This window comes from Channa argus, chromosome 15 (genome assembly GCF_033026475.1).
Source record: "Channa argus isolate prfri chromosome 15, Channa argus male v1.0, whole genome shotgun sequence".
NCBI lineage: Eukaryota > Metazoa > Chordata > Actinopteri > Anabantiformes > Channidae > Channa > Channa argus.
The window spans coordinates 21,693,241-21,753,235 of NC_090211.1; the positions used below are offsets into that span (position 1 = coordinate 21,693,241).

A 59,995-nucleotide genomic window follows, 5' to 3' on the forward strand; every position below is an offset into this window, starting at 1 on the left:
CATTCATTTACAATGCAGTGGCCAAAACATTAAAACCACTTATCTTCTAACGCACTCCATGACGGCTCCACTACCCACTTTGACCTTAATAATCAATTGCGTAGGAGGTGTTAATGTTATGCCTGATCGTGTATAGTTACGCTAATTCTGGACAAACCAAAGTTTTCGGACCTTGAGAGTCTATATGAAGCAATTGTGTTGAAAATGGTTTTTAGTTTTGTAGCATTTCACACAGGTAAAATGGCGACATCTGCTGGTCAGATCTTTGCTAATGCATTTAAATAAAGAAAACCCAAAAGACGTTTTATGCTGCCATTGTTCTTATCAAATATTTTTCACGTGACCTGTTTTCTACAAACAAGAGGAGGAACAACGTCTTCTTTTATTCAAACAGCCGAATTTCAGGATCATATAGTTGGCCACCTATTTTATCCAAAGCGCTTTACAATGTTGTTTCTCATTCACACACCCAACGTGTATCAGTCAGGACACATACCAACACATCCATGATGGCAGACATTACGGTTTTGATATCTATCTATCTTAACATATACATTATTTGTCAATGTGCACGTGGGTTTGTCTAACAAAACCCACATGTGAAGCATTTTAATATAAAAGACAAATTGACAAAGGAGCGATAACAGAAAAAGTAAATAAAGAAAAATAACTAGGGCACTAAAAATATGGACTGAGACAGAGTAACATCTGCATCTGCAATTTTTAAAATAATATCTAAGACTTTAGAAAATCTTTTTCATTAGGCCCATCAGACAGATGCATTTCACTGCATTATTTACAGGAGGATTTCCAGAATTAGAGTGTAAAATTAGACATTTTCATCTTTATGTAATTGAATAAGTTACATATTAAAGAGTAAACTAGCTGGATAATAATTCTAAACCCTAACCCATTGTTTTAAGGTGTGGCAGACATGAAGGTGTCACGGGATTGATGATGTCTGGTTTCTTGGATTAGTGCTAGTTGTCCCGAGTGGACTACAGCAGGAGCTGGATACCCAGTCTCTCCCTGTGTCTTGTCTGTTCAAAGTCACCATCACAAACGAAGAAAATAGCTTCTTGTATCCATTAAGTACTGGCTCTCGATACTCACTTCAATACTACATCACGTTGCCTCATATCACGTCAGCTGTGATGCTCTTAGACTAAAGCCACAGCAACCATGATGTGCATTCGTAATCTTCTATAGCTCTTTATTTTGTGCAAGATAAAAAAAGAATCCTTGAAAAACACTGTTATTAGAAGCAAAGCACATTCATGGTTTTGACAGTTTTTTTTTTTTTCGTCATTGATTTAACATTTTTCATCTTCACGCCACAAGAACAGATATTTCATTCATTGCGATAAAGGTCAGTTGATGTCTTGGGGATATATTTCAGTAGCAAACAGCCTGTCTATGTGGTCCTTTGTGTCGACAATCAGTGCCCACCCCCCCCCGATACTCCAACAAAAGTGAGGTTCATGCTAGAGCAGACGCAGTTCAGAGCCATTCTGCACAGAGGTCTTTAATGGGGTCACACCGAGCTCTGTAGACCACCCAGCTCCATGGGTGGATCTCCATTCAGGAATATGTACCCAGAGCTTGGCAGTGATGACAAATAGTCATAACTCTCTTTTAGACATAAAGGACCTGTGGCTCTTCTTCTCTTACATGACCTGTGGCACCTCCCCTCAAAGGGTCCTCAGTGACGGCCTTCAGGGAAGCTTCTAAATGCAGTGAATTATGCCAAACATGAAAGGCACAAATCTGCAATTCAAAATGCCTTCAGAGCTCGTTGTACATAACGTTCACTTTTGAAGGAGGAAGCATGACCTCTTCATGCACATCAGCTCCAAAGTAGACTTGATGTTCCCACCCACGGAGACGTAGTAGCTGATCTGCCCTGAAGGGGGCAGTGTTTAGCAGGGAATGAGAAATAAAGTTAAATAGTACTTATTACTGTGAGCTCAGTGCACGGATCTAAGACTGGGAATCACATCGTTCAGGTGGAGACTTTGGAGCATGACTTCAGGTCCAATTCAGAGAAGACGACGACATGGGGGGAAAAAAGAATCTTCCCGCGCCTCAAAGGAAAAATCCTAATGACTTTAGATCCCCTAACGTTTAATGTACAGATTTTCACTTTCTATCATTCTTTACAAAGAATGTTTGTTTTTAAAAACAAAGTTACAAGGAGCTTTGTGTGGTTTGAAACAGGATTTTGACAAGAAGAGTCACTTCAGGGTGGACCCTTCATTCACAAATCCATGGATGCTCATATAAAAGATCCCAATTACAAATCATATGAATGAGCTGTCGCTGAGTCATATTCACAAGTCAAATGATCTCACGTCTTTGTCTGACATTTGGAGGTTCCCGTCCTATGTCTCCACTAACAGCCAAAGCCCACAAAAGTGATCAAATTGCTCTGTAATGTGTTCTTACATTTTACGTGTTCGTGAAACCTCCGAATGCCACATGCGTAATCTGAAACCACACACACACACACAAACACACACACACACACACACACGAGAGTCCATATACAGTGAGATAAGACCCAAAAATTTGTTTAGATATAACATTTACTCCTCGAGACCAATTTTTGCCTGACATGAACAATTTGGGTTTAATTCTGACTTCCCCTCAGGATGAACTCTATTAACTGTGTGTGTGTGTGTGTGTTTGGGTGTACTAACAAACCACAGTCATAAAAATGTAGGTAACGCAGCATGTTCCATCTGTGTGTTGAGGTCTCTGAGGTTTTTCAGGCACATGAACATTAATGAGTGTCATTAGTGGCCATTGTGTAGGCCGCAGCAGCGGCAGCTTCGTGCACGAAGACACTGCACAAGAATGCGAGATGTAAGTCCAAGTTAATCAACTCCTCACTGCTGTTCTTGGCGTTGGCCGCCACGATGCCACAGCCCCGGAGGACGGCGTAATTACAAGCTGCTATCTCGCTAAATAAGTCTCTCGCTCCTATGCAGAGCAGTGATGACATGATTAGTGTTTTCCTGCTCATTGAGGTCTTGTGAATTGGGATGCTGACAGCTGTGTGTGGTTTGGGAAGCGGCGCTGGGTTGTTCCGCGGGGCCTTTAAACACGACAACACCTACCGCAGTGAATGCTTCATGTGTGAGCTGCACAAATGAGCGTTAGCAGAACAACAGCGATCTGTCTGCATTCCCGCGTTCTTAGGCTGAAGTGATTACTGGGGGCTAATGAAGACAAATTGTGTGATGTTGTGCAGTGACGAGAGGGACAATTAAGTCAAACTTTGTCTCTTTTTTTTTCTCTCTCTCTTTTCATTTTACGGTTTTCAGTTAAAAGACGACCTGTTTACATTCCACATCCCTGACACCTGTAAACCTGTTAAAGAAAACTTCACTCCATAAAACTTGGGAGAAAACTGGGAGAAAACTTCTATCAGAGTTAATCCTTGCTGGTTGCAGGCGAGACCTGCCACAGTGGGAGTCACTGGCACTTTCCTCTGTCCTGCAGGTGCTGCTGGTTTGTGTGGCGGCCCGATGTTGGAGGTCGTCGGTGGAGGTTGTTGTCATGGGTGAGTGATGGTCGATCTGAAGCACATGTACCAAGAAGTCAGAGGGAAATGGTTTTGGCCTGAGAGGTGCGGAAAGAGTCTGTTAACAGTGTGCTCTAATAATATTTCCATTAACAACTTCTCATTGAACTTTCTGTTTTCAGTTGCTAGCACAGGTTCAAGCTCCCTCCATTACACCAGTGTTCTATTAAAATATAAGAGCTGGGGGTCGTTTATAATATATAACCCCCTCTGTCACATTACTCATCTGATTTTCTAGCTTTGCAGTCGAGTGGATGAAATGTCTTTAAAGTGGTTTTACAGTATCAGTGCAGTGCACAAGGACTCCATCCCAGGCGAGATGTGCTCTTGTTATTTTTAAACTCCAGAGGTTACGCTGATCTATAAATCACCTGGCCCACGGTGTCTAAACGTTCCGGCTCAGCCTGCCCGTCCAACGCGGGATTTATGATCCGCGGGTGTAGCAGCGAGCGTCTGCACCATCTCCTCTGGGCTCACCAGCGCTCTCCTGTGCACTTGTGTACATATTTAGAAGAAGTGTGTGTGTGTGTGTGTGTGTGTGTGTGTGTGTGTGTGTCTGCTCGCTTGTGGGTCAGACCGCCTGACTTTCTCCGCTGCGATGCTGCTGCACCTCCGGATGCTTAATGAGATACAGCACTAAAATTAGGGCGCACATTCCTGCAGGATTCCTTCATAGGTGGGAAGAATCAACACTGAGAGATTTGGGTTCAGAGCAGCCAGAGGCGCAGAGCTGAAACCTGAGGGAGGCCTGGGTGACTGTAGAAGCCGCACTCTAGGCTCTTTTTTCACTTTCACATTCATCTTGTGAAACTATGTGCTTTCAACAAAACTTGGCAAAGAGGTAAATAGCAATAAAAGGGGATTGGAGTGTACAAGTTTCCTTTGCCAAGTGTTGGAAAAAAAACTCTGGCAATAGAGCCTTGGCCAGTGATGTCATCCCCAGGTCCACAGTTTGTTTGTTTCACCTCCATTATATGTGAAGGTCCAGCAGACCTGAATCTTTTTTATTTTTTTCCCTTTTTCCCCTTGTTTGATGTCCAGTTAAAGCCACGCGAGGCTTTAAAGTTGATCCAAAGAAAAAGAAACTTCATGTTTCTCTGTTCCATGCTTCTGTGATGCCGTTACCTCTTACTAATTCAAATAACGAATCTCCTGCCACAAAGTTTGAATAAGTCCTGATAGATTAGTTAGTACTTTCCATGTGTTTCTATCAGAAACCAAACCGAATTCGCCTCCTGTCCCCCGTCACTTTGCAATATTTCTGCAAACGGCATGTGGTGTTTATCAGTTCAGCTTCTAGAGCTCTGGGACGGCGCTTCTGGTCTCTTCCTCTTTGTGGTCTTCAGTGCCAAAGACACCACATATAAACGGTGCACGTTGCCGGCTTTTGATACAAGAACATGTGAGAATTGGTGCCAGAACATCGGTCGCGATATAGTTCAATTTAGTGTCCATGCTGAAGTTGGTGGACACTGTCTTTATGTGTGGCCTGTCGAGTCTTTGTGGATCGCAGCCATTTGTTATGCGTGTCCCCAGCTTCAGTGGGTGGCATCACCCCTGGACTGGTCTCAAGTGACATCATTTGACGCATTAATAAAAGCCCTTTCACACATGCAGTGGTTCTCTCCAGCAGACGATGTGTAAACTCCGTGAAGTTTCATTTCATGTGCCGCTTCGCAGTCCCTAGTTCTTCTTAAAGCAAATGTGCAGTGAAGAATGTGCAGGAAGGATATTGACGTTGGAATTGCCCACCGACATGTGTTCAGCTGTATTTTTATATGCTCTGGGTTGAGGTCAATGTAGTGGTCACCTGAAGGCTGCACACAATGATTGTCTCCGTTTCCTCCATCAGTGCGGAGCAGCATGTAAAGCTTTCAACAGCCAGCTGTGCCACCGTGACACTTCGTTCCTACATTGTAGTGGAAGTCCTGCACCTTTACAATGAGCCGTACGCACATTGGTGCTTTGCTGTATCTGTGTAATGTTTCCTGTCGCTGAAGAGTAGTCTTCTTATTTCCTGTCTGGATGTGTTAAGGTTTTCTGCACAAACATTTTCGTTGGCCTCGGAGCCGAGTTGCACCACGAAAAGCTCAGACCTGCCAGTGGCTGTGTTTCCTCAGCTGGTGGAGAACCTCCACTGTTCAGGCATCTGTCCCTCTGCCATCCATTTCCTACTTTATGCCTCCTACTGAACTGTTACTGATCTTTCAGCCCTTCGCCACAGTCAACATGACTGCGAGCTCAAGTCAAACTAAATCAAATATGATGGACATGAAGGAACAAACTTTTCTTAACTAATCAATATTTTATGTTTCTCTCGAGAACTGATAGACTAGTAGTGTTTGAAGGACTGAGGATTTGTAGCCGATTTTTAACTCAACATTGATTTGCTCACGTGAGAAGAGTTCGTTGTTACTTTTCCTATGCTCAACTCTGGCCTTGGACTTGTTCTCTGGTTCACTCAAACCTTTCCAAAGGTGCTGTTCAAGTTGGATTCAGTCCATGCTGGTTAGTATAAATAGACATAACTGTAAAGAGGGATGTCCGGATGCCAAACCAGAATCCGGCATCGTGACCCTCTCTGATACACACATGTGCCAATCAAGATGTCACTGCACCAGTCCAAGATGGCGCCAGTGTGAACGGCTCCAAGTGCTAGTGGTTGAAATATTTCCTCGTGAAAAGACCCCTGTGACATTCGAGGTTTACGGAGATGATTAGATGGATAACATAATGATATGGACTCATGGATTTCTTGGTCATTCTGCAAAGAGGAGAAACACCTTCTCGATCTGCCTCTAAAGACCCTCAATTTGCCCTCAACTCTGGACACAACTTCCTCTATACATGAAAGTGCAAAACTGAGGGTTAGGGCAAAGTAGTGGGGCCAAGGAGAGGGAGTAATTTTTGCAGTTTAGAGAAGTAGCTGTTACAGCACCCAACAGTTTTCTTCAAGGTTTAGTTTTAATACCGAATCCGTAGCACCTTCGGTTCACGGGATGGAGGAAGAATGCTCTGGAAACAGGGTAAGGAATCACCTGCCATCAAGAAGCATGCGTAAGCGCTGAGCTATTTGTTCTGGGGCCTGTGTGGTTATGGGTCCCCGGGGACGGCTGGCCCGGGCCCCTATGAGATCACATCAGCCCGGGCTGGGCGGGAGTCCACCCAGAAGTGGAACTAATGGGCCCATGTGTTCGCAGACACTTCTAAGAACCAGATGCTGGGAACAGGGACTTCCATCGAGTTTTTCACAATGCCTCCCCTGACGAGAAGAGAGAGGAACCCGATCGAACTTCACACGCATGTGAAATCAGTGTATACAGATGTGCATTTGGTTCTGACAGGAATTCTCTCTAATACACACACACACACACACACACACACACACATACACACACACACCTCTTCTGCGATGAGACTGTCCTCACTCTCCCCCTCATTGGTGAAGCACACAAGGTGAGAGCGATTCAGGGCTCACATCCATGTGATTGGCCTGACCCAGTAAAAGTCACGTCCCTGTTATTGATGTAGTCTTGACCTCTGCGATCTGACGGATTTTTCAAAGTGCTTAATGATTTCCATCTTCCAGTCTCACCGGCGATCCCTCCTCCTCCGTCTGAGGGGTTTGTTCTATGGAGATTGAGGTCTGGGTGTTTTCAGCTCGTCTGTTCATCCAGGTTGGCGCGAGCTCCTGTTTTTGACGCACCACGAGCCACAGTGTCTCACCAGCATCTGCATAATTAGTGATGTTTCACTCGATCTGTTGCATTGCAAGTCAAACTAAACTAACTGGCCAATAGGTAGAACAGCACATTCATCCATCTTCTTCAAAGTTCTGTCTGTGTTATTCACTCTGCTCTGTACATCTCTGGTACTGGAAAAAAAACACAGTGCTGATTAAATGTTTGAATTTTCCATCTATTATTTGTTTCTGCCCAGGATTCAAACCAGGCACCTGGTACCTGTGAGGCAGCAGTGTTAGCCATTCCCCCACCGTGTCACCTAATTAGACCAAGCTGATTCACTCAAAGCATGAAGCCGTGAGCTATTAGCTCGCCAGCTAAGAGAAACTGGTTTATCTTCAGCTTTTATGACTAGGAGAATGTTGGGGTCTTCTAGTCCAAAGGGCAGCAGCTCGCCTCATTTTTCATCAGCCAAAAAGGACACGTCACACAACTCTTCAGATGTCTGCACTGGCTTCCTGTAGCTGCTCTGTCTCTTGCCTACAGGGTGGTCAACTTAACAGCTCCTGTTTACCTTAACTCCCTCATTCAGGTCTACAGTCCCTTCCGTCCACATCTGTGGTCCCAGCACCTCACAGAAGACCCCAAAGCAGAACTCTTCAGCTCAGGGATCCCGTGATGGTGGAACGAGCTACCAAACATCACTGCAAACCTTGCACACAGTCAGTGCTTTACAAAGTTTAACTCTTGTCGGGGGCGGGGGGGGCTGCCTGCAGTGCCTGCAGTGCCTGCTGGCACGAAGCATCTCTGTCTGCAACACAACCTGCAGGACTATAAAGTGAGAAAGGCAGGCAGTTTTAAAGAAGGGGGCACATTTCTAAAATGAGTAAAATGTTTTAAGCCTGACTCCTATTTAAAGTCCTGGATCTTGGTGATGAATATTGGCACAGTTTTAGATACATGGATGGACCCAGATAGATCAGGTTTTTGTCTCTTTGTGGTCATTTTTGGCTTCTTTTTATAGGTGGCTGGTAGGACTTACTCGTTGTTTTGCCTTCAGTCTGAAGTCAAATGACTTTGTAGGCGTTTGTTACCTTTTGGGCACATGGATCTCATGCAGTGTGCTGTTTTATATTTTTATTTCTAATCTTTTATTTCAGTGCATTCATTTCACTGATGCACATAAGTCTCATGCTCTTATGTCTTATTTCGCTATATTTTTTTATTTTAAGCTTCATTGTTATTATTTTTAGTAGGTCAGCACCTATAACACCCCCCCCCCCCCCCCCCAGCCTCAACCTCCATAATAAATACTCTATATAATATCTAAATATACATAAATAAATATACAGTGATTACGTGAATACACACTGTTCTGCACAGTTTCAGTGATATAATTATAAGTTGTTTTTTTTTTTTATTTACACAGAATTCATTAATTAATTGTGTGTAATTTGCAGAACTCATGTGTCTCCGCACTGTTTAAGGTGCTAAAAGCTTCACACCTCCCCCCCCTCTGAGATGAGATGCACTGACACACTCTGGTAATGGGTTCGTGTCATTAGAGGTTCTCGCTTTATCAACGGTTCCCTGGGCAGCGTGAGGACGGCTCCGTTGTTAGATTGGTCTGAACCTGGAGTGCCCGCTTTCCCAGGCAAAACTAATTTGGGACCTGTGGACTTACAGGCATGGCGAGTTATTCTGCGTGTGCATTAGTGGACAGTGCTGCTGTAGTATTTCACAAGAAATAAATCAGTCCTCTTTCTTTAAGGAGCTACAGTGCTAATGGAAGCAGACGCTGCACAGCCTTCACCAGAGTCTAGATGCTGACGATCACAGTGCATCTCATTTTTTTTAATTAATTAATTTATTTATTTTATAGATATGTATTTTTTGTGCCGCGTGTTCAAGGTCACCACAGCGGATCACTCGGTCTGAATATTGATTTGGCACAGTTGTTATGCTGGATGCCCTTCCTAATGCAATGCTCCCCAATATCTACCGGGCTTGTTACCAGCACTGTGGGGCTGGTGATGCGGATGGGCTGTGGGGTTTCAGTGTCTTGCCCAGTGACGCTTCCACTTGTGGTGGGGAAGAGCGGGGCACGAAGCTGTGACCCCAAGGTCGGTAGGCGGCCACTCTACCAACTGATCCACTGCCCCCTCCCCTGCATCTCTGTTTTTAATGTACATATGTTAAAAGATGCCTCATGCACCAGCTCTTTTGCCAAGTTTGACCTGACTGGAGCAACAGCAGGGCAGCGTGACAGAAAATGGTTTCACTGCAGGTTTCTGAATGTCAACATGAGAAACCACCTGCAATCTCCAGTAACCTACTGTAGATCAGTCAGCAGGTAAAGTCTTTGCAGATGCAGGTGTTGGTTTAACTGTATGATCACTGGCCGTTCGTACTTGAAGATGAGCGCAGAGCGAGAAGCAGGAGGTCAGTGTGTGTGGTTCTGTAAATGGATTTTCTCCCGGTGGTCTGACCCAGGTCTTCCTCCTGTTACCCTTTGAATAATGGTTGAGGCTATGTTTAATCCCCCCACCCCACACCCCAAACCCCCCGCCTCCTGACTTTGTTGCCACAGCGAGATTCAATCCAGCCACAACCTCTGGGAAATACACACATTCAGTTAGCACCGTGTGTCTGAACAAGAAGCTCTAGTTCCTTCAGACAAAAAAAGATATTTATAATATTTTACATTTTCCACCAAGTTAGCACGTGTTATAATTTATACCTGATGTTTTCATTCCAGTCAACAGAGACTTTAACCCAACAGGCCTCTCTCTTCAACCAGCATCATTGCCAGAATGATGAAAGTAGCAGTACTGCAGTACTGCAGTGATTTCTCTGAGTTACAAACAAAAAAACTATTTTAAACACTATAGAATTCAAGAATAAAGTTTCTGAAGCAATTGTTCAGTTTAATTCATGCACACAATTCACTAATTTACTTTTTAGTTAGTTGTGTCAATCTGCAAAGTAACTTATGCTGTAATAAAAAAGTAAAAGTACTCCAGGAAAGTACAAGCACCTCGAATTGTGCAGTCAGAAAAAAAAAAGATTTCTCTAGCAGCTCTCCACTTCGTGACTGTCTGATGTCTTCTTGAATTAATCTGAGCGAGGAGCCTGATTTACGACCGACGCTGGGCCACTTTGCTCTTACGTTGCTCTTCTGTCAGCTGCAGATGGAACAACCCACTGTCTGATGGCTAAAGCAGCCCCAAAGCTATAAAACATACAGCCTGTTGAACTGGGCTTGTACAGTTTTGGGTCACAAAGTCACAGTATGTGGAGTTAGGAGTTACTCTTCTGGAAACCAAAGGATGAATATTAAAGAGTTTTGTTTGCATCGCAGCTACTGTGGAAGTTACAGGTGCTCTTAGCGGGTTCCAAGCCCACATCAGCGTAGGTCGACTCTGTCTCGACCCAGAACTGTCCGGTACCTTCCCTGAGCTCCACGGACGAGCAGCAGCAACGAGGGGAAAATGGCGACAGAGAAAGTGACTGTGAAATGTAAGAGTGAGGAGTGTTTGGCAGCGCTCGTCTTGTTTGCTCAGTAAACCGCAGAGGCCCGGGTGGTTTTTCACTGGGGGAAATGCCCGCATTGTTGGGCCCGGAGACCGTGGTTACGGGCCAGGCCGGGGCCCAGCCAGGCAGGTTGGGACAAACAACAAGATGAAGGTCAGCTAATATAGCAGTTAATTCCACTTCCTGGTCCCCATGACACCCAGGCAGGGTTTATTTGAAGATCCCAGACCCTGAAGTCACTCTGCACTTTGTTTAGTCCATGAGTGTCTTTGGTCTGAGCCAACACGATCACATATTGATGTGTTCAGAGGAGGAGGAGGGGAGGGAGGACGATGGAGGGCAATTTCCACACATCTCTCTGGCCCTTCTGCAGATTCTGTCTAATTCGCTATTTTTTTTAAATTGCATGAAAACAAAAATCACTTTCTTATTAAAGAAGGGTTTCACATCAATACACAACAACAAAAGCAAAAAAATCTTCGGTTCAGAATTAGACTGTGTATGAATATAAAGATAGAATAACAACATACTGGCTCCTTTTATATCTTAACTATCTTCAGATTCTTTGGCATGTTTACTACATACTGAGTAGTACTAAAGGAACAAAATACTCACTTGTCAGAGCTGATGATTGATAATGGATGAGAACTCTGTAAAGTACCTCAGACCCAGTTTGGCATCACTGTACTGCAGTTACCTTCATTAGGCATCTGTCTACTGTACTGTACAAAAATACCAGCTGGGATTTTGTAGCTGGTACTAGTGTAATAAGGGCTGGAACATTTCATTCTGGCTCCCGATTACACGTTCCACAGGAGATATGGTTACAGGTGTCTACACACCCTCAGTTTTGTCTGCAGGGTGTGATGTAGATGATCACTGGGTGAGTGTGTAGCAGTAAGTGACCTACCGTTGTCAGAATGTGTCCCAACACGGTTTCCGTAGGTTTGGTCAGACATGCGCTTTGCATAGGGCGCCATTTTCACAAGCTGTGCCGTGTGCGCTTCGCAAAACATAACAGAATCCCGTCCAAACCATTGCTCTCCGCTTATAATCCGGAGAACAGCCACGTTACTCAGTTATTGGTAATTTGCTTTGCATTTATCAGTAATTTTTCTGTACACATTTTACCTCATTTACATGAGGAAACATGTAGTTTCTTGGTTTTGGATTTAGTGGACCCTCCTTTTAACTTTGTAGACGGGATTTGGCATGTGCCAAATGACTCACCTGTTCTGAATGATCCTTTATTAAAAGTCAGGTAAAGCGACTTGACTTGTATTTATTTAACCCACTAGCTTAAAGAAAGCAGCTTAACTCACAATCAGCAAACTCCCACATCGTTAACACAGCTAGTCGTTGGTCATTAAATTGAACATAACTGAGTCAGGTTAATGCAACACCCCTTCAGTGTACTGGACATAATGGCACCAAATTTAATGAATCAGCTGCAGTTACATTAACTAAACACGTTATTTTTACTATTCTTTGAACCAGATTTTGTGGCAACAGTTCACATAACTAACTTAAGTGAGTATAACATTTGATTTGTTTGAGTGCAGGAGGAGCGACGCAAACTGGCCCTAGTGTGACATGATGTCACTACTCCCGAGTTTTAGAATCTAACATTTCCTCATTCGAAGCTAAATTATATTCAGCAATTCTTATTTTCAAGTGATCACACAGTAATGAAACCATAATTATAATTATTATCCGGTTTCTGCTAATAGAGCCCTCGAAATCAGACACATGCAGTCGGATGTCACATTTTAAAGGTTTTGAAGCGAGTCCCTGCTAAAACCTGGAGGCTGAAAACCTGCACTTCACACAGACTCCAATCAGATCCATCCACTCTGGCGTCCTTTGGACTGGGCAGCGTGCGTGAATAGACATTAAAAAGAGCTGATTTATGGGCTGATTGTCTTACCGATCAGTTAACAACCTTCAGAATGCGGTGGGGGGGTGAAATATATGGTACACACCATCCAAAAGCCAAGTGGCTTAATCCTGTATGGAGATGGTAATGAGAAAAAACTGGACCAACTCTGTCCAGGATGGAATGGAGGCCTCTCCAGTGGGAGAGTCTTTGTGCCACGAATACAGCTTTTGAACCATGTGCATTGAAAGAGAGAAAAATGTAGATGCCGTTTGAGCTGGGGGGGTTGTGAGGGCTTTAAAGGTGTCAAAAGCAGCAACTTGGAGTCTGCGGTGTGTGTGTGTGTGTGCGCATATATGTGTCTTTTTGTGATGTGTGAGTGGCGCTCACACCGAGGGCTGATATCAAGGGCCTCTTCAAGTCCTCGTCCCACCTACAAAGGCTCGTTCCCTCATTCTGCTGAAGCCCAAAGTGAATGAAGGCTGGGAAGCAGCAGAGAGATGGAGGAAGGACACATGTTCATTTTGATGTGATATGTTCTGATCTCTGATATTCAATAAATCTTTAACAGTAACAGCTGGTTCCTACTTATCTGACTCTCTTTACTTGTCCCGAGATTCTGGCTCAAAGTTTATCACATAAAATAACTGATTGGATTTTTAAGGCTTCACTAACCTCATTTCTCTCTGTTTAGACCAGATGCTGATGTGTTTGTGACCAAACTCAAACTGCCGTAATCGCACGTTGACTTAATTGATTACATAAGTACATCGACTTGTATAATGTTTGTTGATGACTGTGTCAGAACATCTAAAGTATGGGAGTAGACACGTATTGTGTATTGGTTTTTGTGCCAGACTCTAACCCTTGTTGTCTAACTTATACCCCAACCTACACGCAGTATTGTGTGTACTAAGTCGTCCCATAGCGTCAAACAGTGGCCAATATTAACGCGAAAAAGCCACCTGTGGCATCGATATGATTCGCCCAAGGATGTACAAAGCGAGACAATGTGACGCCTGAGGAAGCCTCGATATCTGACGGTGTGAGATGAGAATGTGTTGGGATCAGCCACAGTGTCAGTTAATCCTTCCACTGTCTTATCTCAAAGACCTCTTTGACGCATTAGCAGTGGTCAAAGTGAGCCAGTATGCAGTAATTTTACTCTGAAGTGAAAACCCCTGGACTAATGGTCCTGCTGAATCCATGGTCACTGCGTGATGGTCCGACATGACGAGTTTAGAAAGAAAAAAAAATCATAAAACAGAACCAGTGCATGAAGCAGCACTGGTCCTCACGAAGAGAGAAGGAGAAAAATGGTCATGTACTTTTACCATTTTATGTAAAATAGGAATCATTTACTTTACGTACTTAAGTTATCATTATTTTACTAGAATAGATTTTTGTTTGAGTGTGTTTACTTTGACTTAACTTCGGTTTTTGAGATATTCATGTACTCATTTGGGGAATGGACAAACTGAGCAGCAACAGTGGATCTAATGTGACACAGTAGTGCGAATGGGCCAGCGTCTGTCTCAGTAGACCTGTTGGTCGTTTGAAGGAGCAGAAAGACAACATGTCCTCTCACCTTTATGTCCATACTGAAGGTTGAGTGAAAGTGAAACGAGCTCCTCTTCTGTGTATCATCCTGAAAACTTCTGTCAAATGACTAAATGTAAACTGGTTTGACTGGTTTGAGGCCAGACAGTGTAAGTGTCCCCACAGATTTAGAAGACACAGCCCCTGGAAGCCCCTGATGTGATGCTGTTCTCAGGCTGTTTCTGGTTCCATTTCCTGGTGGCTTTCAGTGCAAAGGGCCACGCTACCACCAAAGTGAGGACAACATGAGCCAGTGCAACCAGCGCCAACCTGCCTGACTTTGTTTTCTGAGGGGGACTCATTCTGCTAACAGTTCTGATGGAAACCTGAGCCCCACGTTCAGTCCAGATGCCAAAAAACATCGGCCAGATCAGGTCCGTGTGTTTGTTGTTCCAGCTTCATCTCTGCACACACTGAGAGGGAAGTTCACACACACCCAGATCTCTTTTCAACGCTTCCCATCCCGCCCACATCCTGAGTCATGTCCCTGTGTGACACTCAGCCTTAAAGGACGGCTTCACAGTTTATCAAGTGCATCTTATTCTGTAAAGGGCCTGGAGATGACTTTGTTGTGAATTGGAGCTATGTAAATAAAGTTGAACTGAATTGAAATCTTAAAAGAACAGACAGGAAACCAGAGGAGCTTCAAAAATGATTTTACTTTGCTATAATCAGTCCTCCTGTTCATACTGGCCTTTAATGGAAGCAGGGAGGGACACGATGCAGAGTTGGGGTTTTGCACCAAAATGTTTGCAAAGGAGATTTCAGCCCTTAAATTAAGAAGGAGCAATGTTTCGGTGTCGCACAAGCTCTTCCTCCCCCTACTAAAAAAGCTGAAGTCATCGCTGTCCAATGACGGCAGCTTCCATTCGGGGTGCTAACCTGAGCCACCAGGAGCTACCTGGGGTCCAAGGACATGTAGCCAGGAAGAACTGGTAATCGAACCACTGACCCTGTAAACAATCTAACAACAACTAGAGCCCTTTTACATGCACTTCCTTCTGAATATTAATGCAGAACCCAGAACCTGATCTGTGAGCAGTCTTAGACTCGTTTGTCCCCTTTCGGGGGCTGTTGGACTGGGCGCTGCAGGAGCAGTAGATCAGGACCTCGTCCACCAGCCAACACACATGGCCTCTCGATTGGAGCCGGCTCAGAATTTCGTCGATTTTCCACTGATGCCAAAACCTCCCAGCTACAACAATAACATCTGAGGTTTGGATGAAACACATCGATGATGTCACTGCTTTAGCAACACGCCTGCACTCTAGCAATGTTACAGCCAGGCCTTATTGTCTGTGAAGTTTATCGAGGCTCCGGGTCCAACACAAATGATGGTCTGTGCCGGAGGGCCTGGCTGAAGCTGCTGTTTTTATTCATGTACGCCGAAAGATTTACTGTCACAACCGCAATGTCCCTTTGGAGAATTAATGTATTTCTGAGGTTTGAAAAGTTCTCAAATGCTTTACGTAAATGAGCACATTACAGCAGGACAATAATCCATTAACATCACAGGTGGAGAGTGAAGGTTAAGGTTCATATTTCAGTACAATTTTGAGGTATTTCAGAGGAAAATATTTACTTTTAACGTCATTGCATTGATTTTTCCACAATAATTATTATGGAATTATGTTGCGTTTTGCACCTACGGGACACTGTACAAAAGAGATTGTTGTTGTTCTTAAGGCTTATCCCGTGAGTTCAGGGTCGCATGGTCATCATCATTGTCCACATGGTGATTTTTGACACATAGCTGGGGCTGGGAATCGAACCACTGACCCTATGGTCTGTGGACAACTGCCTTACCAACTGATTGCCAACTAAAAAAAATTATCATTAAACAAAAAACATTTTAAAAAATTTAAATATTAATTAAAACCAGCTGTTACATTTAAATGCTGCATTATTGGAACAATTTGAGATTCTAATATTAAAGTATAACAAAAAGTATAAGCTAATATTTTAGTCACATGGACCATATACTTTGGCCATTTTCTTGTTACTGTCACATTTTTACTAGAGTATTTCTACAGTATTATGATAGTACAGGGGTGAGATGAGTACTTATTCCACCACATACCAAATGTAAATTACTGTACTGTTTGTATTGTAATGTTGTCCTGTATTAACATTCACATTTAGCTGCATTTTGTGATTTTGTGCCTTTTTTTCTTTCAGATGTTTTTTTTTTGTTTGTTTGTTTGTTTTTTCTTTTGTATTTTAAGAAAACCATGCAAGGATTCCTGTGTGTCCATCTGTCAAAGTACCTGGCTTGACATTAAATGTAAAAAACTATTTCTGTCCAGTGTTAAATGGTGCAGAGTCAAAATCCAGTGATATTAAATATATACAGGATACACAAACCAAAAGGCTTATTGTCAATAACTAAAGCACATTTAGCATTTTAATCTATTAAAAAAAAAACTATAGAGGTTATTTTTTTACATCTGCTATGATAAAAAACATATACTGAGTTGATGGTAAAGTGGGGAAAGACAAAGCAAATTATCTTCCAGCTTTTAAAAAAGTGAACTGCTGCAACTAAAAAAATATGTCATGTTAATGCAGTACAGCATGAAGTACATTTTACACTATAGAGGCTGTGATCTGAGGACTGGATAGTTACAGCTAATGGACACAAGCATCACAGAAGAGAGAGAGAGATGGAGGAGACCTTAGTAATATAGTGTATACTAATGTAGTATTTTGATATAGTACAATAATAATGCACTTTCATACATTTTTAGGGGTGTGTGGTTAACAAATAAAAATTAATCTATTAATAAGTAAAGGTAAGTCAAAGAGATTACTACTTAACTTACAACTCAAACTTTTAAAGTTGATATTAGTTGGCACAACTTAAAGAAGTGTGTTGTTTGGAATATTAATACTCCGTACTGAGTTATGAGTACATCGAATGTAAAGTCAGTTTTTTAGTTTTGTAAACTAATCTTTAAGTGAACTTCATTTAATAAGCGTTTGCATGTTTTTTTTAAGTAAATGAGAATTTACAGTGTACTTGTATTTGTGTGAGGAATAATTGCATTTGTCATCTGAATAAAATAGCTGAAACAGTCCCAGGGACAGAATAAGTGGCATTAAAAGCACCAGTACCTCAAAAGCAAATGGTTTTAAGCACTGAAGTAAAAACATGAACATGAGAGTAATGACACGGAAATAACTAAAACTGCTATTTCACTCGGGTTCTACACTTTTTTTTTTTTTAACACAGCTTTATTTCAGATGAATTAAATTTCAGTTCTATCAGGCTGCTCAAAAGCCAAACACGTATCAATACTTTTCATTCTACAATTCAATGCAAAAAAAAAAAAAAAAAAAAACTGTAAAAAATAAAAGGTCAAAAATAAAAACCACAAAATCCAAAGGAACAATGCTTTCATGTGTCATTAAATATATTCATTTGTGATAAACATAATATATTAGTATTACAAGACATTACACAACCATTTTGCATTGGACAATGCTAAACAACATTTACAAGCTGATGTGTAGACAGATAATTACCCAGATGGAGGTTTTATGGACAACAGCTTTAAACTCCTGCATAACAAGTGGACATGTGTCAGTTCAGATGTGCTGGCAGAGACACATACAGTATGAGACACAGAGTATTGAAGTGTACCCATGTACATATGTGAGCGTGCTGTGTACAGCATGTGTGGTGCACGTACTGAGAAATATGAGAAATTCATCCGACATTCATTTATTTTTCTCTTTATTGAGCTTCTAGCACATAAAACTGGTTATGTTCACATGAAGATAGTTTTAGTTAATGCTTAACAAAATACAAACAATAATACTATACAGCTATGAAACACGCAGACAATCGGAGACAACGCCTTTTTCTCGAGTACCACATCCTAATAAAGGAATCCAGTCTCAGTGAGGTGACGACATTTGACACAGTGTGCTGAATACACTGCACAATAAACACGTGTGATATTCATATCACTCCACAGGTTATTTTCCCACAACACCGAATACTGTGTACAAATTAAATGTGTACAAAATTCACAATCATTGTTAGCTATCAGTCAGCTACAGTAAATAGCGAGCATGCAGGATGTCAGTGGTTTGATAGGTCGACTTTCTCTTTATGTCATGAAGTCACACTTCATGTGTTCAGTCTCTCTCTCTCTCTTACATTTAGTTCTTTATTAGGGAATAAACTAAATTCGGAGTCATCTGTAGTCATGGGGTGGTGTCAACCAGAAACATCGGCAGTTGGTGACACAAACAGCTTTTTGTCAGCTGTTTCTTTAGGGATGAAACATATCTAATATGTTCATAAACTAGTAAAAATAAGTGCATGGTTGACACGTCTACTCTACGTCTAGGTGATGCTACAGCATCCTCCACTAACAGATAATGTCTACGTGTGCACGTGTGGTTACTTTACATTGCAGAGGTCACAAACACAGCATAGTGCGGACGAATCGATAAGCGCAGAGCGTGTAATGGGTCATTATGGCATTTTGTTCCCACGACGACGAGGTAAAACACATGTATGAGCAGGGGGGCTTCCGGCCACAGGTGGCGCTCCGCGGCCCCAGGTATGAACCATTTTGCAATGTTTCACTTCCAGCTGTTGTTGGAAAAGTTTCTCCAATGTTTTGGCAGGTCGCACGAGTCTGTCAGGGCCGTGCGGTAACGGGACGACGCTTCGCAAAGCACAGTGGAAACCGAGCCTCTGAAAATACAAATGGCTGATACAGTAGATGCATTGGGGCTTCAAAAAACAAAGGCATCATGGGTAACATAGCGTGATGTGACAAATCTGTAACTTTAGGTGCAAACTCTGCAATTACACAACAAAAAAAAACCTTGAATGACAAACAGAAACAGAATAACTGTTGAATGAGCTCCTTCACAAAAGTTCCTAAAAATCACTAATGTCTTCGCTCCACCTCAGAGCAGCAGCACTCAGTCTTCCCTCCATCTCGTCTACTTTTTATTCTTCCAGTTTGTTTTTCTTCTTCCTAAAATCCATCCCAGTAGACGTTGTTTTTGTCTCCTCCCCTTCAATCCCCTGCAGCTACTTTTAGCACTTTCCCCTTTTGTCACGTTGTTGGAACTTCCTCAGTCGCCGGCCCCACAGGTCCTTCCAGGGGATCAAGAGGCTTCCTTTGTCGGCCACCACACCGCTCTGCCCGGAGGAGTCGTCGTCTGTGCCCAGGAGCAGGTACTTCCTCCCGAGCTTTATCTTAGGGCACTTGCAGGCCACGTCCTTTGCGCGCACCCACAGCAGTTGGTCTCCACGGCGGATGCGATGCTCGCCTTGTTTGTAGACAGAAATGATGTTGACGGTGAACTTCCACCACTCGCCTGCTTTGTCTCCTTTCAGAACATGCACTTGGACAGCTGGTGGGGGACAAATGAGAAGCAAGGTTAAATCACAGACATGATCAAGGTCATATAATCATATCACAGCCAGTTATTGCCAAAGTGGGTAAATGTTTTTTTAATCAGCCCAAACCTGAACATCACATGTGGCAAGTGACACATAAAAGCAACAAGCTGTGTTACAGTTCAGATACTCGGAAACATCCACACATCCACTACAGTGAATCATGACAGTTGGTGGAAGGAGTATTTTAGTCTGACCTGTCCCTTCTGTCAGAGTCTCAGTCTTCAGGTGTGTCCACGCTACTATTTGGACCAGCAGTGTCTGCCAGTGTCTCCCAACAGACACATCATTTCTAAAGCTCAAATGAATGTCTGAATAACAGTAGAAAAGTAGAGTAGCACAAGTTACAGGAGCCAGAGGCTTAAAGGAGTTGAAATGCAATAGTTAAAGACACTGGTTGGATGGAAAACATCATGCAACATGAGAGACATTGTGTAAAATGTCCAATAAAAGGGGCTTTTTCAACACAACCCAGAAATCACTGACTTTGCCTTGTGTCACTGGTGCCTCCCCTCATCTCTGACCTATGACCTTCCCTCGTTGTGCTCCTGAGCATACTCCCTATTACGGCAACAGTTGCCATAGCGCTGCCTGTGCGAAGACAAAGGATTTTGGCAGAGAACATCTGAAAACACGCTTCCCGGTGAAGGACCCAAAGCTCTTTCTTCGGGTGACTATACTGGGTTTTAGGAGAAAGGGCAATTTCTGCAGAAATAAATGGCCAAGCAAAGCATCATACGTGGAAAACTACGACATCACTAAGCAAAGGACAGATCCCCTGGATTGTCTGTGCAACGAAGCCGCTACTTCATCACAACAACAGCGATGGTGCTAATCTGTGTTTGAAGTGGTTTCAGCCAGGAATGTGCTATTAACGTGTGGGTGGGGGGTGCGTTCACTTACAATTGGGATAATTAATCTAATCTGGAGATGACCGGATTAGATGATGGGAAACACTTGAGGGGTCAGAAATACAACTTTCAAAAAATGCACTTTTATAGTCTTTGTGGTGTGTGTGTGTTTGCTGCAAAAGGAAGTGTGTGGGAACGTGTTTTTGTTGCACGCAGACGGATCACGGGAGGTTCGTGGACTATTTTCTAACCACCGAGTTGTGATAGCTTCGTGGGTTAGCCTTTTCCATGCTAATTCTGGCTGCACATTTCTGAGTTCATCAGTTGTCCCTCATCGCTGCCAAGAATCAGGAAGAGTGGGCTGCTTGAGTGTGTGTGTGTGTCAGTGCGTGGTGTGAGCAAATTGCACACAATTTCAGAAGAAAGAAGGTTTGTTGGGCTGAGTAGAGCGAGCTCTCACAGCCCTGCCATTCACTGCAGCCCTCTCCTTCATCCAGACACATAAAGGGTGTGCGAGGAGGGGGGTTGGGGGGGTGCGAAGGAGGGGCCACTATTTGTCTTCCCAGCCACAGAAAAAGTTCCAGGAGAATCGGGATGTGTTTGCGACCTCATGAGCTATCCGGGTTCTGCTCCCAGAGCCTCATCCAACTTCTCAGCGTGAGAATCCAGCGGAGGTAGCGCTCTCCTCCTCGAGGCCGAGGAGACTCGGTTACAGCGTCCAGGCCCCTTTTCTCTCAAGTGCGTTCTCAGTGCGTGCAGTGTATTTAAACACAAATGCGCACACACCTTCTGCCACTTGCTTTGAGCTAAACAGACAGCGGAGCATGGGAGCGCAGGGTCAAACAGCCTATTAGAAAACAGCGCACAGACAGCGAGACAGAGAAGAGTGAGATGATGCTGCGCTCGCACAATGGCTGCCCACCGAGCCGCCCTCACAGCCTGAGCTTCCCACTGGGTTTATCGTCTTTGGGCAGCGTGCTGCGGCTTGACACCGCATGCCACCAACAAGCGAGGGCTAATGAAATTAGAGCCTGCTTAATTACCGCACTAAGGCCCCTGTCCCCTCTGGTTATCAGCCGAGTGAATGATCAGGGACCTGCTACCCTTTAGGGAGCACAGAGGGGTGGCCCGGGATGCTGGATACGGAGGGGGGGGGGGGCTGCCTTTGAGCACTATCCCAGAACGTCGGTAAACACGCGGCACTTTGATTCATTGTCGTCCTGTTTGGGGGAGAGGGAGGGTGCGTGTGTGCAAAGAGGGGGTCAGGCGAGAATATAATCCCTTTGTGTCTGCCGTCTCTGTAGCTACGGCAGCGACGAAAAACAAAAATCGAATAAACAAAACATATTTCTCTCTCTCGCGATCCGTCAGCATCTGCCTAATTTACCACCTGTTTGAGTCCTGAGGAATGCTCTGTGTTTAAACAGAGGGCCCCTTCCCGTGACCCCCGGGGGCCAAGTGCATCGGCGCTCACACATGGGGGTTGCGGCCCCCCGAAGAACAGAGAAAAGCCCCAGAAAAGCGAGGCGACAGGCCTGAGAAATGAATCAGATGGAGGCGTAGAGAGCGATGATGCCTGGATCATCTGCTTCCAGAATCTTTTGAGGAACTTCAGAAAAAACCCGCCCTGCTTTGCTCCAACCAGGGAAACTGATTCATAGGTGCAGGGCCTGTCTCAGTTCCGGTGATTAAGATTTACGTTGATGAAAATATGAATCATGGCTGTTTTTGGCTTTCTGGCAAAATGCAGCAAATGGTCTAAATTACCGTCAATGGAACTGTACGAGCAAATAAAACATTTTCAGTTGGACGCTGTTTAAAGCAGCTAAGCTGCAGCTAAGCTGCTTTAAACTAAAAGGAGTCGACATTATTAAAAGGTTGAACTTTCATTACAACTGGAATTTGACTGATATTCAGATAATAATAGCGAGAAATTCTAAAAGCAACGAAAAACTCGATAAAGCTTATTGTCTCTTCAGTGAATCCAATGGTGGACTGAGGCAAGGATCTGGATCGGCCCCTGAAACAGATAAACTATTAAACTGCAAAGGCTGGAGTGGATCATTCGCCACGTTTGCCACTGCTCTTGGTATTTGCCCGACAGATAATGCACCTGCGTCAATAATCACCGGGGTTTACTTCTTGTTCCAAGACTGTCGACATATTTGAAACAGCATTTTACCAAATGGTTTTAGACCCTGTGATATGAGATGTCTTCGCCCCTGCACCACGGGTTTTGTGTAGTCAGTGACAACATGGTGTGACTGCTGTGTGCGTCAGCTACTCCAATCAGTTTGGGATTTGCTCTAAAATACCTAATAGTTCTGCCAAATGTCTGATGATGAGGTGTATGCTTGTACAGTATCTACACCTGGAATCTGATTTTTGTTGTGCATTACAAGCAAACGCTATTGCAGCAACTGCTGCACCAATAAAGTCAAGGAAAAAAACAACATTAAGGTGTCGGGCGACCACGTGTGGCCACAACATCATCGTGCTTTAGCATTTTTTTCTACAGGTTTTCGGACCCTGCTGGATCAGTGGAGCCCTGTTGTTCCAGACTATAATCCCTCCATCCGTTTTTTTGCATGATGATGGTGGAGAGAAAGTTGGTCTAAATTCTCCAGTTGCTGTTGAGTTGGATTGAGATCTGGTGACTGCAATAGTCATAGTTTACGATTCACATTTTCATATTCATAAAACCGCTGAGTCACTCTTTGTGACCAGGGTGAAAGCATCTGTTATTTTTCTGTGCTCATTTATTCAGGCTTTGCTTTGTCCCCCATCTGTTCATCAGCCGCCTGTTATTTTTACTGTTGACGACATATTTAGTCCTGTGTATTTGCAATTTTGAGGTCATTACTGGGCAACTGTGGCGTAGGTAGAGCGGTTGTCCACCAATCCCTCAGTTGTTGGTTTGATTCCGGTCACATGGGGCAGTGTCCTTGAGCAAGACACTAAACCCCAACTTAGTTGCTCCCGGTGAGTGTTGACCAGCTGCACAGCAGCTCCCCCATCAGTGTGTGAGTGTGTGAGTGTGAATGGGTGAATAAGAAGCGGTTTTAGTGCCAATAGGTAGAAACTGCAGATGAACTTTCTCCTGTTTCAGTCCCATTCCTTTTTTCAACCATTAGGAACAATGTGTTTGTGGTAGTTTTTCTTTTCCACAGGCTACAGAGCCACATCATCACATAAGTGTGTATATGTCTGATTATTGTATTGATCCCAGCAACGCTAACAGCGAGCACAACAACAACACCTCTTTACGTGTTGCTGCTTCAGCATACTGGCACCTAAACACCACTGCTCCAACATATTTGTGTTGCTTGTTATGACGTCTATAGATTGCTAATAACTTTGGCCAATAAATGACCAATGACCAATTTTCATCTTTACAACAAACTTTGGTAGGTCAGACTTTAGCGCTGACAAAAACTGTTGGTGTCACACACTAGAACCAGTTTTTCTTGGCCCGGAGTCGTTTCTTTGGTGTTTCAGTCCTGGGACTGTCTTGGTGACGAAGAGGTCTCAGGGACTTCAGCTTCTCTGTCTCACTTGCTCTGATCAAACGGAACGAAGGGAAGTGATTGGTTTGCTGTTACTGAAGCCCAACTTGCCTTCAACACTTGTTTCCGCCTGTCTTCAACATTGCACCTGTTTGCACCCTGTAAACACAAACTCCAGTGGTCCGGAAAATTGCATGAAATCATTTGACACATCCATGGCTTCCACTGTGGTCTTGCACCTTATTAAACAAAAAAATGGGCCCTAGCCTCTGCTTTACTACTCTAGCAGTTACTTGGGACGAAAACAAGACATCATTAAAAACACCTACACTCTGACATAAGATGAGCAGTTCAACATTGACAGAATGTTGGCTGACAGTCACATGTCTTCACATGCTCAGGGGTCCCTTACTTTAAACTGATCCCCTCTGGATCGTGTTTATGAAAACCTAAGAGTCCACATCAGACAGAATCGATATGCTTTCAGATTATTCTCTTTGTGAACATGATCTGTCGCTGAAACCCGGAGAGGCAGCAGCAGCTGAGTATGTGTTGGCTCTGCTCGCCATCTGATTAATTGAGATGTTTGACCACTTGACCGCTGGCTGACGTCTGGCAATGCGCATTCCTGCTGATTGGAGCCACTCACCATAGTCCTTTTTACAGTACTTCTTCATGGTGATCTTCATCTTTCCTTTGGAGGCTTTACAGTGAGATTCACAATCTGGGGAAAAGAGGTGAGAAGGAAACAATAAGACAGAGTTAGAAATTTTCATCCTGCAGATGAATAAAAAGAATAAAATTCCTACTACAACAACAGTAATATGTCTCCGCATGCTGAGGCCAGGCTGCCCCCGAATGTGCTCACACTCTTTGTCGCCCCAGGGTGTTAAAGACGCCTTAGTACCACTGTGAGATGGATTAAAGCCTGCACAGATCCTCCCTGGGCTGTCAACACTCTCCTGCTGCCCTCCTCCCAACATGTCCAATCCAGCCCTTGTCACTGTCCTGGGGTGTATTGTGTGAGCTCTGAGAGCTGCAGAGGTCGTCCCAGCACAAACGAAGGTCACGGGGGGAAATTAATTAGTGACCTGCTGAAAATTAGCGGGGACCCTTTGCAGAGAGAGCGAATGCTCAAACACCAGCTGAGGCTGAAACGTTCTGCAGCGCCCCGAGAAAGAAGCTCACAGACTTTGATTAATGTGTTTTACACCAGTGTGCGTGCAAAGGGGTTAGCGTGTCAGAGGGCATTATCGATGGCCACGGCTGTGGCGCTGTCACTGGGCCAGGTAGCTTTTGTAATGAGGGAGCTCGTGGTGGGACCAGAGGCCAAACTGAAAATTGAAATCATTTGTTCCCTCCACTTTCCCCTGACTGACACAAATTGGAACCAGATCATCTCTGAGTGTTGCCCACCCCATACCCACCCCCACCCCCCCTCCCTCTCTGCCTCTCCCAGAGCAATAAGCCTTTTCTTGGGGGGGGTGGGAAAGCTGGGCTGGGCAGTCTGAAGAGAAAGGAGGGGGCAGTTGAGAGAGAGGGGGGGGACCTTTCAGCTAGCCTGAATATGGACAAACTTCATTATTTCTTCCAGCCCTCTGTCCAGTCTTCCCCTTTCTTCCCCATTATGCTCCTGGTGAATGAGGTTGCCTGGGTAATGATGGGGGAAGAAAAAAACGCCCCTCTCCTCCCTCTCAAAAAAAAAAAAAAAAAAAAAAAAAAAAAGCGTGGTTTGGGAGGTGGGAAGAGGATCGAATTCATGTATGTAGAGAAAGCATTTCTGCTCAAAATGCCTGGCTGATTTCTTCAGTACGAACAGAGGAAATCCCAAAGTAAATGACAAGTCCATATCGAGCACGCCTGATTTCCATGTAAATAAAGTGGTGAGGGGGGACTCTTTATCTTTTCCGTGCCCTTGGGGGCCTTCATCATACCTCTCTTTGATAGCTGACGTTGCCCATTAGCCCCTCACTGCGATCGCCGCAGTCGGCCATCACACCCACAGCTCTCATTAAGGTCCAATGTCCTGCTGCGAGGACAAACGCCCCCTTTGTGAGTCCCTGTGGCAGTGGCACGTTCATTCTGCGGGGACCACACTGCTCCTAATTTGGAGGGTGGTGTTTGTGTGAAGTTTCTGACAGGAGTCCAAACTTCTCACAGCCTCAAAAGGAACTGTAGTAGGACATGAGACTCTGAGCAAAGCTCAGTCAAGTCGGAGGCGCCACTCTCGTCCGACACTGATCGATGATCGTGACTCAGGCTTTTTATAGAAAGCCTGAGTCACGATAAAAAAATGATTCATATATCAGGCATTTAGTAAATCAGTCCCTAACTTAAACTGGCATCATCACAATGTCAAGTAAAAAAAAAAGTTTTCATTCTAAGAATACTTAAAGTACTCTTTATCCAATGTCTCTCATTTTTGATGTAAACAGGTTTACAGCCTGTTTGCTCCTGATTTAAAAACAGATTCGGGGAACCTGCAGACATGTAGTACTATGGCACCTTGACAGTCGTACAAGCCGCATGGGTTTTCTCGTCAGAATGCATGAACAACAGGGTCAGGAAAGGGCTTCGCTGCCGGTGCAGCCAGCCTTGATTGAAATACAAACTGGTGCAAATGAAGCATGTAATCAGATTAGGGCTGCAGCCCTGGGGAGGCTGCTGGGCGGGCTGGGAATACAGGCAACGAGGCCACTGGGAGCACTTGCAAAATACAGTATCTGCACTTTCCATCAGACCTCACTGACTGGAAAAACATACACGTGTAGAAAAGGACATATCACCGCACGGCAGAACGTGCACTGCATTACTCACCTGATGGCTCCTCGTAGCTGCTGTAGGATGCCGTCGGAGATGCGGCCGGGATCTCTGCGAGACAAAGGAACAGATGTGCATTTCACCTTTCATACAGCAGTGAATAGAAAATCGATGACAGGAGTTCCCTATTCTTCATTTGTGAATCACCTCACAGCACATGCAGGATGAACAAACCTGGCTTTCACTGGACATCTCGTTAATAACAGTGGATTCTGATGCACAGATGGGCTGAAATGTGTTTAGTGAGAAAGTGCATTTCTCTTTAAACTCCTGTTCCCTCCTGTTTGTGGTATGTTGTAGGAAAACTGAGCCAAAGCTGTCTTGTTAAACTCTGAGCTGGCAGGAAGTTGGATATCACAAAACGTTTAAAACGCTCTATTAGGACGAAAAGACATTATCTCAAAAAGTATACAAGAATATAATATTACACCATGTTTGTTACGCTCAAAACAAAACGAATCCTGCTCCGTGTTTACATGGATTCGAGCCAGAGTTTTCAGTCTAGGTCGTAATCCACATGCTCTAGACCTTTTCCAATGTCCACACAAAACCCCAGTAACATAGAATGGACAATTGTTAGTGTGTCCACGTCCTTCCAGACATCACGCTTATCTTATCTGGTCACGCCAGCCAGCTACCTGATGCTCTGTTTCTGCGAGGCGTTGGCGTTTATAGCCGAGGGCCTGGAATCTGCACGCAGCAGATACAGCCAATAAACATATCAGCCATCATTCCCCCGGAGTCGTCCCGGGGATTTACGGTGAGACGGACCGTTAGCGGTGCTAAAGGCACACAAGGCCATGTTAGGCCAGCGCTAATGGTCTGTTTATCCAGGCTCTGCTTTAAACAGCCAAATATCTGTCCAGAATAATAGGACAGGGATGTAAAAATGAGATGAGTGTGAGCGCGTCCTCTCCTTTTCAGGTCTGATCCTGAGCTACTGGTTAGAATATGTTATCAGTAAAGGAGCCTGGGTGTTAGCTATAGGATGATGTAGGATTTTCCAATAAAGTCCACAGACTTCTGCAGGTTCATCACTGACAAGAAGTTTAGCTTTGGTGAGCACATCACCCCTCATCTCTCAGGCAGTGAGAGCTGCAGTCCTGCTGGTTCTCAAACTATCCATACCATACCCACACCTGGATCAGGTGTGTTCAGTCAATCAGAAGCTGGCAGATACCAATTCACTTAGTCTAACCCCATCTTCTCTCATCTGAGATGGTATCTTCTATGTTCTGATTCAGCGAACACACCTGATCCAAGTACTTAGCAGTATACGGAAGGGACTGTTGCAAAGCAAGGACCTGGACCAGCTCTAAACATCACACCATCAGACCCCCACCTTTCACAAAACCCAGCTCCTCGTGCAGAGCTCTTCAGCTCAGTGGTTCACGATGGTGGAACAAGCTTCAGCACCCAGCTCTGCACGTCCCCTCTCCATTACTTTGACATTTTGTCGGCTCGTACTTGCTTTTAGCTTGTGGTGGATGGTGAGTGGATTTCAGCTTGGCTCTCTGGGTTCTGGGTTCTTTTTTCTTTGATATGTACACTGCAACCTCTGGAATGTAGCAGTAGTTTGTATGTTTTAGCAAACTTTTTAGAGTCCATCATTTAACATACGTCAACATGATTTATTCATGTTCATTGTATTACTATGAAACAGTTTATGTTTACTTGATTTGATCCGATGGAGAGATGCATATTTACTTTCAAGTCTCATGAGTGTTATACAGGGAATTCAGAAATATGCATCCATTTACAAAATACAAATTTTTTATTTTTGTATTTTGTAAATTATGTATTTTTCTCAATAACTTACTGTGTATTTGCAGTAAATAAAAATACATCAACTGGCTATCAGCGATAACTTAGTCAAAAAGCCCAACAGTGATTAACGGGCGCAAAAGTTGTGCAACCGCAGCAAGACTCCACCAAAAGGAAAATACATTCTCACCACAATCTCAAGTTTAAAACTACAATATGCAACTGAAGCCACTATTAGCACGACACTTAAGATCAGTTCATTCTGTTCCACCCAACCGTCCTTCTCCCTGCTCTGCTACGCTCTACTATCATCTGCAACACGCCAGCACATTGTGCAGCCTTCAGCTACTGTATAAGGCATTATCTAATTCTTTAAAGAAAAAAAAAAAGAAACTGCAAAAGTCACTCATCTAACAGAAATTTTAAAACAAGTAAACAAACTTAGTAATAGTAATGAAGTAAAGAGTGATGTGACGCTCTAGTTCTGCTGATGAGTAATTAGTAACGTAACTTTTTCAGCGTGCAACGAGGGATTAATTGCCATTGACAGGTAACTTATTCAGCACTGTCATATTGTCACTGTGAACATGGGGGGTGGGAGTCAGCCTTACTGATACAGGGAGCGATGGGGGAGCGGCTCTGCTGGTAGCCCTTGGCGCAGCGGTTGCAGGTGATTCCTGTCACTCCGTCCTTGCAGGGGCATTGCCCCGTGGTCTGGTTGCACGTCTTCCCTGCTGCCCCGACGGGGTGGCAATCACATGCTACCGAGGAAGAGGAGAACAAGAAAAAAGCACCAAGTAAACAACTTGTGATTTGTGAGCGGTTCACACACCAGGATAAGCTTTTAAATGACTGCAGTCATAGTGCTAGTGAGAAATCATTCACATTGGAGCAGGCTGTGTTTCCCTTCCAGACCATCACAGATGGGGAACTGGGCCTTGCACCAGCATAAAACCTCAATCTAATTATGCTGCCTCCCTCCACCCATAACGACCATAAGATTCTTCATTAGCTCTGCTCTGGAAGGCATGCACAAGGGTAAATAAGTTGATTAATCGCTCACTCTCTCCGTACACTATCACTGTATGTAGGTATGCGTCTGTGCATGTGTGAGCTTGTGCAGAGCCGGCTTTGTGCCCTCTGCAGAATTCTGATCTGTTTGCTCTTTAGATTGAATGTCGAATGTAAAGCTTTTTGGCAACGGCCTGCCTGAATAATGTGTCTCATTAATTGATGAGTGGAACGCACTTCAAAGTCTCTTTAAGCTGTTAGCTGGGAGGAGCGCACGTTAAATGTGAGAAATTTCTCCTCTGAGTGTGTGTGTGTGTTCTCTGCCAAACATCTACCATAAAGCCAGTGTTTGAAGTAGAAGGGCAGCCTCACTATTAGCATGGAGCAGCAGAGTCTGTAGAAATGAGCGTGAAGAGGTCCATGAGCACAACGACATTCTTACACATTTAGTTCTTGTTCTTCTTAAATTGTATCATAAAAGCTTAAGCAAAAGTGCGTTTTTTTTTAAACTGCACCAAACAGTACGTTTTGAAGAGATTCACTTCGTGTACAACGTACATAAGTGCATTTACTCAAGAGCAGGGCGAGAGAGGCCCAGAGACACTGGAAAAGAGAGAGCGAGAGACAGCCCAAAGCTCCAGATCAATTTGTTTCCATATACAGACGCTCATGTAAAAATTAAATAAGAAGCTCAGCATTATACATAACCCAATAATACGTTTTACAATACAATTTTTCAGGTACTTGCCACTAAATATTTCCTTTTACTCTACTATATTTAGAACATTTGACAGCTGAACTTCCAGAATAAAATCAACACAAATTATGACCTACATTAATATAAAGATCGTATAAAGTAAAATTGGGGGTTTCGTTACAACTAACAATACAAAAACACATCATCGTGAACAAAAATGATTGATGCACACGGTCTGTCAGCACCTGTCATCTGTCAGTTCCTATCAGCCCATAATTAGATTCAGGAGGTGACCTTCTACCTCCCAATTGGTTGTAAACGTGCTAATAACTGCAGCCTTCTTAGGTTAAGGCACAAAACATCTGGCTTAGGTTTGGGAAAGTTAAGATACTGAAGTGAAAACATTTAGCGTCAGAAACAAATTGCTCAGACTACAGGGTTCTCTACAGCAGAAAGATGAAATCATTCCAGCCTGTGCCGCTGAACGCAGTGCAATGAGCCTCGCTGCTTTAAGGGCTCAAACTGCCAAGGACGGGGAAAAACACACTGCGGTTCCCCACGAGCCATGTTTACACTGCGCCTGATGAGGGGTGAAGTTGTTAATCTGGGAAATAAAGCATGAGGCATTCCACACTACCACTGGAGATGTAGGCACTGTTTAGTGTGTTTTCATGAAACCTCCAACGTTTAGGCAAATTGTTGAGAGGACATTTTGTTGAGATGTTGGGAAGGGAGGGGGTGAAGGAATGAAAGCAGACTTCCTCCTGGCTCTGCTGGCGCAGTGCTGTGTTTCCTGTCCAACAACAGCAGAGTGGGATGGTTGGCTGATTTCAACAATAAATAACGTGGTTTGTAACTGATGTCACTTCGCCCTGTTTTTGTCACCTGAGGAGAAAAGCGGCAATCAGGCTGTTTGGGTTCGATCCCAGAGCACTGGGCTGGGTGTGGGCGGGCACGGCGAGAGGGGGCTCCAGCTGTTTGGAAAGGCTCTGCTGACACTAATGGATGTTGCTACATCACCAGGCAGAGCTACAGTAGAAGCTCTGCTACACCCACCTGCTCCCTGCTCCGTCCCCCTGACGTGAACTATTCCACCCCCCCAAATGTAGTTGTGCAAATGTTTAACCTGGCAGAAAGAATCCACACTGCAAAGAATCATTTGTCGCTTTTGAGCACAGTGTAAATGATTCATCAAGCTTGTGTTCAGCTCTGTTTGACAGCGATCTCCCGGAGAAAATCACTGAAAACACCTCTGATGATCAAGTCTTCGCATTTATTTTGTGCAACTTGACCAAGTCAGAGAGAATTTTTCTGGGGGGGAAGGGGGCGGGGAAGTTGTTGTTGGGTGCAGTAGAAAATGTCCTGTTGCTGTTTCCTTCAAACTGCCGGTGGTGAAGCAGAGAAATGGACACCAAGGGATAAATGTCCTCAGACCCTCTCACCAGCCAATCACAGCAGTGCATGTGGCTGATTTTTCTATTTTTCTGTTTCTATTAACAAAAGTAAAAGGTTTACATGCATGTCTGTCCTCAGCATTGTAATCAGTTCATCCATGAGTCCAAGTGGATGACTCTGTCAGATGTAATGAAATACGCTTTTTTAGCTTTTTAGCTTTTAGATTTAGCGATGACAAGAATGAGACAGATGTGAGGTAAAAGGTAACCTTGACCTTCGACTACAACAATCTAATCAGTTCATCCTTGGGTGAAAGCTTGAGACAAATTCTGAAGAAAGTACATGAACGTGTTCCTTTGATATTAGATTCACAATAATGGGGCAGAAGTGGGGTCACAGTAAACTGTACTTTTGACTAGCAAAATCTAATCAGTTCAGACAGGTGAAGTAGCAGAGTAGAGTGGCTGGATGAAATGAGAGATCACTTGGTTAATGGTCACCTGTCACTGCACAGTTCATATCTGTGAGCAATGCTCTCAAATCCAAAGCAGACGAGAAATCTGATCTGACAGAACTGATCTGCTGCATTTCTATGTACATTAGCAGTAGGTTAATGCACATGAAAGCAGACAGTAAGTCATCACTTAAAGCAGGCACATGCATCCTTGTCGGCTCAGAATGTTTGAGGTCTTCCTCACTGTTTTAGCAGCCAGAGACAGGCACAGACAGACATGTACATGTTTTCTGTGCATTTATGGGATATTTTAGTGGTGAGTGTTTGGACTCGGTGACTGAGTGACTGCAGTTTGTTTGCTCAGGGCCTCGGAGCCTGTCTTTACTCCCCGAGGAGCTGAGAGACAGAAGGAGCTCAGCTTTTGTCTCCCCCACACATTAATCCCCGGCAGCTCGCTCTCAAACCCGACGTATGTGCTCATACCTGGAAGGAGAACGATTAGCGAGTTGTTTCCACTGCTCTGTTGAGGGGATCAGCTCGCACCCAGGTTCTGTTTGTTATGTTTGTCTTGTCAGGGATCCACAGAGGAACTCAAACAGCCTGGGAGCAGCAATGGGTCGGTTCATCAGCAGCAAGACAGGTGGGAGCTTTTCTCTGAACTTTTTTCAAAAAATTCCCTTAATACCTTAAGTGTCAAGCGAAATATCTGAGTAAAGTTTTTTTGATGACTATTGAATGTAATGTCAACTGATGAGTTCTATTATTTCAGCCTGAAGCTAAAGATAATTTAGGCAAAGAGTTCAACGCTTGTTGTCTGTTGCCTCACTGATATAAATAAGGTGGACAAAGTGATAGAAACACAGGTGAACTGAACATCATCACCTTCAAGCAGAAGGATTTCCTGATTCTCTTGCCCCAGTGAAAACCTGGTCTGCTTCCTTGTGTCAAACTGCCCCCTGGATTACTCCTGATCTCCGGTCATTGAAAGCCAAAGGTCAACAACTCGAGCGACTCTATGGGAAAACTTATCATTCAGAAAGAAAATGCAAAAAACTCACACATTACACTACAAGGACTCAAACTAAATCAAACTACTACCACGGCCTGTTCTGTTAAAATAAAGGTGATAGTAAGACACTGTTCTCATTACTAAATGAACTCAAGCCGCCCGACTCCCTAGCAGCCCACTTGTATTCAACTGACACCTATAAATCCCTGAAAAAATGTACAAAATTCATCAGCACCTCTGTTCTAATTCTCCGCCTTTCTCCTCCTCTAAACTCCTCCCACACTGACAGCCATTCTCCAGTTTCCAACTCCCTGACGGTAAATCCAAGCCCCCTACGTGTTAGCTACATCCCCTCCCCACAGCCTTGGTCAAACCCTGCTTCCCCTCATATCTGCCATCATACACTCCTCCCTCACATTGTTCCCGTGCTCTTCAAAACTGCAGCTGTCAGCCCACAATTGAAAAAAACCTTGTTTAGATCCTAACAACTACAATAACTTCTGCCCCATCTCCAATTTATCTTTCCTCTCCAAAACACTAAAATAGTCGCAACTCAACTCCCATTGAACTAACAATGTGGCAGAGCTTTCAGCCGCTCTGCTCCCAAATTCTGGAATTCACTCCCAGCGGACATAGAAACATTGACTCTTCTGGTCTTTAAATCCAGACTCAAAACCTACATGTATTATTATTAATAATGTTGTGAGTGGTTATGCCCCACAGGTAGGATGTCAGTTAGAAGAGGAGGAGAAATTCTGGACTGAGTTAGATGAATTGATGCAGAGAGTGGTGATTGGTGCAGATTTCAATGGACATGTAGGTGAAGGGAACAGAGGGGATGAGAATGTGATGGGCAGGTTTGGTCTTCAGGACAGGAACACAGAAGGACAGATGGTGGTAGACTTTGCAAAGAGGATGGAAATGAAGAGGCAGGAACATAGAGTGACGTATAAGAGCGGAGGTAGAAGCACTCAGGAGGACGACATCTTGTTTAGACGTTATCTGAAAAAGATCAGTGACTGCAGAGTCCAACAGATGCAGTATTTGCTTTGAGGATGCTGATGGAGAAGCACAGAGAAGGTCAGATTCGTAGATTTAGAGAAAGCGTATGACAGGGTGCAGAGAGAGGAGCTGTGGTTTTGTATGAGGACGTCTGGAGCGGCAGAGAAGTATGTTAGAGTGGTGCAGGACATGTATGAGAGCTGTAAGACCGTGGTGAGGTGCTGTAGGTGTGACAGAGGAGTTCAAGGTGGACCTTGTTAATGTATTCACCTGTTTATGAGTAGCCCTTTTAGTTAGCTCAGCTTAGCTTCCATTTAGTTTGCCTTTATTCTTCCAGCGTGTTCCTGTTTGGTACATCGGCCTCTGGTTATGTCATTGACTTTTGTTCTGTTCGTAGTAGGTTTGTCCTCCCTCTTAGAGTCAATTTGAGATCTTTTCTGATTTATTGTGCCTTTTTTCAGTAAACCACTTTTAGTCACTTGGGTCCAACCTTACACTAAACCTGACACAGACGGAGATAAACCTTGAAACATAATTATATCACAATTTTAACATGATTGAACATGATTAATTAACCAAATTATATAACTTATAACAGTCTTTAGAGGTAAAATCATGAGCTGATTAGTCCTTCAACATAAATCAACAATCTGTTGAAGTGACAATTGTGACAAAACAAGCTACACCAGACCTTCCAAACCCGACCTTGGAGTTACCTTTGCACGCTCTGCGGTGAGAGATGGACTTGGTCATGTCCCTGTAGTAGCCCTCCTTGCAGTAGTGGCAGTGGCGTCCCGCTGTGTTGTGTCGACAGTTAAGACAGACTCCGCCGCTTCTCCGGCCCGACAGCTTGTACAGCTCCATGTTGAAGCGACAGCGGCGGGCGTGCAGGTTACAGTGGCAGGCTGGGCGGAGACACACACAGAGACACTGAATACAAACCAACTGGCTCAGATTGTGCTGTTCTGTTCAAAACAACCCCGATTTTGCTGATTCTTATGTTTTCAGCTGCCGGTTTCCACAATCAGTAGAGAAAAAGTCCAACTCCTTGCACTCATGAAACCTCTGTTTTTCTTCCCGAAAAGCGGACATGTTGGGAATAAGAGCTTGTTATCTGAACTCGACATACAATGTTTACAGACCTTCCAGTTTGCGGTTGTGGTTGGGAGCCAAATGCACTCGGCCGAGGTCATGAGAAAAAACCCTTAATTTAAAGACGAAGCCTCATTCTGCTGGGGTGAGTTCGTCTTATTAAGACAACAGGTTTTGGAGCCAGATGGTGTGGCTGGGGCCTGGTTCGTGCTCTTTTTGGCCACCTGCTTGTGAGTTTCACCCCTGACCTCTGGTGAACTTTTCTTCCGCTCTCCAACACATCTGCTGTATTCTGTGATTTGTTGTCATTGCTATTTTCACTCGTATTTCTCACACATTGATGGTGAACTGCCTTGAATTCGGGTCAGAGTTTTCTCTTATCCTAAATAAAAAGGACAGTTCTAAATCCTCAATTATTTTTTTGTTAGTATTTTCACACTGGATTTTAGGCCGTGACAGCCTGTGATTTTTCTTACGCTCACCTCGATGTTCTTTTAGACCCGTTTTTCAGTCATGGGAAAGAGGAGAAATAATAAAATGTAGGTTTCAATGTGAGTGGGAACGGTTGTCTCTCTGTGTTGGCCCTGGGACAGACTGGAGACCTGTCCAGAGTGGGATGTATAAGCCCTGCCGATGCACAAAGGCTCTGGAGCGGTTACTATGGGAACTCGCCCCATCTCTCCCTAAATAAAAATGAAAGGTAAGAGATCGAGCAGACTTCACGAAAGTATCGGTCGAACAGTTTGACCACCTCTGCCTTCAGGCCACTGCTTTTCCCACGTATCGTCCCATGAGCAGCCCTCACTGCTCCCCACGGTTTGCTCATCTTTCCATCGCCGCACCCGTCTCAATGTTATTACAGAGAGATGCAGGCGATAAGACGGTCACAGATGTTCCACCTTCATCCGTGGACTGAATCACACACAGACCAACTCACACTTGCCACAAGGGACCAGAGCTGGCAGGTGTTTGGGATTCAGACAGAGTCCTTCTGAATGGGAGGGGACACACACACAGTGATGTCTCACTATACTTGTGAGAACATTCAGTGACATAATGAATTGAGGTGGACTCAGAAACGTTACTCAAGTAAATGTGCAAATAAACAAACAAAAATGCAAAAGTACACGCAGACATTTCTACTTAAGTAAAAGTACTTGACTACCTTTGTCTCCCTGTCCCTTACCGTGGACCAGTGCTGCTTTATGGGGCATTAAGTGCTGAATGGTAACAGACAGAAATGATGGCTGAAGCTCTTCTTCTTTCTAAACTCGAGTTGTAGCATCACACAGTGGCAGCGTCACTAACCGCTGTCATTTCAACAATAAAACGCCGAGACATTTGGAGGCTGCTCCTTCTATTGTCTGATGGACTTTGACATGAGTGAGTCAGTGAGTGAGTGAGCATTAGTCCAGGCGTTTCCACTCCGGTGCAGTGAACGCAGATCTCTGTGGACAGGCCAGAACAATTACTGCATAGCTGCTCACTTTGAGCACTGCTCATATGTCAAATACGTCTTTTAAATGAGACCATTGAAGGAAGAACTGACGTTATGTCTGATCCTGCTTCAGTGAAGAGATTCGTGTCTCACTAGTGATTAGTTTATGGAAATTAAAATCATGGAACAATTATGAAACAGTCGTGTGATTGTAACACGTAAAACAACTTTGGTTAGAAATGTAGTGGAGTAAAAAGTACAGAGATTTGCTGCGGATCTTTAATGTACCAATACATTACAAATGTACCTAAATACAGTAACAAAGTACTTGTACTTCTTTACTAAACTCTAATCATAATCATTCTTGCAAACAGGCCTCAAATGTTTGGTCTCTAAATAGGTAACAAATACACACACACACACACACTTGTTTGTACTTCTATCTGTGTGAGGACACTCAGTGACATAATTTAAAAATATCTGAAGGTGTGTTATAAGGTGAGGACAGCCCACAATGTCCTCCCTCCTCAACCTGTCCTCACAAACAGATGTTCACACACATTGAGAGGTGTTTGGCAGCTGTGACGAGCTTATCTCCCACACTGATCCAACACACACGCTCACGCACACACACACACACACACACACACACACTCCCTTCTCCTCACTGCTCTCTTACCCCAGATGTTATCTTCACTAAACGGACGTGTGAGGGAATATTCAGCGGGACATGTTTCACGAATAGGAAGTGGACTGCTCTTGGTTTTCAGCGCTTAAGAAGCCAGATGCTGGTCCTGTACTTTCATCTTCCAAAAGATGCAGAGACATTTGTGTCCTTTGTACAGAAGATCAGACAAGTACGTGTCCTTCAAAGTTTTTTTTTTTACTGTGTCGTCTGTGTCCAATTGTTCATTGTTTGAATCCTTAGTAACGAGCGACGTATCACTCAGTGATAATGTTTCTGGGCCTAAACTAAAGCTGCAGTGTTGAATCAATAAAATAACATGTCATTTGTCATTTTATTGCAGTGACAAAAAGAAGAATAAAACATCTATAGCTGAATGAGGCATTGTTTAAAATGAAGCTCTGTTTTTGAAAATAACATTAAAAGTTGGGAACTGTTACAAACACTGGAACAATATAGATAGAAATCGATCCCATGGGCCTTATGACATGGGAATTACTGAGGAAAATAAGTAATTTGAGCTCTTTGCATCCAATTTCATGTGCAGAAAATGTGGCTACTAGCTTTTAAAATATGGTAAATAAAAATTATACAAAATGTTATTATGCAACAGTAAATGATGGAGCTGATTTTAACTCCCACGACCTGGGAACTACTGAAAAATCGAATTTAATACAAACCAAGAAAAAGATAAATTAATAATATTCACTATGAGATTGTGGATTGTGGCTTTGAGCCCCACAGCCCTTTACAGTTTTACTGCCGCGCCGCTGTCGTCACCTCCAAATATCTGTCCACAGGCTCTTCTAACGAGCGCTGTGCCTTCTCATCCACACAGTCCCTGCAGCATTTGTCCAGCAGTGACAACAGCTCAAGTACTGATAAGAGCAGCAGCCTCTAAACTGCAGAATCCGTCACACGTCTGCCAAAAACCCACGTCAGTCAATGCATTAACACGGACTGAAGCAACCCGGTTACAGTCGTCTTTCTCTGGAAAGCTGGTTTCTGTCTGAGGACACAGATTTCTCTGCCGTGTATTCAAGTCACCAGGTTTCTAATCAGCTTTCTCCAACCGAGCATGTGTGTAACCAAAGGCTGCAGTCAGGGAGAGATCGTTAGCGTGGACCTGCAGCTTCATTCCAAACTAAGTCTGGGCCTCGTGGCTAAATATGCCGAGGATACAAAGCTGGGATCACGGGATGAAGAACTTAGAGTCAGAACAGAGACGTTTGTCCAGGTTTGATTTCTTGCTGCTACACTAGACTTTCAACCATCTGTTAACAGCCAATCGTGTTGACAACCACTTAAACTGATCAAGTCTTTCCACTTGAAACCGGTGGAGGTCCACATTCAAATGACTAAATTAGTAACAAATGCTCACACACACACACACACACACACCTGGGGCCTTTCCTCAAGTCTGAAGTATCTGTTTTAACCACTTATCTTTTACTCCATCTGTGTCCGTTACTTTTAGCTATTCAACCACTCGCTTGCTAACTAGTTCCTAAAAACAGCTGCAACCAGTGCAGCAGGCAGGGAACAAAACCCATGTTCAAACCAGGTGTAGTCCACTGACGTTAAACGATACTGACTCAGTCTGTGTGTGGCTAAAGACGATAAAGGCCGATCACATAAATGACACTAACACTTGGGGAGTGGTTGGTGCCGACCAGCTGCTGGCTGGGATTTTGCTGCTTTCATTTGCTTTGAAGACCTGTTAAAGCTCCACTGTTCCGTGCTATTTCTGTTCAAGAGCCATCTATCCGGCGAAGTCATGGTGGGTGGGCATACTGGATGGAGGTCACACATTACACATCCCGGTGGAGGCGTTTTTTCGCTCCGTCCGCAGAGGAGAGCGCACTTCAGTAACAACAAAGGTCTGTGATCATCTCGGATGAACGTCAGGTTGTGGAGGCTTTTGAAGAACCCAGCGCTGAATTTACAAACCCTGTCAGCAGGTGTTAGACGTTTAACCGTACAATGCGAGTATGAGAGGCGTGTGTGTGAGCTGTACGGTAAAGAATGCACTCACTAACGCTTCTTTGGAGATGGAGAAAAGCCGAAATTCCAGCACGGCCGTTGTTTATGCAGAAGAAATTACTGTATAATCCTGTACAGTCACTCATATCAGGAGGCCGAGAGCCAAATCAAACAAGGCTCGCGTCTCATCACAGGCTGTGATCTGCAGCAGAGACAGAATACAGCACGACAGCGGTGGGTTCTTACAGTGGAGCGGTGTTTGAGAGACAACCTGTGAGTTAGATGGATCTACGCTTGGTTTCCACACATATCCATCAAACATGCTCGACTCTGAGGTCCCACTGCAAAGTATTAGGAGATTGTGCAACGGCTGCATGACACCGGCACCTTCTAGAGTGTGTGGGGGATGTTTCAGAGAGGAACACAAGAGCTCATGAATATGAAGCCACGTCTACTTTTTATTTTTCTGCATTTGAAAAACCAAGGCAATGCTTCACGTTATGGCCCAAACCTTCCACCTGAATGTTTGAACTATACTTACTGACATATTAACTAATTTGTCAACGCTTTGTCCTGCTGCACATCAATAAATGTGTTTCTAATTATTGATGCTTTAATGTTACAAGCTGCAACTTTAATTTACTTTGTTTTGTTCATCTCATTTTGACATTGAACTACACTCATCACAAGTATGATATTTGCTTATGAAATGCAGTGAAGTAGCAGAAACTTTCTCTACTTTTTTTTTAAAGACATCAGTGAGAGCTGCAGATCATATCACGTGAAAACAGATGGAATCATTTATTGGTAAACGTTCAAAAGCTGGAAATAAATCCTAAAATCATTCCGTCTCAATAAATCAGGCTCATACAAACAGTTTCATCTGCTGTGGCTCTACAATGTTGCACTGAGGCTAATTAAATGTTCCTGTCACACAGCGTTTGTGGAATTTCTCAGGTGCAGCACATGTGACTCGGTGGTGCAATAACACAAAAAAGGAAGAGCCACCATCCGTCACCCTCAGCTGCTTCCAGCCTACTTCCTCTGGACACACAATGAATATTTCGATCGCACCATCACTGCAGCAGCTGCTGAAGACAACAACAAAGACTTCTTCTGCAACAAGCTCTCCAGAAGATGAGTCATTTTACAAGTTTGGATTTGAGAGGTTTCTTCTTTGATCCGGTTTAAAAAGACACAGCGTGGCTGAGACAAACATTTGGAAGGTTTCTTTGCAATGTGGTTTCAATGAGACACATGTTAGAGTGTGAGAGAGCTGAACTCACTGACTGCACCTGTCTCTCATGACATGAAGCAAAATAAAGGTGAAAGTTTTGAGCTTGTGTCCAGAGTCAAATCCGGCAAAGTTGCATTCGTCAATGGTCCATGGTGAGACTCTTTACAGAGGACACGACCAGTTCAATTTAGTTGAGTTGAGTTGTTACACTCTGAACTGTTGGTACAGGAAGCGCAAAACTTAAAATTCACAGCCTTGATTATAAATAAAGTATCTCATGTGTCCTATTCATTTATTGTATTTATTTACATAACATTTATTTGTGATTTTCTCGTGTCTTTTAATCTTTGTTTTTATCTGTTTCATCTTTCTTTTTAGCTTTTAATACAATTTTATTTGTTTGCATTGGTCTCATACTTTTTTAATACTTGTTTGTGGGCATTATTATCGGTGTTTTGACCGTTTTTACTTATTCATTTGTTTTGTCTTTGCTTGCTACTGTTCACCTTCCTTCAACCGTCAATCATCTGTAAAATCTGGATGAAAGGTGCTGTATAAATAACGTTTGATTGATCTGTTCAAATAAAAATGAAACAACAGAAAGAAATAAACATACAGTCATGTGTAACATCCAAAATTAGTAACGTGGAGTAATATGTATAGTAACTATTACAAAGCATTGTACCAAGTCCAGTACAAGGCCATGGGATCGAATCCCACCCCACCATGTGTGGCCCCGCCGATGCATAAAGGGCTAGTTTGGTGCCAGTCCCTATCCCGGATAAAATGGGTTGCGGCGTAAAAACTCATGTCAAATCTTAGTGCATAACATAAGTAACAAGAGAAGACTGATGTAGTAATGTACGAAGTAACACACACGATCGATGCCAGTGTTGGCCAATCGCTGGGCTGCACTGAGCCACACTTTGACTCAGTTTTGTCAAGCTTGAACTTGCAGGCTTCAGAACATCCACCTTCACTCTACATTGGGTGACTGCAAAGCGAAGCTTTCGGGAGCCTTTTTTCACCGTCCATTTCCGAGCTGATGTGAAGGTCAGAGGCTACAAGAACAGCTGAGCTGCGTCTGCCTGTTGTTTGGGACAGATGTTATCAGTCTAATGATGCCATGGAGGCCGTTTGGCAGAAACACATCCTGTGTGGATCACGCCGTGTGTGTCTGCTACCATGACAGCACACACAGAAACACAAGGAGCGATCACTCAGCCCACCTTTCACATCGGAGGAGCTGCCAAAGCGCACGAGCGTGCACGCGAGAGGCCCCAAGATCAGATAAGAGACGAAGGGGTTTGAGTGAGCTAATGAAGTGATGCATCTCACTCTTACAAGCTCTTGCTGCTCACTGTTTGTCACTTTCATCTGATCCTATCGCTGTTTGGCCAAATGTCTTGTGCGGCAGGAATGAGAGGAAACGCTTGCTGCCGAGATGTTTGGCAGCTTTTTGCAGGTAAAACATTTGTAACGCTGACACTTCTGGCCTCGTTCTAAAGAATGTATGATGTGACATAATGAAACACGAGCTAATCCATTAATTCAGAGCAGCGGTTAATGAGTTCTGTGCTGTGAGTTCTCACCGAACCTCTGCAGACTTTTTTTTTTTTATCCCTGAGACTAAAACATGGATAAAGCTGCTGAGGATCTTCTCAGTTGTAGCTCTCATAATCACCCTGGTCCTCAGAAGACGCCAGCTGTTGGCTCTCTGAGTTTGACCCGGGGAATCTTCAGTTTGGATTGAAACACTTTTTAGAGAATAAGGCCACGTAGCTTGAAAGCAGGACACTTCTCTTAACGGGCTCCTTTTGCCTGCTCTTGATTCATAGTTGCATATTTGCACGTGTGCGTTTTCCACCTGACACCGCAGACGGCCTCTCCCACTGTGGGAACGGGCCTCCTCTCGCCATGCAGCGTGCACTGATGTCATGGGAGGCGTTCCCCGTCTTTACGAGCGCAGCTCTGTGATCTCTGGTGGAGATCAATTAGCCCAGCAATCAGCCTGGCCTGCACTGGTGTGTGAGTAACTGCTCATAAACTGTTTGGTTGCCTGGCGAACGGAGGGAATGCAGCGCCTCAACATAAGCAGCCACCCAAGTCAGCCTGGCCCGGGTCTCAGTCCAGGCTCCTTCTCAGTGCAGGCTGTGCCATTAAGTAACACAACATGACCTCAGCTCAAGCACCGCTAGAAGATTAATTATGTATTTTAACCGTAATAATGACCCGTTTGTCTCTAACAGGCTTTAATGCTCTACAAGTTTGTACTTTATGTGCGTTGTCTGATGTGAACAATCGCACATTGTACCGGACAAACATTTTGTAAATTTGCAGATCAGGGACGACCCCAGTTTTTCACTCCCCTGTCTAAACACGGCCGTTCTTATGAACGATGAAGCATAATGGACAGCACATCACAGTCCGATTGGCCTCTTGTTTGGAGGGTTGGGAGTCTTCCAGAAGAGGAACCACTGGTTCCGTTTGCCGTGTAGCTGCTACAATCGGGCCTTGGATCTCTGTTGCGTGTCACCTGTTTTCTATCAGCCATTTGTCCTGCTTTTATATACTGTTAACTTGCTAATTAAAGCAGCGATGCCATGAAAAAGAGACACAAAGAAGACGGGAAAAGGGACGAGACAGAGCAGGGCTGCTCCTGCCTCCCCACATCACAGGTCATTGTTCAAAAGCCACGTTGGGCCAAATATGAGGTTTGTTTCCTGAGTGAGCACTGGACTTTAAATGACCAATGAAAGCAGAAAGTTGATGGGTTGGTGGAGGAACATCCTGCCTGGCAGAAGCTTGGGGCACTGACGGGAATAATTTCCCATAAATAAACAGATGTAACTAGGATTCAAGGTGCTTGTAAAAATATTTACTTGAGTCAAAGTCAAAGAAAAGCTTATTAATTTCTGATATGTCTGTTTGATCCTCGGTGTTTTTCCATTTAAGACCTGGAGGTGGATTACGCGACTTCTCCTTTCCTTCCTTCGCTTTATTTCCTCAGCTTTATGGGTGAGGTGATGAAAAGCATTCAGAGCCATTAAGCACGATAAGCAAATTCAGTTTCTGCTTCAGAAGTTCTCCCAGAGCCAGCTCCAACTCTTTGCCTGCTTCTGCTTCCCTCACTGGTTTCAGTTTAGCTGTTAAAGCTGGTTTGTAGCTGACAAAAACAATTTATCCTTTACTTTTAGCAAATTAAATGAAATGTATTCATCATTATTCTTGTTGTTCAAAGATTGACAAGATTCAATCTTCCAAATCCAAAGATTGATCACTGAGAATCTTCACCGACGTATTATTATTATCTACTGTGCATTCACAGTACGTTCTCCTAATTATTTTCATTCTTCTTCTTCTGATTTCTGTGTTCAGCCTACTTTCAGCCAGAAACACCGTTCAGCTTACAAAGTGCTCTTCCATTAACGTTTTATTAATTGTTATACTTTTTTTTAAAATATTCAGCTTTTTACAGCAATTTGTTCTTATTCAAATTAATGGACAGACTCTGTAACTGTATCCTCTTTTATCTCTAACTATTCGGGCACGTGTGCCCAGAGAGACCATTCAAACTTTTTAAGATCTTTTACGTTTTTTGAATAATCAGTTTTAGTCTGAGTTACTTTTTAAAAAATATATTTTTATTATATTGCAGAACATTGGCCCAGCTGGAGTGGGTGACATCACACGCACTTTAACTTCTGGCTTCAACTTTTATCAATGTTTATCAATTTTCAACTTTTATCTTGCCTCAACAAAATGCAGATTAAAACTTAGGTATTTTTGGACTTATGGTTCTTTCAGTATTTGGCCAGAAGTTGAGAGAGGTCCAGAAATTCCTCCCAAATCACAAACGAGGCCGTTAAAATCGCCATCCTGCCTTCATTTTATTGAGTAGTTTCACACACATCCCCGTGTTCGGTGAAGGCTTCTGCCGCTCCCAGTTTTTTAAGTCTGTTATTAGGACTAATATTTTTCACATTTTTCGAGTCAAAGTAAAAGTTTATAACTGATTCTGTGACTCAGCACATTGAAAGCTGTCGTTGCCACGGTAACAGCCACAGCTCTGTGTCCAAACAAGCTGTTTTTCTCCCACACGATACACAGTGGAGAAACACACACACACACACACACACACACACACACACACACACACACACACACACACACAAAGACGGGATATGCACTTTCAAAATAAAAACCTTTTTTTTTAGCAAAAGTATAACTTTTTGGAAAATCCTTTCAGCACCAAAGCATTCAAAGTCCATTTTCTTTTTGGAAATGCTTTTTCTTATTATTTAAGAATAAAGTTATTATTATTTTTACTGCTGTTGTTGAGACCTGTCCAGGGTGTATCCTGCCTCTTGCCCAGTGACAGCTGGGATGGGCTCCAGCCCCCCTGACCCCAAAGGGGATGAGCAGTTAATAAGTGATCAATGCATTATTATTATCATTATTATTATTCAAAGAATGAATCATGTCAACTGAACTTCAAGATCATTTCTAATTCATACAATAATTAATATGATGACAGCACAGTGGGGGAGTGGACAGCATTGCCACCTCACAGCACACTTTTAACCAACTGGTTTGACTGTGTCATTACATTCAGCTGATGAATTTCTCTCTTTTAAAAACATTTTAAAAGTGTCTAAAATTTGATTTGATTTGATTTAGTCTTGTGGTGTTTTAATTTCTTTTTTTTAATGTTCACATTTATCTTTTTTTACTGTCAATTGTCTGTAAAGCACTTGACAAAGGAACATTGTACAAATGAATGAATTGACGTTTATCTGTTACGCACTTCCTTCTAAATCTTTGATTGACATTCATCTAAATAGAATTCCATTATACACCACATCCATAGAGCATTTCCTCACATCATGCACGTGTCAAGCTCGCTAAATGGGATTCAGGAGCTCTTGACACAATATTACTTTGCAGGACAGAAACATAAAGCATCAAATTTGTGAGTAGTGGGTCAGTGGCACCATATTATTTCTGCTCCTGTTCTACAATTTGAACCACATTTTCCAAATGACTGTATATTCCTCACTCTTTGTGTCATATGAGTAATTTTAGATAATAAGGATTTTTGCTTTGAGTGTTGATGCAATCGGAAAACATCTGAAAATCACTGGAGGCTGACCTGAATAGTTTTCCCGTGGAAGCTTGTATTTACAGCAAACCTGACTTTGCATGAATGCAGCATAATTGAGCTTGTGGTGACAGGGGGAGATTCTCCAGACTAAACCTGCCCCGCACATCTAAACAGGGCCGGCCTGCTGCAGGACTTTGCCGGCCCGAGTTGGGCCCGAGTCCAAATCTTCCCCACAGAGCAGGGAGGTTATTTTAACACTCCGGCACGCGGCTCTTCCAGCGTGTCCCCCAGATGCAGAGGGAATAAGGGAGACCGAGGCAGGAAGCCACTAGGCTGTAAATCATAAAGCTGAGGTGACAATCCATCCTTCTTGTGGTGTGTTTATTGTGCTTTCCTCCACTTTTCTCACAGGGCCTATTTATAACCAGCCACATGTCAAAAGTATCTCTCCCATGTGTTTTTAGATGCGTCGAAACATTTAACCCTATGAAGTGCAGTTGCCTCCCAGTTTTTATTCGCTCAAAGTTACTCTGTGGCCTAATGAAGGAAACCTAACGAGCACCGCCTCAGGAAAACACCGAACATTTTCTCCGGATGGGAAGGAAAAAGTTAGCAAATTAACGATTAATGATTGTTTTTATGGAAACGCTGAAAGGTCACTGTGCGGGTTTTTCTTACTACTGTGTGCGATTTTATCCCAACGTTTGCTCCGGTTGCTAGGTGGCCTACAGGATATGGTATTGAGCTGAAGAGGAAAAGGCTTGGCTCTTCCTGAAGCACGCCAACCTCTGGCGATCTCTGCAGGAAACCACTGAACCTTCAAGCATAGGAGTGATGAGAAAAGCAAATGGCTTCGATTAATGAAGACTCTCTGAATCTCTGCTGTCAATCAAGCCCATGTGTCCTGTCTCTGTGGACTGTTGCATTTAAATCATTTTACTTTTATTCATAATAGCTTTAACATCAGTGGTCTTTATACCCAGGAGAAATTCACAGGAAGAATGACATCATACAGTATTACTGTGTCATTTTACCTCAGTCTCACAGTCGTATCAGACACTTCCTACTGCGGCTGCTGCATTCAACTGACACAACAATGGCTTTTCTTGTGAAGCTTTCACAGGAAGGGTCATTTGTGTTAGAATTAAGGTTGTGGGTTCTCCTTTTTGTCCATATGTATTATATAGATGATGCGTCTTTATTGCTGTGTACGGTTTCCATGGTTACAACTTATTTGTTCACTGGCATTTGGATCAAATTCTGTTTACTACGCTCAGCTTGAGATGAGAGGCTGAATCGTACATACACACATACATCAATACAGCAAGACGCTGTTCTAGACACTCACCGTTAACAAATGGGGATGTTGCTTTTTCACACACAGTTAAAGCAAGTTTGAGCCACAGGTATTTGGGGCGGTGGACAAAAACTGATCAGCAGCTGAAGTTTGATGAAGAGGACTTTGTGTTACCTGCCTAATTGCTGCACTAATCACCTTAATCGTCCATTATTCTCGTTATTTTTCATTTTCAAAAGTTATTGTTAGTTTTAGTCTCATTTCCAAGTTGAAAAAAAGGCCATCAACCAATATTTTTCACCATAGTTTTAACATGACAAAAATAACCTTATAACTTCAAAACTTTGAAACAGCGTGTGTCTCTGAGGCCAATAGCTGTGATTGTGAAAATCTTGCATGGAGCAGTGAAGGAAGACAAGGTAAAGAGCTGTTAGCTCCTTCTAACCAGGTGACAAACCAGCACCAGATGATCTTATTAAACCACCTTCGCTGTGACCACCTGTAACCGTGCATGTGGATCAGGAGGTGTGGTGTTGTACTTAGTGGGATAATTCCTTTCTGTTGATGTTTGCAGGCGTGTTCCTGTCGCTCCAGAACATCAGAAACTGCAGGGTAATCTAATATCTTCAGGCTTGCTGCGCTGAGCTCACTCTTTTTCCCAGTCACAGACACAGCACGTTATCTCTGACTGAGTCTCATGAGAAAATCTGCATCGCTATCGGCACACACACCCACACACCCACACACACACACACTCACGTGTGTGCATGCATAAACTGCCTCATGCTGTCCGACTCTACATCACACTCTCAGCGCACTGTTTTCCTGCAAGCAGAGAAGGGAGGAAACCGCCTGGAGTACGTCTCGGGAGAGGAAGGAAGGAACTCACTTTCTACTGTTAGGCGTGACCATGTGAAGAAGTGAGGGCCATCTGCTCCACAGTAGCTGTGGAGACCTGGGCAACAAATGAGAGGAGTCTGGGAACAGGAGTTCAAGAGTTATGCAAGACTGGACAGGCAGCTAAATGTTGTGCCTGGGGATGATTCCCTGCAAACAACGAATCCCCAGGTTTTTCCTCCTTTTTGCAGAACTGGAACCCTGCGATATTGATCATCATGTGGTGAGCAGTCTCTCCACCATCCATCCATCCTGCTGGATATCCCCTCAAATCCATTAAGTGGTTCTTCATTCTCCCCCTTGGAGAAGCGTCGGTCACTGGGGTTTGAGGGACAGAGGATGTGGAAATCCATCATGGAGCAACGGAGACCTTTCACAGAGGCCCGTGCAGAATTTATATGGAAAAATAAATATGAAACAAGAACCGACAACTTCATTTCCTTTTCAGGGAGCGCTTATTATGTCTGCACGTTGTTTGTTTAAAAGAGTTCTGGAGATAAGTGGCTGTTAATGAAAAGAGGAGCGGGGTAATTAGCCACTGGCATTCCTGATGCTTGGTGGGGAATTTAACAGCAGCCACACATAGTTTAAATGTTACTATGTTGGGAGTGAAATGTAAAAATGGCTCCAAAGTGTTTCATATTCCCCTAAAACTGTGGGAAACCCCCTGCTGACTTGCTGCGTTAGCATCATTCTAATGAGGATCAGGGTTTTACCCGAGTATAATTGATCCGGTTGTCATTCGTTGCCTTTGTCTTCCCGTACAAAGACCCCCGTGTCGACAGCGCAGCAGGGAGGATGGTACCAGCCAAAGCAGCTTATTGCTCTGCTGCAGAGTTCCTTAATACGTTTTAGGGGGAGAGGGGGGGGGGGGCACAGGGGGTGAGTCGTGTAAGTGACACTGAGGAAGTGTGTTGTGTGCACACACGGCGCTGTCACTGAGCTGGATGTGTCGGGTGGCAGTGCAGCAGGGGATCTGGCTGCAGGTCTGAAGCTGGGCTGTGGAGCGTGTCACTCCGCTGGCCCATTAATCATTCCCAGCCTGCACTGCTTCAGCGCCTCAAAGGGGCTCGACGCACACACACTAGGTGGTCCCGATGCCACCCTGGAAGCCCCAGTCGGCTCCGTGCAGACCGACGGTGGACTCAAAGAGCTGAGGATCCACGCATACGCACCAACATCTGCATCTATTTCATGTTGGCTCGGGGAACAGCATGGCGCCAAATCAACAAACCCAAATTAGGAGCCAAGAAAATAAACCATGTGAACTGTTCCAGCGATTCAGGATCCACTTACTGCTTCATACAGTGTGGAGATGTGCACAGCCTATGTTTGACTACAAAGAGTACAAGACAAAACTTCCATTACTTTTTTAAAAGTGCTCATTTGAATTGAATTGATAATAATGTCCATTAGCACAAGGTCAGTGTCATGTATTCAGCATAATACTCCAAAGAATTGGGACATTTCATCATCCACAGTTCATAATATCATTAAAAGCCTCAGAGGATCCAGAGAAATCTCTGTACACAAGGGACAAGGCCAAAAACCAATAGTGAATGGCTGTGATCTTTGGGCCGCTCTGCTGCAAAGCGTACGTGATTCTGTGGTGGAAGTCGGTGCACAAGCTCAGGAACATCTCTGAAAAACTGCAATTGCACTTTTGGCCAAACTACAAAACCACGTTTCGATGTACAGTAGCCTGCTCACAGGAACTCGTATTCTAGTATTCATAGTTTAAGACAGTGACATGTTTTTGTTTGATTTTTCAGGAAGTGGCCGAGACTTTTGCCTGTTTTTAGTGTGTGACTCAAACACTGCAGCATTTAAAGGGGTTTGGCAGAGTACGATCAAATTCATTTATTTTAATGGTGGGGATTTAATCGAGTTAATATTTTGATCTGTTTTCCACTTGCACAATGTGTTTCGTCACATTTTTGAATCACAAAATATCAGGGATGTCCAAAGGCTGATACCAGTATCAGGCATCAGGCCTGATCCTGCCTTAGTGTACTTGTACTCATGAAACTTCTGTACCAGGTTAGATACCATGTCTGTAGTTTAGAGCTGTGTGTCTATGATTGATGAGGGCGAAAGTAAAGCTGAATACAATCTCTGAGATCGACTTACTAACAGTCATACTCATGTTTCTAAAGAATATTTTTTAAATGTTAATATTTTCGACTGACCTCAGCAATGAGGTTTATATATACAAATGTATAGTTTTCTGTGTTTTCCAAAGTTATTTTACCTTCATATAGACTATAGAGTCCAAAAGTCGCTGCTTATTAAACATTAAACCTTAATGTCATTAGGTACAAATAATGCAAATAAAATACAGTACGTGCATCTCTATTTGGATTTACAGAACATTAAATGGACATGAATCATTTAGGTAACTCGACAACAACAATATACTTTTCATATTCACAAACTCAAATTAAGCTCCCTGGTAGCTGAATGGCTGCAGCACATGCCACATAACCGCAGCGTTCCTGGTTCGACTCTGACTTGGTGGGGGGGGCTTGTTGCATGTCGTACCCCCCCTGTCCCCCATGTTTTCTGTGAGCCTCTGCTGTGGTAACTATCAAATAAAGGCTAAGATGCAATTTAAAACGAGAAAGCTTTAGCAAAAATCGAGTAGACTGTGTGTGTAGGAGAAAGGATTTGGTAAAAATATTACGTGCACTTTTGACAACTTAATTTCATAAGTTGTTAGACATCCGACCTCAAATGTCAGATATTGCCGTGACGCAAACGACGGCTCTGCAGTCGACTGATGACCCTCCTCGATCGCTCTGATATCGGCATCACGTGGCCGTGAAGAGTCAGGCTGGTTTGTGTGTTTGTTTGCAGGACATGCACCACTGCTACTGTTAAAGCTTCGTGGAGCATAGCATCCATACGGCCCCACATTCTTGCCATAATGTGCAACAGCCCACTCATTCAGGATACAAACATTAAATCAAGTCTAACTCGTTCTTCCCAAAACACTGACCGCTTCTCCAAACCGCCGTCCACAACATCACAACAAGATTCTTCTCTTTGCTCTTTAAATCCTGAGCGAAACCTCTCTGGCTCGAACCGTCATGTCTGTCTTGAATTATGAGCTCAACAAAACAAAATCCTCAAAACATGCAGCTTTTACCCAGAGGACACAGGATTGTAGCGGCATGAGTTGTTCAAGACCCCCGCCCCCCCTTTCCCAAATACTTGTCTTTGTTTTATGGTCTGGTTGTATACAGAGAACCTCTTTGCAAAGTCACTTATGCTTATGTTGCAAGAAAGACCTGAGGCCACGCAGTCATTTTAGAAGTATTGTCCTGTGCTACAGGTCCTAATATCAGTGTTAAACTAACATGAAGTCAATCATTGAAATGTAGCTTTTAGCTACAGTGGGTGCAGCAGCTGAATCTGCTGGCTGCGCCTTTACCATAACAACATGCATCATTTTTATACCTCAGGAATGTGCTTTTCATGCATTTTTAGTGCCTTAAGCCTTTACAGTCTGTGATCATGCTCATGATTAGTTCAACGTGGTACATTACAATTAAAAGTTTTCAAAAACAGCTGCAGACTCTTTAGAGTTATGTGTAAGTTGTGTGTATCACCTTTTCCAAAACATATGTAGGTTTTAAAAGGAGTCATCCATCGGTCACCCACCAAACACTTCTGCAATTAGTCAACCAGTCGTTACGCAATTTTTTAAGGGAATGTATGAAAATGATTAAGCGTATTATGAAGATCGGGAAGGTGAAGGGTTTTTATTGTAAAAAGACTGATAGGGACACACTGAAGATGGGATAAACTGAGGACAACACGCTTCACGACGGGATGTCCTGGTCATTGATGTGTTCGTGTGCTGAAACAAATATGGCAGCAACAGGGAAAAGATGGAAAAAGAAGCAAAATCATGACTGTAAAGGTGAAGACAAGCAGATTGCATTGGGTCATTGGGCGCTGAGTCCAGTTGTGAATCTTAAATATGTTTTTTAAATCTTTGTGACAGAGACTGGCTCTAAAGACCAGAGTCAACAATAGACTGTCAGCGCAGACTGAGGCGGACTGGGACTGACCAGGACCGACTAGGTTCAGAAAATCCTCAAAACTGAATCACTGCACAGTTGCTAAGTGTGAGCTAACACTTAACTGGACTCACACGTGGACACCTGAGCCCCTGCTTTAGAGGACGGCCGGTTTACAGTAGTTGGACTCCGGCACAATATGCATCCACGTGTTTGCTGCCAGTGCCAACCATGGAATTCCTGTGTCATAGACCTATGACATTAGCAGATCCTCTTTGCTCAAATAAGAAATTGACACAGTGATGATGTAAGCGAGCTCAGTGTTGGACGGGAGGAGGGAGCTTCATCCTCACGTCGGCAGAGTGTGACTTCATATGCTACAAATTCTTCATAATCAGATGCATTAGCATCTCTCTCCAAAGATTCCACATCAATCTGCAAACAACCAAATGAACGTGAACAAAGAAACAACGGCCGTGCTCTGTGAAAATGCCCTCGACGGATGCACGGCAGGAACGGCTGCCACAAATCACACATCCCCGGGCCGATTTAGTGATTCAATAAAAGCTCCTGCTAACGAAGGCCCTGACCTCGAGAGGCTGAGCAAGGCCACCTGCCACATCAAGAAGCAAACAATTCTCCCTGAACTCACTTGAAACTGGCATTAAACATCAATGTGAATTTCAAAGATGCAAAACCTTTGATTTTGTAGTTTTTTTAGAAAAGGAAGGACAATATCATGCAAGAGGACGAGCATCTGTTAAAGTGTCTTTTTCAAGACCCCTTTACTGCCACATTTCATCTTTGTGAACATGAATCATACTAGAAAACTCCGCTCCGAGTCTCCGATTGTTCAGTTTTGTCTCCAGATAAGTTTTTCACGCGCGTCCTGATGGTTTCAAAGACTCAGCAGCGCTCGAGTTGTTCATGTTCACAAGAAAAGCACACGCGAGTCTGCTTCAGAGTTTTGCTTCCGGGTCCCTGGTTCCACCTCCCGTTGGTCAAATAATGTGGATTTTGCTTCCCAGTGGCCCCTGAGCTGGACTCAAGCATCCACATGTTCTAGATAATCTAACTCTGCACCCGTGATGACGTGATGTGTTTCAGGGTCGTCTGACTTTCCACGTTCCTGTGAACGTTCACTTACAACAACCTGCAACACACCTGTTTCTTATCACCCACCCCAGGTTTTTCACCCTAGTGTCTAAATATCTTTGATATTTCCTCCTATTACTTTGGCTATTTGGACTTTCTAGTGAAAGAACAAGTCTTGCTCTCATGCAAACTGTTTGCACAGTCCATTTGAAGGGTCCAAACAAAGAGCCCAGAACAAGAGCACAGCACCATGTGTTTGTTTTCATTTTCCTCACATGTTTATTCCTGCCCGACCAAAGTCTGTTTGAAATGCTTACTACAGGACGAGGATGCATTGGGCTACTTCAGCTCCCAGAGAAAGGTCAAAGGTCAGCCTGGTCTGTGAGGACTGAACCGATACTGACCTGGTGAGTAAAGCGCGTTGTTATTTTATGTAAACATCTTCGGTAGAGCTGCACATTGGAGGTTACGACAGTTATTTGGCTTAGGTTCATGTTTTCAAATCTAAACTGTCACACACTGGCCCAACCTGGCAACCCAAGGGAGGCAGGCAGCACCAGTGGTCCAGTCGTTCAGCCCTGAAGACGGATCCAGCTCCGAGATACTGTCAGAAAGTGCAAATATTAAAGGTAGAACAACCAGGAAAACTGATCTTAGACGTGGAGACTGTGAGGGTTCAGGGCTTTAGTCCAAAGTCAAGATGAGTAAGTTCCAACAAAGGGTCAGAGGCTGAGATAGTTCGACTGGTTAAAAGTGATGGAAATACTGGAAACAGATTAAAGTAAATGTGGTTAGTGAACAGTTTTTTTTTTTTTGTCCTTTCAGCTCCTGTGACTTCAGGGTTGCTGCATGTCGATTTGGCAACTTTTACGCCGGATGCCCTTCCTGACACACCCCTCCCCAATTTCTACCGGGCTTAGGACCTGGGCACGTCTTTGGCCCAGTGGACACTTTAAGATGTAGTTGGAAAAATGGAAGCCAACCTGTGTTCTCTCTTCCACCATATTCACCAGCAGATCCACTGGTTTTTATTCATGCTGTCAGAGGTGGTACCAGTATGTGGAGCACAGACTGGGGGCAGAACCGAACTCAGCTGCCTTGTGGGTGGTAAACATGTTGACTCTTCCTCGCAAAAATGTGAGCGGAGTTTAATAAGCAAAATACTTTGGGCAGAGCACAAAACAAAAGGCTTTGTAGCCGGACAGATGGCGTCTGAGTTCTGTCCCACAACACAGGATGGTTTGATGAAATGACAAGATTCTGAAGCCAGATGAACGTCTCCAAACCATAGGACCAGACACGTGAAGGTGCTGCACTCTGAAAGCGCATCACAGGTGTAAAGGAAAGAAAACCGAGCCGAGCCTCCGGCTGACCCGGGGCCGCCAGGAACCAGAACAGCGCATGGCAGGAAATGGAACAAGTGCAAAATAATAAGTATGAGCGACCGAGGCTCCTATTTCCAGCCCTCCTCAAAACCCACTTGGCAAAGCAGAAGCTTCCCACAGTTCCCCTCAGCGCCCATCAGTCAGGCCGGAGAGGAGCGGGGGCCTGACGGACTGAACACCGACAGAATATGAAGCAGCTGCGTGTTAGCGTGCGTGTGTGTGTGTGTGTGTGTGTGCGTATAAAGCTCACGGCTTTAGAAAAACATTTTTATTGCATTAGATTATTAAAGCTCTTCATTTGCATGTTGCATGTAGCCAGGTTTTTTAGTAGAGGGCAGATCTAAAGGGTTTAAAAGAAACTTATAGTAAAACTAGTAAAAATGTTTTAGGAGTCACATTAAAAGCACTGGTTCTCAAACGTGTACTTTACTGGAGTATTTCCATTTTTTATTTTTATTTAGAAAAATGTTGCACTTCTACTTCATGACATTATTTTATTTCCAAAATCGAATTAACTAAGACATGACCTGTGAGCTCATAGTCGTTAAAATGATCTCAAAGTTGAGAAGCACTTTTATTCCTAAGTAACTTGGCAGTTACCTTTAATACTTTATAGCACTTAAGTACTTTTGTACTTCAACTTTAGTAAAGAATTTGAAGTGGGACTTTCTTTTGTAGTGAAGTATTTTATATGAAAATACATTTACATGAGTATAGTTTGTGTACTTCTACCGCCTGCACATCCAACAACAACACACACACACACACACACACACACACTCACACACACCAGTCAACAGACCCGCTCGTCCTTTTGGAAAAGAGACGCTCAGACTGAACTACTAACCGCACGGTTGCAGTAATTTTCTCTTTGTACTCTGCATCTCACTGTGTTTGTTTTAACTCTTTAGTGCAGAGATTTCTGCATTTTAAGGAAACAAAAGAAAAGCAAATTATATCATCACTAATTCAAATACAAAGCTCTAAGAAAACACAACCAGACACACAGTAATTAGAGATCTGAAAATGGATTCTCACATGAATAATTGACAGCATCAGTGTGTCCATCACCTTTTAATTTTCCCCACAGAAACATTTCTTGTCTACTTTGTATTTTGCCGTGTTGTGTGTATTTGCAGCATTTTGCAGCTGTGCATCTTGTTTATGATTACAGTAATTTTTGGGGTCATTTTGCATCTTTTCTTGCTTCACCTCGTAAACAGTGACATTATGTAGCATTTATCTGCGTCACCCAATGAATCACTTTGTTTCTCTCTCTCACACACACACACACACACACACACACACACACACACACACACACACACACACATGCTAACAAATTCAGTGTCCTACCCAAGCACACTGCCTCAAGGGGAGGACAGAAGGAGCTGGGGATTGAACTGCCGTTCTAACCACTGAGCACCAGCTGCTTGGCAGCGTTAAATGTCACTTCATCAAGTCCCTGGACTTGAGTGTGATGAGCAGCCCATCCATGTTACAAACCAACAAAGCTATCATCGTCTGACTATTGCGGGGGGCACTAGAGGGTTTGGGGGTGGGGGTGTGGGGGTGTTAATGGACACACATTTCAGTCATACAACGCTAAACGTGCCATGACAACATGATGCCAACTTGGGAACTGATTTCCTTCCTCTCTTCCTCACTCCATCCTTAATAAGTGTCAGGGAGGAGAATCCCAGACAAATCGCTCTGTGGCCCCATAGTCAGCCCTCAATGGAACCCCCCTCCCCCCCTCCCTCCCCTGGGTCTTCCTCTTTCATGCTAAGGTGTCAGGCCACCCATATTATGTCCTCTGTGGAAGACGGGCTCCGTCTGGCCTCTCTGCGCCTTTATAGGATGACACCAATGGCACAAAGAGGCAGATAGTGAAAAAAATACGGGGGGGGGGGCTCCGGCTGACGGCGAGATGGATGCCACAAGTGACACGCTTTTGTTTTAGCAAAATAAACTCACATGCTGGCTCTGCAGGGGCCAAAGGCGGAGGCCAGAGGGAACAACTTGTTCACTTGTTCCGTTTGGTTGAGCAAACCATGGCAGTGTTACAACTTGTTACTTTTCCAGGTTCAGCTCAGGGGGCTGAGCTGTTGATATAAGCCCCCCTGTCCTGTTGAAAATAAGCATCTCGGGCTCGGTGCAGCTACAATAAAATCTCGGATCTGGCTTCAAATTACCCCGCGCTTTGTCCTCCTCTCTGAATAGTTTACTGGCTCTAAAGTGGCAGTTTATACTCTACGTGCCAAAAATGTCAATAAAACCGCCCTAATCGCCCATCTGATCTGTAACAGCATCTGCTTGTGGAAACACAACACGCCCCTGCAGTCGACTCCGCAGCTGCAGCGTTTCCTTCCCATTAAGACGCTGCTGCTGTCGGAAACACACATCAGGACGCAGTTACGCACTCGGACCGGCCGAAATGACGTCCTGGTGATTCTTTTCTGCTCAGGAATCTCTTATGGATTTCAATTAAAAACAAAAATCCGGAGGCAACGAGTTTGCTGACGAACGCAAATATACGAATTAGAAAACTTGGGAAAAGCACTTTTCAAAATCATTTGATCCTGCATCAAATAAAATGGAGCTGAACGAAGCCCATTAGTAGTGAGACAAATTGCGCTGATTTTATCAAAATTATCCAAACATTTCTATTATTTATTATTATATATGTCATTTATCTATTATTTATTTTCCGTGTTTCCCGTGCAGCACCAGTTTAGTGTGTTTGGATAAGTGTTTGATTTCTAATAACGCCACCAAAAAAACAATTATTTTCATTTATTGTGGTAATTTATTTAAAGTCGTTTGAGTAAAAAACAAATAAATTAGAATGGGTCATTTTTCCTTGTGGGGGAGGCCTACTGCTTTAAATGAATGATTTCTATAAATCCTCATTTATTAGTACAAATATGTATTAGAATAGAAAAAGAACATGGTCTTTCCCGCTGAGATGTGTCTGTATTTTCATGTTCACTAATAAAACAAGTGAAGGTAAAGTTCAGATTAACAATTTAACAATTGGCCTGTGCGTAATTTCTGTGCGTAAAAGCTTAAACCACTGATCGGCTGAGTCAACGTGACTTTTTTTAGCACCATCTGTTAGTTGGGCTTTAGTAACTAATTGTTTTCAACGAATTCCAGTGTGAAGGACAAACTGAGGAGACTTCTTACCCACACACTCGTTGGCTTCTCTGGCCGTGGCGCGCTGCCAGGGTCGGTCGTAGTGGAATGGTTTGCACCTGTCGCACTCCGGTCCCGCCGTGTTGTGTTTGCACTCACAAACCAGATTCCCTTCTCGGTCCTTGACGCATTTTGAAGCGTGTCCGTTGCACTTGCACCGTCCTCCGACCTGCAGGTCTGACACGGCGTAAAAATAAGAGTCACGGGCCAGTTCCGAGTCGTCCTCGTTCTCGTCTCCGAAGGTGTGAAGCCGGCTGAAGATTACCTTGATGTCGGTGGCCGTCACCCAGTCCTGCAGCACTGGGGAGTTGTCGAAGTCGTGCGCCGACGGTCTGCCGTCGAGGGTGCTGAAAGCGATGAGGCCGCCTGTCAGAGGGTGCATGTCGGTGTGGGAGTCGGTGCAGATCGCTTCTTGCTCGTTCTGCTTCGTGATCGTCGCCTTGTTCTGCCTGTTGTACATTTTCTTGCACTGCGTGGAATAAAACTGAAACGGCACCCACGATTTGCCGTAGTCCATGGACTTGTAGATGGCCATGGACTCGGGTCTGGGTGAGCAGAACTGCAGGCTCACATAGGTGACCTCGAACTTTTTGCCCAGGGACAAGGTGAGCGTGACGTTCTGCGGGTACTGCATGTAGTTTTCAGACTGCCAGCAGGTGAGGTTGTGAGGGTTGTTTAGGTCTGTTAAATACGCAGGTGGATGGGACTTCTTGGGGTCCCCGGCGTCGCACGTGTGACAGTCCCTCGTCCTCTCCTCTCCTTTCTCGGTCACCACACAGTACCTGGTGGCGGGGTTCCCGCAGGTGCTGGAGACCCGTACGTCCTTCCCGAAAGCGGAGTTGACGAAGTCGGGGATGCATCTGCGCGGGTTCCCGTTCTCATCATAACACGGATCCGGGGGGGAAGACTGTGCAGCAAACATGCTCAGCCCGTATCCTGCAAAAACCGCCCTGGTCAGCGCAGACACTATCACCGAGGTGACCCAAACCTCCAAAATCCTGTGCATGGTAGTCCGTGCACCGCGGGGACAGTTGCGCTGCAGACAAAATAATCTGAATTAACAACACGAGAATGAGCAACCAACAGAAAATCAAGTCAATTAGGAAACGTTCACACACTTAAATGATGCTCGGAGAGATACAGAACTCCTGGAGGCACTAGCGAAGCATGTAACATAATAAATGTGTAGTAAATATTCGTAGGAAGCAAATTAAACTCCACCCAGGCCACTACCTCCAAATAAACTCCTCAGTCTGAAGCAGTCTGTAGCACAACTCCTAACAATCTGGAGACCAACCTCTCCCGGTTACGCACGGAAAACTGGTGCCGCTTCTCCTCAATTTCAAGCTCCTAAACAAAAATAAAGTGTGGCAAACACCCAGCTGGCTCTGAGAGACTCCCCCCTGCCTCTGTCTGTCACACCTCTGCCCACCTCTATCTCTTTCTGTCAAATTCCCTCTGTGTCAGAGCAGGAAAAGGGGGTCCGCTCATTGTGCGCAGTCGAAGTCTGTAGCGCGTCTTTGCGGAAGGAGAGTGAGCAGCGACATCTTCCGGGGGAGAGTCGGAACTACAAATTTAACACTGAACAGAGAGGAGGTGAAAATGTTCTGCAGAACAAAGGTGGGATAAGAGGCGCAGTATTCAAATCCTTTCCTAATAAAACAAGTAAGTAAGTAAACAGAAATGTAGAAATATAAGAAGTCAATGAACTTGTCACCAGCTTCATTTCCGGTTTCAGACTTTTATTCTGTAGTCCTTCAACCCCACTTCCTGCTTCTTAATCATTTCTGCCGTTTCACTACACAATTAGTCCCGCTTGTTCGCTCCACACGTTGCTGATCCTGCTTCCAGAAGTTTTTCTCCCCATCTGTCTGCTGACCTGCCTTCTTTTCTTCAGCCTCTGATATCTGTGAGTTGTGTCTGATCCTCTGACACCTTCTGGATTCTGAGCTCTGTCTCCACCTGCTCTCTCACATTCTGACCACACATTTCTGGATATTTGGATTTGGACTCTGAGTGGTTGGATACAGACCACAGACTTTATCTAGTCTTTCTCTGTGGTTTATTTTGGATTACTGATAATTATGTGAGACTCTACGTCCTCAGCCGCCACGTAGAGGACGCTAATACAGGGTGGGCACCAAGGTCACAGCCATCAAGGTCATCCATGCTGGCTGGGCGGGGCCACACAGAGGATTCGACCCCACGGCCCTTCTGTATCTCAACCCAATGCTCTGCTTACATCAGCTCCTGCCTATTAAAGCTCGTATGCACCGAAGAGCTTGTGTCTGTATCACTGGGTCGTCATTACTCTGAAACCTCTACGTGTACACGTGGAAACACT

General features: G+C 44.0%; 1 protein-coding gene across 2 annotated transcripts; it reads right to left on the reverse strand.

Annotated features, from left to right (window-relative positions):
- Nucleotides 1-17,997: 17,997 nt before the first annotated feature.
- Nucleotides 17,998-59,111, reverse strand: ntn1b (netrin 1b). Of its 2 annotated transcripts, none has more exons than XM_067477901.1 (7): nt 58,770-59,111; nt 57,643-58,687; nt 34,932-35,120; nt 29,259-29,408; nt 26,881-26,934; nt 24,713-24,787; nt 17,998-19,660 (listed from the first exon to the last, which is right to left on the reverse strand). In XM_067477901.1, exons 2-7 carry the CDS (start codon nt 58,655-58,657, stop codon nt 19,341-19,343), a joined length of 1,803 nt encoding a protein of 600 aa, XP_067334002.1. In that variant the 5' UTR covers nt 58,658-58,687; nt 58,770-59,111; the 3' UTR covers nt 17,998-19,340. The 2 variants fall into 2 exon arrangements, with proteins under 2 accessions (XP_067334002.1, XP_067334001.1); XM_067477900.1 differs by having other exon boundaries at nt 58,885-59,110.
- Nucleotides 59,112-59,995: the final 884 nt, after the last annotated feature.

Bases quoted from the DNA above. Each gene is read 5' to 3' on its own strand.
- ntn1b (XM_067477901.1), bottom strand. From the start codon at position 58,657: ATGCACAGGATTTTGGAGGTTTGGGTCACCTCGGTGATAGTGTCTGCG. The intron at 26,935-29,258 runs GTAAGGCTGACT...TTTGTCTCGCAG, and splicing joins CCCCATCGCTCCCTGTATCA to AGATCCCGGCCGCATCTCCG. The intron at 24,788-26,880 runs GTGAGTAATGCA...TCTTTTCCCCAG, and splicing joins CAGCTACGAGGAGCCATCAG to ATTGTGAATCTCACTGTAAA.